The sequence below is a fragment of the Psammomys obesus genome, unplaced genomic scaffold (genome assembly GCF_907164565.1).
Source record: "Psammomys obesus unplaced genomic scaffold, mPsaObe1.curated_primary_1811, whole genome shotgun sequence".
NCBI lineage: Eukaryota > Metazoa > Chordata > Mammalia > Rodentia > Muridae > Psammomys > Psammomys obesus.
Genome location: NW_026596402.1, coordinates 1240909 through 1312997, shown reverse-complemented (window position 1 = coordinate 1312997; position 72089 = coordinate 1240909).

Genomic DNA, 72089 nt, shown 5'->3' with positions numbered 1-72089 from the left:
TCAATGTTCATAAGTGAGATTGGTCTGAAATTTTCTTTGTTGAATCTCTGTGTTGTTTGGGTCTCAGGGTGACTTTGGGTTCACAGAATGAGTTTGGTAATGTTCCTTCTATATTGTGGAATATTTTGGGTAATATTGGTATTATCTCTTCTCTGAATGTCTGGTTGGGAGACTTTTGGTAAATGCTTCTATTTCCTTGGTAGATATAGAACTTATTAAACTGCGTACCTGATCTTGATTTAACTTTGGTAAGTTAAATATATCAAGAAATGTGTCCATTTCCTTTAAATTTTCCAATTTTGTGCAATACAGGCTTTTGAAGTAAGACCTAATGATTTTTTGGATTTTCTCCATGTCTGTTGTTATGTTCCCCTTCTCATTTCTGACTTTGTTAATTTGGGTACTTCGTCTGCATTTTAGTTAGTTGGGCTAAGTGTTTGTCTATGTTGTTGATTTTTCTCAAAGAACTAGCTCTTGGTTTCATTATTTTTTGAATTATTATTCTTTGTTTCTAGTTTATTAATTTCAGCCCCAGTTTGATTATTCCCACCTTTCTACTCCTCTTGAGTGAATTTGATTCTTCTTCTTCTTCTTCTTCTTCTCCTTTTTTTTTTTTTTTTTTTTTTTACTGTAGGACTTTCAGGTGTGCCATTAAGTTGCTTCTATGAAATGCTTCAAATTTTTTTATGAAGGCACATAGTGCTATGAACTTTCCACTTAGCACTGTTTTCACTGTGCCCCATAAATTTGGATATGTTATGTCTTCATTTTTATTGAATTATAAGAAGTTTTTAATTTCTTTCTTTATTTCTTCTCTCACCCTGCTGTCTGTAAGGGGAGAGCTGTTCAGTTTCCCTGGTTGTATAGACCAGGAGGTGGGCTCAGGTGCCTTGAAGTATGTGGCTGAGAGACTGGCTGGAGAGCTTTGAAGGGAAGGACACAGGTAGGGCCCAAGCTTGAGCTTTGAAGGTATGCACTTGTGCAGGTGCCTTGAAGGGCGAGGTACAGGTGCAGGTGGGTGTAAGGCCTTGGTGTGGGTGGCAATTGCAGGGTGCCACAGAAAGAAGCTGTGATGTGGCTTGCAGGCCTACCAGACTCTCTGCTCTTGATACTCAAATTTCTCTGGAATAGATGATCTTGGATCAGGGAGCTGTGTGCTCCTATTGTTGGCCTGGTCTCCCTAGGTTGACCAGCAGAACCTTGGCTTGGTAGATCACTGTCCTAGGAATCCTGACACTGCCCTCAGGGAAGTGGAATGAATTTGATGTCTGGATTTGAGTGGAGGATTCCTGGAACTGGGGCTCTGCACTAGACAGAGTATACAGAAAGCACAAGTACCCAATGTTCATAACTCTTGTACCTGGGAGATAGCGATGGTGGCCTGGATCCAATCAACTCAAACTCACATTATGTCCTCCTCCAGTCTGGAAAGCACCAAAGTCTATACTCTGGATCCAGATACCTGTCCACTCATTGGTTTCAAAATGTATAATCTTCTGCCCCTTAGATATCATGTTCACTGGTCACTGCCATCTTGAAACTACCCTTTACTTACATTTTAAAACAAAAAATAATTAATCTTAAATAAATTACATATGATCTGTAGTTCAGTGGTAGAGTATTTGTCTATCATTCATGAGGTTCTAGGTTCAATGTCTAAAACCAAAAAATATTCCAAATAAATATGACACCATAAGAGTACACAAAATTTTCTCCACATTTAAATTTTAAATATTTACTAAAAAGCTGTTTCTTTTCTTTCTATGAAGATAGACATTATCTCTAACAAAATTATACAATGAAATATTATCTTTAAAACTGCTCTTTGTTTCATTTACTTATAAACTCTTATTTCTCAACTTTGATGAATTCCTTATGTGTTTCTAAATAACATTTTTACAGTGAACCCAAAAATAAATGTCTATAAGGCTACCAAGGAGGGAACATCCATAAAAAATAATTATTGGTGGTTGACATTATGTTAGTTTGTTACTCATCAGTATAATTGACTTTAGAAAGTATGTGGCAGTAAGCAATGTGGCAGATAAAATAAGGAAAGACAAAGGCGTCTGAATGATGAAGTTTTGGGAGCCAGGGAAGTAGCACCTTGGAAAGGCCGATATGATTCTGCACTCAGACAGAGGGCGAAACAGTTTTCACAGAGATCACACTGAGGGGACAAGGCTTATTCATCAGTGTTGTTAAGAGAGTTAAATAGGAAAATACTTTTGAAAAAAAATGTAATGAAGACCAACATGATAGTAATGTCCAGGTTAAAAAGAAATAAAAATTAGGCAGTGACTTACTTGATAGACATGCCAGATACCTCATGATCTGTGGGTCTGAAGATATTATTTCTTATTCCTTTTCCTGCAAGATTTTCTCTCACATTGCCTTCAACTTCTTCCTTTCACTCTGTATACATTCACTTTGCTGTAATGCACGTAGAAAATTATTATTATTTTATTTTTTAACTTTTATTAATTACACTTTATTCACTTTGTATAGTCCCATTAACTCCACTCTCCTCCCCTCCTAATCCCACCTTCCCTCCCCCTTCTTCACGCATGCCCCTCCCCAAGTCCAGTGATTGGGGAGGTCACCTTCTCCTTCCTTCTGATCTTGGTCTATCAGATCTCATAAGGAGTGGCTGTATTGTCATCTTCTGTGGATTGGTAAGGCTGCTCCCCCCTCAGGGGGAGGTGATCAAAAATCAGGCCAATCAGTTTATGTCAGAGGCAGTCCCTCTTCCCATTACTATGGAACCCACTTGGACACTGAACTGCCATGGGCTGCATCTGTGCAGGGGTTCTAGGTTATCTCCATTCATGGTACTTGGTTGGCATATGAGTCTCTGGAAAGACCACTGTGTTCAAATTTTCTGGTTTTGTTGCTCTACTTGTGGAGTTCCTGTCCTCTCCAGATCTTACTATTTCCCAATCCTTTCATAAGATTCTCTACACTCTGCCCTACAGTTGGCCATAATTCTCCACATCTGCTTTGATAGTCTGCAGGGCAGAGACTTTCAGAGGCCCTCTGTGTCAGGTTCCTAGGTTGTTTCCTATTTTCTTCTTCTTCTGATGTCCATCCTCTTTGCCTTTCAGGATGGGGATTGAGCGTTTTAGTCAGGGTCCTCTCTCTTGATTAGTTTCTTTAGATGTACAGATTTTAGTAGGTTTATCATATATTATATGTCTATATGAGTGAGTATATACCGTGTGTGTCTTTCTGCTTCTGGGACAGCTCACTCAGGATGATCCTTTCCAGTTCCCACCATTTACCTGCAAATTTCATGATTTCCTTGTGTTTCATTGCTGAGTAATATCCCATTGTGTAGATGTACCACAATTTCTGTATCCATTCTTCCGTAGAGGGGCATCTGGGTTGCTTCCAGTTTCTGGTTATTATAAATAAAGCTGCTACAAACATGGTTGAGCAAATGTCCTTATTGTGTACTTGAGCCTCTTTTGGATATATGCCTAGGAGTGGTATGGCTGGATCTTGAGGAAGCACTATTCCTATTTGTCTGAGAAATTTATTTTAAAAAAATAAGTAAGGGAATTGTGCCTTTATGTATATTCAATAGCCAAAGCTATTATTTCTAGTAAGTATTTCTCATACTTTAAGTGACAAGAATGTTGTAGCTACATGAAGAAAATCTAATACCATATTTCCAGAAATGCGGAAAATACAGAGGTATCTTTTGACTATATATTAATAAGGAAGAATTTCAAATAAAATATTTAGTCATGAATGATGTTTATAGGCTGTATCAATCCCATTTTAAAGGACAGTTTGAAATGAGATAACTATATGGAAAAGAAACGTTAGGGTCCTTTTGTTTAATGAGATGTGGCTTTAAACAATATACAGCAGGATGTCCAAATCCATAATTGAGATAGATAAAAGAAAATTGAAATTGTGATAATCATGATAATTTTTGCAATTATCAAGAAAAATTCTAGTGCAGTTGACCTTCTGTTTAGCATAATATGTTCTTATTCTCATGGTAAGCTACCCTTCAGTACACTAGTTTGGGAGAGAGGGTAAGAGACAGATTACTTTAAAAATCAAGTAATTAAACTTTATAGAGATGTGCTCATATCTTCTCATATATAACATTTATACAGCAGTAGATTAGACAAAAAAAAGACTGTTTGGGAAGTTTTCTTGGAAGGACAGGGGAGAAATACTGTAATTATAATTGCACAAATACAGTAAAAAATAAAAAAGAAAGTAAAAAAATGGTATCAGGTTGTTAAATGATCACTGAAATATATAAACCAGCACAAATATAAAACTTTGTGAATAATGTCTTACTGCTATAAAATAATTCTCACATAGTCTTAAAATTGATTCTGCTTTGTGGAAAGAATAATGAATATGGACCAATGACTAAGTAGAAAAATTTATCAGTGGTCACTGAAAAAAAATAAATCTGGGAGGATCCAAGATGGCACCCCAGGGAGGACTCTCTTTCTGACCAGCAACACAGCAGGATCTGCAGAGTGACCAGCAGATGGAACTCTGGGCCCTAAAACACCGGAGATTGTGTTTCACAGGGGAGAGGAAACCCCACGGTGTGAGATCCAATCAGCTTCAGGTCACCTTGCTAAACCACAGAACAGTTCCCAGGTCCCTCTAGACTCTCAGTCACTAGCCCAGAGCAACAAGTTCTCAATGTTCTTTGATCACTGTCCAGACTGAACTGTGGGTCTCACAACATTAGAAACTGGGATTTCCAGTAGAGAGAAAACCCCATGGTGCAGGAAGCAATCAGGACCAACATTAGCTCACCCAACCAATCTCTGAAAAAAGACCATGGTCCTGCAGGCACCCAGGCACCAGCCCAAAGTGGAGTGCTTAGCCGCCAGCATAGTCTTGCCGGCGTGCTTTACTCTCCATCTCAAATAGAATTGAGGACCTCAGGGCTCCAGAAACTGAGTTTCTCTGTCGGGTGGAAGCCCACAGTGAGGGGAAGAACAGGTCTGACCTCAGAGAACTCAGCTGCCCCTCCCCCAAAAAATAAAAATTAAAAAGTTCTCAGGAAAAATCCCCAGGTTCCTGCAAGCACCCAGACACCCAAGCACCCAGTTGCCCAGTCACCAGCAAGGCAGAACTTCATGACTGTGCCTGCTTGCTCTACTCGTCATCCCAGATGGACCTGCAGACCCCAAAACACAAAAGATTCAGGGAAAACAGTGGTTCAAACCTTCAGGATACCCAGCTCCAGAAAATTTTCTTGGTTCCCACAGGCTCTAAGATCTGGCTTTCTACTGCACACATGAGTGCTGTGCTCACCTGCCAATGATTAGGGCTAGGGTACTAGGGCACATCACTCCAACCTCAGACCTAAAAACGCCTGAGAACATTTGGAGCAATCCACAGATACTGCTCCAAGGCACAACCAGTTATCTCTAGCTAAACGGACATAACCATGGGACTCCGTTGTTCTTCGCGAGGACTGTGCCCAGCAAATACAGCTTAAAAGAAGCAGCAGCACCTCACTAAATTCAGAGCAAGAAACCCAGCAGCAGGGCAGCCATCTAAAGGACTCCTCTTGATGAAAAGAGAGCTTTCCTGAGCACCACAGGAAACACACAGGTCCATATGCCTGAGGTGAACTATGACAATTCCTGAGAAGCACCATCATTCAGTTGACTATACTCAAAAAGCTGAGGAGATCTCCTTCAGAACACTGCCAAGGGGATTATCCCATCCCAGGACTCCAGCAGGCACCAGAAATTAAGAGATAACAGCTGAGACAGACAGATGGGTAGAGGCCAGTGTGAAAACACAACCAACAAAAGGCAAAGCAGTATGGCATCCTCAGAACCCAGGTATCCAGGGGCAGGTAGCCTTTGACACAATAACATAAGTGAAATTCAAGAAGATGAACTTACATCTATGCTTATGAAGAGATTAATGGAGGAAACAAATAAATTGTGTAAAGAATTAGATGGAAGATAAAATCAAACAGATTATGGCCATGCATAAAGAAATACAGGAAGATGCAACCAAACAGTTTGTGGTTTTCAAAGAGGAAATGATCAAATCACTGAAAGAAATAAAAGAAATAAAGGAATGTTCAAACAAATAGGTGAAGGAATTGAAAGAAAATCAGGAAAAAACTGTCAGACAGTTGAAGGAAATCAGCAAAATGGTTCAAAATATGAAGACAGAATTGGAAAAAATAAAGAAAACACAAGCAGAGGAAATCATGGAAAGGGAGAACTTCGGAAAGAAAACAGAAACTACAGAGGTAAGCATAATCAATAGACTACAAGAGATAGAAGAAAGAATCTCAGGTGTGGAAGATACAATGGAAGAAATCAATGTATCCATCAAAGAAAATAATAAATCTAAAAAATTCCTGACACAAACCATCAAAGAAATCCAAGAAACATGAAAAGAGACAAAACCTATGAATAATAAGAATACAAGAAAAAGAAGATCCCCTCCTCCAAGGCCCAGAAAATATTTTCAACAAAATCATAGAAGTAAATTTCCCCAAATTAAAAGAGAGGCCTGTAAGTCTACAAGAGGCCTACAGGACACTAATAAATTAGACCAGAGGAAAAAAATCTTCCCATCACATAATAATCAAAAAAGTATACAGAACAACAACAAAAACAAACAAACAAAACCCTAAAAGCTGCAAGGGGAAAAGGCCAAGTAACATATAATGACAATCCCATTAGAATCACACCTGACTTCACAACAGAGACAATGAAAGCCAGAAGGGCTTGTACAGATATCATGCAGAGCCTAAGAGGACACAGATGTCAGCCCAGGCTACTATAACCAGCAGAAGTCATCATTGTTGGAGAAAAGATATTCAACGACAAAAACGAAGTTAAACAAAACCTACACACAAATCCAGCTTTGGAGAAGATACTAGAAGGAAAACTACAACGCAAGAAAATGAACTACTTTCAAGAAAATATAGAAAAAAAAGAACCTCATTGCAGCAAAACTAAAAATAACTAAGCACACAAACACAATACCACAGCCAACATCAATATCAGAAAATACAACAGCCACTGGCTGTTAATCTCTCTCAACATCAGTGGACTCAATTCTCCAATAAAAAGACACAGACCAATAGAATGGATGTGTAAACAAGACCCAACAATATGTTGTATACAAGAAATACACCAGATTCAAAAAGATAGATATTAGCTGAGAGTAAAGGGAGGGAGGACGTTTTTCCAAGCAAATGGACCCAAGAAGTAAGCAGGAGTAGCCACTCTAATATCTAATAAAATAGACATTCAACTAAAATTAATCAAAAGAGATGGGAAAGAACACCTTCATACTCATCGAGGGAAAATTTCGTTAGGAAGACATCACAATCCTGACCATCAATGCCCCAAATACAAGGGCACCCACATTTGTAAAACAAGCATTAATAAAACTTACAGTACACATAGATCCCCACACATTAATATTGGGAGACTTTAACACTTCATCTCAACACAAGACAGGCCAACAAAACAGAAATTAAACAAAGAAGCAATAACACTAACACAGGTCATTAATAAAGTGTACCTAACAGACATCCACAGAACCATTCACCCCAACAACAACAACAAAAAAATTACTTCCTTCTTAGCACCTCATGGATTCTCTCCAAATAGACAATATATTTGGTCATAAAATGAGTCTCAACAGATACAAAAAGATTAAAATAATCCCCTGTGTCCTATCTGATCACCATGGACTAAAGCTGGACTTCAACAACAACAGAAATAACAAAAAGCCTACACAAACATGTAAACTGAACAACTCGCTACTCAGTGACAGCTACATCAGGGAAGAAATGAAGAAAGAATTAAAAGTCCTCCTAGAATTCAATGAAAATGAAGGCACAACACACCCAAACTTATGGGACACAATGAAAGCCGTGCTAAGAGGAAAGCTCATGACACTATATACCTTCAAGAAGAAGTTCAAAACATCTCTTTCAAGCAAATGAATGGCTCACCTAAAAGCCTTAGAGAATAAAGAAGCAGTCACATCAAAGAGGAGTAGACGACTGGAAAAAGTCAAACTCAGGACTGAAATCAATAAATTAGAAACAAATAAAACAATTCAAAGAATCAATGAAACCAAGAGCTGGTTCTTTGAGAAAATCAACAAGAAAGACAAACGCTTAGCAAAACTAACTAAAAGGCAGAGAGACATTAACCAAATTTACAAAATCAGAAATGAAAAGAGGGGCATAACAACACACACTGAGGAAAACCAAACAATCATTAGGAATTACTTCAAATTCTATATGCCACAAAATTTGAAAATCTAAATGAAATGGACAATTTATTGATCAATTCCACTTACCAAAGGTGAATCAAGACCAGGTAAATCAATTAAATAATCCTAAATCACCTAAGGAAATTGAAGCAGTCATTGAGTCTCCCTTCCAAAAAAAGCCCAGGGCCAGATGGTTTCAACGCTGAATTCTCCCAGACCTTCAAAGAAAAGCTAACACCAATTCTCTTCAAACTATTCCACAAAATAGAAACAGAAGGAAGACTACCAAACTCATTCTATGAAGCGACAGTCACCTTGGTATCTAAACTTCACAAAGACACAACAAAGAAAGAGAATGTCAGGTCTGTATTCTTCCTTATGAACACTGATGCAAAAATACTCAGCAAAATACTGGCATACCGAATACAGGAACACATCAAAAATATACACCAAGAACAAGTAGGCTTCATCCTAGGTAGGAGGGGTGGTTCAGTATACAGAAATCCATCAATGTGATCAACAATATAAACAAACTGAAAGAAAAAGAATACATGATAATCTCTTTAGATGCTGAAAATCATTTGACAAAATCCAATTTTCATTTATGATTAAATTCCTGGAGAGATCAGGGGTACAAGGCACATATCTAAACATAGTAAAGGTGATATACAGCAAACTTATAGCCAACATCAAACTGAACTGAGAGAAATTTAAAACAATCCCACTGAAATCGGGGATATGTCAAGCCTGCACACTCTCTCCATACTCTTCAACATAGGTTTTGAAGTCCTTGTTAGAGCAAGAAGACAGTTGAAGGAGATCAAAATAATACAAATTGAAAATGAAAAAGTCAAAGTATCACTATTTGCAGATTATATGATAGTATATCTGTGTGACCCCAAAAATTCCACCAGGGTTCTTGTACAGCTGATAAACACATTCAGCAACATGGCCCAATACAAAAGTAACTCACTAAATTAGTAGACCTCCTGTATACAAAAAACAAAGGGCTGAGAAAGAAATTAGGGAAATAACATCATTCACAACACCCATAAAGAGCATAAAGTACATTGGTGTGACCCTAACCAACAAGAAAGTCAAAGACTTGTATGAAAAAAAAAATTCCAGTCTCTGAAGAAGAATTAGAAGAAGATACTAGAAGACTGAAAGATCTCCTATGCTCATGGCTTGGCAAGATTAACATAGTAAAAATGGCTATCTTACCAAGAGCAATCTACAGAATCAATGCTATTCCCATCAAATAACCAACACAATTCTTTACAGACCTTGAAAGAAAAATTCTCAACTTCATATGGAATAACAAGAAACCCAGAATTGCTAAAACAGTCTTCTACAATAAAAGACTTTCTAGAGGTACCTCCATCACTGATCTCAAGCTGTACTATAAAAAAAAAAAAGTTATAAATGCTGCATGGTACTGGCATTTATACAGAATGGTGAAACAATGGCATCAAATAGAAGACCCAGCAATAAACCCACACACTTATGGACACCTGATTTTTTACAAAGATGCCAAAACCATACAATGGAAAAAAGATAGCATATTCAACAAATGGTCCTGGTCTAAGTGGATGTCTAAATGTAGAAAAATGCAGGTAGATCCATACTTATCACCCTGCACAAAACTAAAGTCCAAGTGGATCAAAGACCTCCATTTAAAACCAGACACACTAATCTTGTTAGAAGAAAAAGTGGGGAAGAGCCTGGAACTCATTGGCACAGGAAAAATCTTCTGGGAATAGCACACCAACAGCACAAGCTCTAAGAGCAAGAATCAATAAATGGGATATCATGAAACAAAAAGTTTCTGTAAAGCAAAGGACACTGTGTTCAAAACAAAACGATTGCCTACAGATCGGGAAAGGATCTTCACCAACCCAACATCTGACAGAGGTCTACTATCCAGTATATATAAAGAACTCAAAAGTTAAACAGCAACAAATAAAGTAATCCAATTTTAAAATGGGGTACAGAGCTAAATGGAGAATTCTCAATAGAGGAATATTGAATGACAGAGAAAAACTTAAAGAAATGCTGAACGTCCTTAGCCATCAGAGAGATGCTAACCAAAACGACCCTGAGATTTCACCTTATACCCAACAGAATGGTATGATAAAAATCTCAGGTGACAACACATGCTGGAGAGGATGTGGATAAAGGGGAACCCTCCTCCATTGCTGGTAGGAATATAAACTTGTACAACCACTTTGAAAATCAATCTGGTGCTTTCTCAGAAAATTAGGAATAGCACTTCCTCAAGATCCAACCATACCACTCCTAGGCATATATCCAAAAGAAGTTCACATACACAATAAGGACATTTGCTCAACCATGCTTTTAGCAGCTTTGTATGTAATAGCCAGAAGCTGGAAACAGCCCAGATGCCCCTCATTTGAGGAATGGATACAGAAATTGTCCTACATATACACATGGAATATTACTCAGCTTACTCAGCAATAAAAAACAAGGAAATCATGAAAATTGCAGGTAAATGGTGGGAACTGGAAAAGATCACCCTGAGTGAGTTATCCCAGAAGCAGAAAGACTCATAGGGTATATACTCACTCATAAGGGGATATTAGACATATAATATAGGATAAACATACTAAAATCTGTACAACTAAAGAAACTAATCAACAAGGAGGACTCTGGTTAAGATGTTCAGTCCCCATTCAGAAAGGCAAAGAGGATGGATATCAGAAGGAGAAAAGAGTGAACAGGACAGGAGCTTATCATAGAGGGCCTCTGAAAGACTCTACCCAGCAGGGTATCAAAACTTATTCTGAAACTCATAACCTAAATTTGGGCAGAGTGTAGGGAATCCTATCAAAGAAGTTCAGAATGAAGGGAATCTTATGAAAGAAGGGGGAGATAGTAATACCTGGAGAGGACAGGAGCTCTGGAAGGAGAGCAACAGTTCCAAAAATTTTGGGCACAGTGGTCTTTTCTGAGACTGATACACCAGCCAAAGACTGCTCATGGAGATGGCCTGAAACCCCTGAACAGAGACAGCCCATGGTTCAGGTCAGTGTCCTAGTGGATTCCAAAGTAATTGGGAGAGGGACTGTCTCTGACAGAAACTGATTGGCCTGTTCTTTGATCACCTCCCCCTTAGGAGGGAGCAGCCTTACCAGGCCACAGAGAAAGACAATACAGTCACTCCTGATGAGATCTGATAGACTAGGATCAGAAGGAATGGGAGGATGACCTCACTTATCAGTGTAGTGTGGGAGGGGGCACAGGTGGGGAAGAAGGAGTGAGTGTGGGATTGGGAGGGGAGGATGAGGGGATCTACAGGGGGGGATACAAAGTGAATAAACTCTAATTAACAAAAAGAAAAAGAAAGAAGAAAAAATAAATCCTTGGAATGAACATAATGCCAATGTAAAAATCCTCTGAGTCTGTCGAAATTTTGAAGCAGTTCTAAAATTCCAAATTGTTTGTAAACATGTAAGGAGGGATTGGGAAGGTGTATCAGTGGTGGTGCTTGTTGCACAAGCTTGATAATCAGAGATCAGATTTCGAGACCCTATTCTTTAAAAAAATCCTGGAACAATAAACCATGTATCAGTAATCCAAACACACCTCTTCCAATAGATGGAATCAGAGAGGAGAATCCAGAAATGTCATTGGTCAGCCAGCTTGGAATATAGATTAGCTAATAAGTGAATCCTATAAACAAAGTATGGGTAGTACCAATGGCCAAGGTTGTCCTATGACCACATACACCAGAACACACATGTGTTTGTACTCTTATGTGTTCAAAAATACTTGAATATATAAACATATGTACAGACATCATACATGTACACATACCCACAAATGTAGAGTTACTGTTCAAAAAACTCCTTAAGAAACAATAAAAAATTTAATAATTTTTAAGTAAGAAATATGGTTTTATCTACCTAAATAATATTGCAGATACTAAGAACTGTAGTAGGTAGAAATTGCTTAATCCATGAAACTAATTTCATTGGCAGGGCACTTGGAAAATGTGTGTGCATATAGTCAGGTAGGAGGATAGGACAGAAGGCAAATAAGATTGTTTGGGAGAGTTGTGTTTCCACTTAGTGTAGTCACATCATTTGTTTATTCCAAGATGATGGTAAATCTAGAAAATTAATTCACAAAGTGAAACCAGCTTTTATGTTTCTTGTGAATTAAAACAACATGGAGAAAATAGAGTATGCTGAAATACAAGAATAATGTTTTGTGTAGCATCAGGAGGATGTTACAGGTGCAAGTTCAATGTTGAACATGGAGATAAATGTCAGCATTTTGTTCTATCTCATAACATTAAGAAGGGTTCATAGCCATGGTTAAATGTGAATATTTGAACAATGAAAAATTTAATAGTATCTGCTGTCAATATTCCATAGTTTGTACTGCCAGATTTCTTCATTTCTAATCTAAGAAGTACAGTCACTCTATGAAACAGAACTAGTTGTCCCTCTCCCATAACCCAGAAGAACTGAAAAGACAACAGTTTAATAAAAGCATTCTGATGAGTCAAGCTTAAACTTCAGATGGTGTTGTGTCACTTGCTGATTTTATTAAACACACACATGCAAACACAAACACACAGGTGGTTTGGCTTCTTGCTTCAATGTAGTAAATTTCAATCAGCAATTTTAGCAAGCTTGAGGGAAGGTCCAAGATGGCAGCAACCAGCACACACAATATCTGGGAGGCACAGGATATAAAATTCTAAAGTTGGCCCATATTTGAGAGTAGAAAACAGAGGGAACCGCTGTGCTTTTCAAATTAGGCCTGAAAGCGAGTGAGTGCTTTCAGAACCTCAGATCCAGGGTCTGTCTATGCTTGCAGCCAGATATCAGCTCCCTCCCAACCATACCCAATGTGAGTGACATAGGGATACTTGCATCAGTGTTCTTAAGATTGAAGTCCCTGCTCTGTGTGTCTACCAGTGGAGTCCAGGAAACAATTCATGATTCCAGGCAGATCTAATACCAGGAAGACAGTAAGACAGGCCTGTAGGCCACTGAGGTGTTCAGGGGACTTGCACATGCACATTATGCCTGCAAACAGCACCGGCACCCACACCACTCCTGTGCATCTACATACTCTAGTACCCTGTTCTTCAAGGTGAACATCCACGCACACACAAGCACTTTCTAGACTGTACATATGAACCTGTGGGAACTTCTTCCCTCAGCTACAGCTAAAACAACCCCTCTCAAACTGGTAGACCTCTCTCATCTTCCTGATAAATACTCCAGACACCAGAGAAAGACAGAACCAGTCTGAAGTACAGACTACAGGATCAAACATCTAAGGTTCCAGATAAGCAGATAAGCTAAAGGTTGGTGTAAGAACACATCCAACAAAACTCAGGATATCACGGCTTCACAAGCAACCCAGAGCAAAAATCAATGGATATGCTAATTCATCGAAAGTACAGAAAACTGATTTCAATTCTAGGTTTATCCAGATATCAGAGGCATATAAAGAGGAAAAGAACAAACTTCTCAAAGAAATGCAGGCAAACACAGACAAACAAATACAGGCACAAGTAGAGGCACAATTAGTGACATATAGAGAGGAAACCAAAAACAAACAAACAAACAAAAAAGGCCATCATGAAAAGACAGGTATCCACATACAAAGAGATGAATGAAATGGTACAAAACATGAAAACAGAATTAGAATCAATAAATAAATCACAAACAGAAAAAATCCTGGAGCTAGAGAACTTAGAGAAAAGACCACAAAGTTAAGAATCACCCAAGAATACAAGAGATATAAGAGAGAATCTCAAGCAGTGAAGATACACTTGCAGAAACTGATACATCTATAAAAGAAAAAGTCAAATTGGAAAAGTTCCAAACACAAAATATCCAAGAACTCAAGGATAGCATGAAAAGACAAAATCAAAGAATAACAGAAATAGACTAAAAAGAAGACTCCAGGATTTAAGGTCCACAAAATATTAAAAAAAATCATAGAAGAATTTTTTCCCAACTTAAAGAAAAGGATGGCCATAAAGAAGAGGCATACAGACAATGGAATAGACTAGAACAGAAAAGAAACTCCTCATGTTATGTAAAAGTCAAAACACTAGTTCTACAGAAAAGGAAAATATATATATATATATTAAAAGCAACAAGAAGAGAAAAAGGCCAAGTAACATAGAAAGTTAGACCTGTCAGATTGACACCAGACTTCTCAACAAAAACTGTGAAAGCCAGAAGAGCCTGTGCAGGTGTCATGCCAATGCAGATTACTATACCCAGCTAAGATTTCAATCAATAAAGATGAATGAAACAAAATATTCCATGACAAAAATAAATTTAAACAATATCTACACAACAGCCGAGGCCTACACAAGATACTAGAAGGAAAACTCTAATCCAACAACAACAACAACAACAAAACAAAACAAAACAAAAAAATAAGCCCAAGAAAACAAAGGATATAGTTAACTTCACAACAAAAAATTTGAAGAAAACAAGCATTGAAACACAGTAACACCACTAACTCCACAAAAAAGGGAGATAATATTCATTGGTCACTACTATCTATCAACATCAACTGACTGAACTCTGCAGAAAAAAGAAACAGACTAGCAAAATGGTTATAGAAACAGGATCCAACATTGTGCTGCATCCAAGAGACACACCTCTGCAACAAAGATAAACACTAACTCACAGTAAAAGGCTGGAAAATGTTTTTCAAGAAAATGGACCTGGAAAACAAGCTGGGGTAGCTATCTTAATATCTAATAAAATCTACTGTCAACCAAAATTAATCAAAAAAGAAGATGAGGGACACTTTATTCTCATCAAAGGAAAAATCCACAAAGAGGATGTCATTATGTTGAAGATCTATGCCCCAAACACCAGAGAACCTGCATTTGTTTTTATTATTATTAATTTTTATTTGTTTATATTAACCACAGGTTATTTACTTCGTATGCCAGATTTAGCCCCTACCTCATTCCCTCTCAGTCCCACCCTCCCAAACTTATCTCCTTCTTGCCGCTTTCCAAGTCCACTGGTAGGGGAGGTCCTCCTCCTCCCCTTCCATCTGACCCTAGCCTATCAGGAGTCTTCAGGACTGGCTGCAATGTCCTCCTCCGTGTCTTAGCCGGGCTGTTTCTCCCTTGGAGGTGGGGGAGGTAAAGGAGCTACTCATTGAGTTCACGTTTAAAATAGTTCCTGTTCTCCTTACTAGTGACACCCACTTGGATACTGAGCTATTATGGGCTACATCTGAGCAGGGGTTCTAGGTAATATCCATATCCATACATGATCCTTGGTTGGAGAAACAGTCTCATAGAGGATCCCCGTACCCTGAAATATTTGGTCCTTGTGGAGCTCCTGTCTTCTCCTGGTCATATTGACTCCCCCTTTTATTGTATGATTCCCTGTTCTCTGTTCAGGGTTTGGTTATGAGTCTCTGCATATGCTTCAATACACTGATAGGTAGAGTCTGTCAGAGCCTCTGTGGTTGTTACTTGTTTTCTCCTACTTCCCATGTCCATCCCATTTGTCTCTCTATGTGAGGATTGATAATCTTACTTCAGGTCCTCTTTCTTGTTTATCGTCTTTAGATGCACATATTTTAGTATGTTTATCCTGTCTTATAGGTCTATATAAGTGAGTATATATCATGTGTGTCTTTCTGCTCCTGGGATACCTCACTCAGGATGATCTTCTCTAGATCCCACCATTTGCCTGCAAATTTCATGATTTCCTTGTTTTTATTTACTGAGTAGTATTCCATTGTGTAAAAATACCACAATTTATGTATCCATTCCTCCATTGATGACATCTGGGTTGTTTCCAGTTTCTGGCTATTACAAATAAAGCTGCTACAAACATGGTTGAGCAAGTGTCCTTGTTGTGTAGTTGAGCATCTTTTGGATATATGCCTAGGAGTGGTATAGCTGGATCTGGAGAAAGCACTATTCCTTTTTTTTATTATTTTTATTTTTTTTTCGTATTTTATTTTTTCTTATCAGTTACATTTTATTAACTATGTACCCCAGCTGTGTCCCGATCCCTCATTCCCTCCCAGTCCCTCCCTCCCTCCTCTCCACCGTGCCCCTTGCCAAGTCCACTGATAGGGGGGACCTCCTCCCCATTCATCTGATCCTGTTTTATCAGGTATCCTCAGGACTGGCTGCAAAGCTCTCCTCTGTGGCCTAACAGGACTGCTCCTCCCTTGGGGGCTGGGGAGGCCAAAGAGCCAGCCATTGAGTTCCTGTTAGAAATAGTCCTTGTTCCCCTCACTATGGGAAACCAATTGGTTACTGAGCTACCACAGGCTACATCTGAGCAGAGGTTCTAGGTTACATTCATACATGGTCCTTGGTTGCATGTCAGTCTCAGAAAAGACCCTGTGCCCAGATATCTTTGGTCCTTGTGGAGCTCCTATCCTTTCCTCATCAGTCTAACTCCCCTTCTTTCTTATGATTCCCTGCACCCTGCCAAAGGTTTGGTCACGAGACTTTGCTTTGAAAACACCGCTAGTTAGAGTCTTTTCAATGCGCTCAGTAGACTCCTGTCAATGTTCAATGCGTATCCCATCTGTCTTTCTAAACGAGGATTGATAATCTTACCCCATGTCCGCTCTCTTGATTATCTTTTTTAGGTGTACAGATTTCATTATGTTTATTATATCTTATAGGTCTATATAAGTGAGTGTATACCATGTTTGTCTTTCTCCTTCTGGAATATTTCACTCAAGATGATCTTTTCTAGATTCCACCATTTGCCTGCAAATTTCATGATTTCCTCCTTTTTGATTGCTGAGTAGTACTCCATTGTGTAGAAATAACACAATTTCTGTACCCATTCCTCCGTTGATGGACATCTGGGTTGTTTCCAGGTTCTGGCTATTACAAATAAAGCTGCTATAAACATGGTTGAGCAAATATCCCTTTTGTGTACTTGAGCAAACTTTGGGTATATACCTAGCAGTGGTATAGCTGGGTCTTGAGGAAGCACTATTCCTAATTGTCTTAGAAAGCGCCAGATAGATTTCCAGAGTGGTTGTACCAGTTTACATTCCCACCAGCAGTGGAGGAGGGTTCCCCTTTCTCCACAACCTCTCCAGCATGTGTTGTCTCTTGAGTTTCTCATTTTGGCCATTCTGATGTGTGTAAGTTGATATCTCAGGGTCGTTTTGATTTGCATTTCCCTGATGGCTAATGAGGATGAGCATTTCTTTAAGTGTTTCTCTGCCATTCGATATTCCTCTGTCGAGAATTCTCTGTTTAGCTCTGTTCCCCATTTTTTAATTGGATTACTTGGTTTGCTGCTTTTCAGCTTCTTTAGTTCTTTGTATATACTCGATATTAGTCCTCTGTCAGATAAAGGGTTAGTGAAGATTCTTTCCCAATCTGTAGGCAGGCGTTTTGTTTTGATGACAGTGTCCTTTAAAAGCACTATTCCTAATTGTCTGAAAAAGTGCCAGATTGATTTCCATAGTGGGTGTACAAGGTTATGTTCCCACAAGCAATAAGTGAGGGTTCCCAATTCTCCAAAAACTCTCCAGCAAGTGTTGTCATTTGAGTTTTTAACCTTTGCCATTCTGATGGGTATAACGTTAAATCTCAGGGTAGTTTTGATTTCCATCTCTCTGATGGTTAAGGACGTTGAACATCTCTTTAGGTGTTTCTCTGCCATTCTATAGTCCTCTACAGTGTATTCTCTGTTTAACTCCATACCCCATTTTTTTCATTGGATTACTTGATTTATTGCTTTTTATTTTTTTTAATTCTTTATATATTCTGGATATCAGCCCTCTGACAGACATATGGTTGGTGAAGATCCTTTCCCAGTCTGTAGTCTGTTGTTTTGTTCTGATGAGAAAGTCATTTGCTTGACCGAAGCTTTTCAGTTTCATGAGGTCCCATTTATTTATCATTGCTGTTAGAGCCTGTACTGTTGGTGTTCTCTTCAGGAAGTTGTCTCTTGTAGCACCTCTATTTGTAAACGAAAAGTTATTAAAGCTTAAATCACACATTGATCCCAGTACCTTAATAGCAGGCAATTTCCACAATTCACTCTCACTAAGGAGCAGATCATATAGACAGAATCTAAATAGGTAAATACTGGCACTAATATAGCTGCTAAATCAAATTGACCTAATAAATGTCTACAGAACATTTCACCCAAACAAAAAAGGCTGTAACTTCTTCTCAGCATCTCAGAGAACCTTCTCCAAAATTGACCATATATTCAGTTACAAAGCAAGCCTCAACAGATATAAGAATATTAAAATAATCACTTCTATCCTATCAGACCACCATGGCCTAAAACTAGACCTCAACAACAACAGAAATAACAAAAATCCTACATAAACATGGAAATTAAACAACTCTCTTCTCAAAGACAGCATAGTCAGTGAAGAAATAAAAAATTAAATTAGAGACTTCCTAAAAATGAATGAAAATGAAGGTACGACTTACCCAACCTTATGGGACAAAATGAATGTAATGATAAAAACATTTGTAGCACTAAGTGCTTTCAGAAAAAAAAAGTTAGAGACATCTCATATAAGCAACTAATGGCACACCTAAAAGCTGTAGGTGGAAGAAAAGAAGCAGACACACCCAAGAGGAGTAGACAATTGGAAATATAAAAATCAGAGCTGAAATCAATGATTTAGATAAAAAGAAAGCAATTGAAAGAATCAATGAGACCAAGAGCTGGTTTGTTGAGAACATCAACAAGATAGACAAACCCATAGCCAAACTTATTAAAATACAGAGAGAAACTATCCAAAGCAGCAAAATCAGAAATGAAAGTGGGGACATAGCTAGAGACATTGAGAAAATCTAAACAATGATTAGGTCTTACAACAAAAGTTTATATGCCATAAAATTTGAAAGTCTAAATGAAAAGGACAATTTTCTTGATAGATTCCATCTACCAAAATTAAATCAAAATCAGGAAAATAGTTTGAATAGTCCTATATCCCCCAAAGAAATAGAAGGAGTCATCAAAAGTCTCCCTTCCAAAAAACCCAGAGCAAGATGGTTTCAGCAAACTTCTACCAGACATTCAAAGAAGAGATAACAACAATTCTCTTCAAACTGTTCCACTAAATAGAACAGAAGGAACATTACCAAACCCATTCTATGGAGCCACAGTCACTTTGATACTTTAACCACAGAAAGTCACAAAACAAAAAAAAAAGAGAACTTGAAATCTATCATTCTTATGAACATTGATGCAAGCATATGCAATAAAATACTTGCAAACAAAATCTAAGAACACGTAAAAGATATCATCCACCATGAACAAATAGGCTTCATCCAAGGCATGTGGGCATTGTTCAATATATTGGAATCTATCATTGTAATCCACCATGTGAACAAACTGAAGGAAAAAACAAACACATGATCATCTCCTTAGATGCCGAAAAAGCATTTGACAAAATCCAACACCCAATCATGTTTAAAGTCTTGGAAAGAGCAGGGATACAAGATACATACCTAAACATTATAAAGATAGTGAATACCAAGCCCAAAGCAATTATCTAACTAAACAGAGAGAAACTAAATTCAATCCTATTAAAATCAGAGACAAGGCAAGGCTGCCCACTCTCTCCCTATTTCTTCAACATAGTACATTAAGTCCTAGCTAGAGGAATAACACAACTAAAGGAAATCAAGGGGATTCAAATCAGAAAGGAAAAAGCCAAATCATTACTTTTTGTAGATGATATGATATTATACATGAGTGATCCCAAAAATTCAACCAGAGAACTCCTTCAGCTGATAAACACTTTCAGCAAAGTGGCTGGATACAAAATTAACCCCCCAAAAAAATCAATAGCCCTCTAGTATATAAAAGACAAAAGGGCTAAGAAAGAAATTAGGGAAACTTCACCTTTTAAAATAGCCACAAATAACATAAAGTACATTGTTGTGACTTTAACCAAGTAAGGAAAGGCCAGTTTGAAAAAACAAAACAAAACAAAACAAAACAAAACAAAACAAACCTTCAAGTGTCTGAAGAAAGACATTGAAGAAGATATCAGATGGAAAGAACTCCTGTACTCTGTAGGGTTAACATAGTGAAAATGGCCACCCTGCCAAAAGCAATCTACAGATTCAATGCAATTCCCATCACAATACCAACAAAATTCTTTACAGACCTTGAAAGAAAAATCCTCAAATTCATATGGAGAAACAATAAACCCAGAAATGCCAAAATGATCTTGTAAAACAACAGATCTTCAGGAGTAACTCCATCCCTGATCTCAAGCTGTACTTTACAGCAATAGTAATAAAAACTGTATGTTTTGGGGAGGGAATGAGGGAGCGGGATACAGCTGGGACACAGAGTTAACAAAATGTAACTAATAACAAAAATAAAAATTAAAAAAAAAACTGTATGGTACTGGCATAGAAACAAAAAGGTGTATCAATGGATTCAAATAGAATAATTGGAAATAAACCCAGACACTTAAGGATACTTGATTTTTGACAAAGAAACCAAACTATAATTGAAAAAAGATAGCGTCTTTAACAAATCGTGCTCCTCCAACTGGGTGTCTACATGTAGAAAAATGCAAATATATCCATATGCATCACCAAGCACAAAACTAAAATCCAAGTGGATAAAAGATCGCAACAAAAATCCAGACACACTAAATCAGTTAGAAGAAAAAGTAGGGAAGAACATTCAACTCATTGTCACAGGAGACTACTTCCTGAACAGAACAAGCAGCATAGACTCTAATATCAACAATCAACAAATGGGACATCATAAAACTAAAAGGCTGCCATAAACAAAGCACATTGTCATCAGGAGCCTACAGACTGAGAAAGGATCTTCACCAATCCTATATCTGACAAATTGCTAATATCCAGAATATATAAAGAACTCAAGAATTTAAAAAGCAACAAATCAAGTAATCTAATTTAAAAATGGGGTACAAAGCTAAACAGAGAATTCTCAATAGAGGAGTATTGAATGGCAGAGAAACACCTCTCCTTTCTTTCTGATCATCTCTTTATAGTTTTAGCTTTGTTCTAGTCTCCATTGAAGAAATGAAACTGAAAATTTTACCTACATATGTGCTTCTAATTCCCTTTATTTTTCACCTTTCTTTTTGACCAAAGATCTTGTTTCAACCTCCATGAAATACTACATTTTCTTTCAGTTGCATTTTCTAATGATTTTTCATCAGTTGAAAGAAAAAATAGTTTTATATAACTATATAATATAATAAAATATACAATATAAAATATAAATAGATATAAAGAAAATCAGATAGATTTTCTTTTACAGTCTTTTTTGTCCCTCAGTACACATAGATATGGATGCAAACAGTTATGAAAAGGGGTCACTCATATCTCTTTTCTGGAAGGAGGAATTGAGATAAAGTCTTACTATAAATACATGGCTTTCTTGAACCCCACTATGTAGTCCAGATTGTCTTTAACTCATAAAGATTGAACTGCCTCTTTCTCCCAAGAGCTGGGATAAAGTATTATTAACAAAATTCAGTGTCCTTTCTTTAATTTTCATTTAGATTGTATTTTTAAATTGATTTTTAGTTTTTATATTAATCACAAACTATTTGTTTGTATCCCAGCCATAGCCCACTCCCTCATTCCTGCCCAATCTCACCCTCCCTCCTTCATCTCCTCCCTGTCCCTTTCCAAGACCACTGCTAGAGGAGGTCCTCCTCCCATTCTATCTGACCCTAGCTTATCAGGTATCTTCAGGACTGGCTGCAATGTCCTCCTCTGTGGCCTAGCAAGGCTATTTCTCCATTGGTGTGTGGGGCGAGGTAAAGGAGGCTGTCATTGAGTTCATGTCAGAAATAGTTCCTGTTCCCCTTACTAGGGAAACCCACTTGGATACTGAGCTACCATGGGCTACACCTGAGCAGGGATTCTAGGTTATATGCATGTGACACTATCCACTCACATGCTCAAATCAGTGATTAAATTTTAGGATATGCTACACATAGGTTAAGGTATGTTTCAGTTACAAGTAACTACAAAACATCCATGACTTAGGATAATATTAATATTCCCTCTTGTTATTTAATATCATAATGGAATAGTTGGGGATTAGAAAAAATATACAGTTTCTTATCATTTTAAATATTACCCATTATGAAAGAACTTTGAAGTATTTTCCACTTTTTTTTAATTATCCCACCCCAGAAATGGCAAATGTAAAATAAATATATTGACATCATATTCACTAAAATTATACAATATAACATTTCTCAAGTAATCTGAGAAATAAAAGCTCTCATGCTCAGCAACCAAAAAGGCAATTATGTCTATCAATAATTATAGTTACATTTGTAAATGTATGTTCCATCTTTGATTTACATATTATATAATAGAATCCCATTATTTTCTTTCTCATATACTATTCAAGTAATGAAACCTCATTATTTGACCATTCATTCACAAGCACTTTTATGACCTCACAAATTTTCAAGCACATATCATTTCTATGTGGTTGATTCCTTCTATAAATATAGATAGCCTTTCTACCACTTCTTCACTATTTCAATCAATAGGCAGAAAAGATACAAAAAAGTACATACTGAAAGAGTATTGTATTTTATTATAGGCTAGTAAGCTGTAATGACAGATCCATACTTTTAATGAACAGAGACCTGAGAATGTGGACTATATAATGAGAAGACAACATAAATATATTAGAATAGTGAGAGATGGGTGGCTATTTTTCAGCTTTTCCAATAGACTCTTAAGTTACTGATCAAGGAAGATTTATTTTAAAATATAGAACTTGGCTGCCCCATCTGTGTCACAGACACAGAACCCAGCAGATATGAGCTGGGTACAGGACCCAAACCTTATTGTCCTCCATTATCAGCAGGCAGGTTGTCAGCAGACTAGTTTTCAGCTTGGCGAATTTTCTGCCTAATCTCCATCTGGCTGGCCCACCTGGGTCACAGACAGCAAACTTCCAATACAGAAATTAGGTGGAGGTGACCTAGGAGTAGGACCCAAGCTCCATTGTCCCTGACTCCAAGAAAGCCTGTGTAGTGCTTGACAAGCTCACAGGCTTGGTGATTTTTCTGCCTACTTCCCTTCTGCCTGGCCCACCTGGGACAAATAGGGAAAACCCAGCGGAGAGAACACCAGGCAGGCAAACACTAGATTCAACCAGATGGTTAAAAGCAACTTTAAGAACACAAGGAACAAAACAGAAGGCCATAAGGCACCACTGGAAACCAGCAGTCCTACCACAGCAAACCCTGGAGATACTGTGACACCCAGATTGCAAGAAAAAGACTTTAAGTCTGAGGTTATGAAATAATAAAGGCCTTAAAGAAAAAAATAAAGCTCTCAGTGTAACACAGGAAAATACAATCAAACAGATGAAAGAATTTAACAAATCCCTTAAATAAATTATATATATATATATATGATACTATAATCAAACAAGAGAGGGAAATGACTAAAAATGTTCAAGACATAAAAATGGAAATAGAAGTAATAGAGTAAATGCAATTTGAGGCAATCCTGAAGATTGAAAACCTAGGAAAAAAGACAGGAAATATAGACACAAAAATCACATATAGAATAGAAGAGATGGAGGAGAGAATCTCAGGGATAGAAGATACAATTGAAGAAATCAATACATCAGTCTGAAAAAAATGTTAAAACTAAATGCTCCTAACACAGAACATAAAAGAAATCAAGGACCCCATGAATAAAACAAACCTAAGAATAATAAGAATAGAAGAAGAAGACTCCAAGCTCCAAAGGACAGAAAATATTTTCAACAAAATTGTAGGAGAAAACTTCTTCAAACTAAAAAAGTGAGGCCTGTAAACATACAAGAAGTTACAGACACCAAATAGATTAGCCCAGGAAAGGAAAACACTGCACAACATATTAATAAAAATACTTAATGTACAGAACAAAGGAAGAATATTAAGTGTTGCAAAGGAAAAAGGCCAAGTCATGTATAAAGGCAACTATCAGAATTACACCTGACTTATCATCAGAAACTCTATAAGCCTGAAGGCCTGGACAGATATTTTAAAGACACTAAGAGACCACTGCTGTCAATGCTGAATACTATACCCAGCAAAACTTTTAATCACCGTAGAGGGAGAAAACAGGATATTTCATGACAAAAACAAATTTAAACAATACCTATCCACAAGTCCAGCCTTACAGAAGATACTAGAAGGAAAACTTCAACTGACAGAGACCAACTACATCTGTGAAAACACAGCTAATTAATAACCCCACATCAGCAAAACTAAAACAAGGGAATCACAACTCCCCCCCCCCACACACCATCACCATCAACATTAAAATAACAGGAAATAACAACCACTGGTCATTAACACCTCTCAACACAATGTCATCAACTCCCCAACAAAAAGACACAGTTTAACAGAATGGATATGAAAACAGGACCAATCTTTCTGGTTCATACAAGAAACACAACTCAGCAATTAAGATAGACATTTCCTTGGAGTAAAGGGCTAGAAAGAGTTTTTTTTTTTTTCTCCCAAGCAAATGGAGCAAAGAAGGAAGCTAGCGTAGCCATTCTAGTATCTACTAAGAGACTATCAACAAAAATCAATCTTAAGAGATGGAGAAGGACACTTTATACTCATAGAAGGAAAAGTTCACCAAGATGACACCTCAATGCTGTGCTCCAAATACAAGGACACCAACCTTCATAAAAGAAACATTCATAAAGTTTAAGTCACACATTGAACCCTATACATTAATATTGGGAAACTTCAACAACCCACTCTCTCCAATGGACAGATCGTCAAGACAGAAACTAAATAAGGAAATAAGGAAAATAACAGATGTCATGAATCAAATGAACCTAACAGATATCCCAAACACAAGAGAATATACCTGCTTCTCAGTACCTCACAGAACCTTCTCAAAAATTGATCATATACTCTGTCCCCAAACAAGCCTCAGCAGATACATGAATTTTGAAATGACACCCTGCATATTATCAGACCACCATGAATTAATCCTAGAATTCAACAACAACAGAAAAAGCAGAAAGCCAAAAAACTCTTTGAAAGTGAATGACTCCTTACTCAATGACCACAGCGTCAGGGGAAAAAATAAAGAAAATAAAGGATTTCTACTATTAAATGAAAATGAAGACACAACATACAAAAACTTATGGGACACAATGAAAGCAGTGCTAAGAGGAAAATTCATAACACTAAGCACCTTATAAAAAAAATGGAGAGATTCCATACTAGTAACTTCACACTGAAATTTCTGGAACAGAAGGAAGCAAACAGAACAATGAAGAGTACAGTAATGGAAATAAAAAACTCAGGGCTGAAATCAATAAATTGAAAAAAGAGAGAGAATGATACAAATAATCAACAAAACTAACAGCTCTTTATTTAAGAAAATCAGGCAGAAACACAAACCCTTATTCAAACTAAATAAAGGTCAGAGGGAGAGTATCCAAATTAAGAAAATCTGAAACAAAAGGAGGAATATAACAACAGACACTGGGGAAATCCAAAAACTCATTATGTCTTACTTTAAAAGCCTGTATTCAACAAAATTGGAAAATGGACTTCTTTTTTACAGATTTCAGTTAACCAAATTAATCAAGATCAGGTAAATAGTTTATACAGTTCTATACATCCAAGGAAAATAGAAGAAATAATCAAAAGTCTCTGAACCAAAAAAAAAAAAAAAGCCCAGGTCCAGATAGTTTTAGCATAGAATATTACCAGACCTTCAAAGAAGAGCTAAATACCAATACTTCTCAAAGTATTCTACAAAATAGAAACTGAAGCAACACTACCAAACTCATTCTACAAAGATGTAGTCATACTAATATCTAATACGTACAAAGACTCTCCAAAGAAAGAGAATTTCAGACCATTTTCACTCACAAACATTGATGTAAAAATACTCAGTAAAATACTGACAAACCAAATCCAAGAACAAATTATCCAAAATGATCAAGTAGGCTTCATCCCAGGGATGCAGAGATGGTTCAACATATGAAAATCCATTAACCTAATCTCCTATATAAACAAACTCAAAGAAAAAAATCACATGATCATCTCATTAAGTGCAGAAAAAGCCTTTGACAAAAATCCAACACCCCTTCATGATGAAAGTCTTGCAGAGATCTCAGATACAAGTATCATCCTAAACATAATAAAAGCTATATACAGCAAGCTGATTGCTAACATCAATGTAAATGGAAAGAAACGCAAAGCAATTCAAGAAAAATCAGGAACAAGTAAAGGCTGCCCACTTTATTCATAACTCTTCAATATAGTACTTAAGGTTCTAGCTAGACCAATACAACAAATGAAGAAGATCAATTGGGTACAAACTGTATCACTATTTGCAAATGATAAGATAGTGTACATAAATGACCCCAAAAATTCTAGTGGAGAAATCCTACAGTTGATAAAGAGCTTTAGCAAAGTGGCTAGATACGAGATTAATTGAAAAACAACCACTAGCCCTTCTTTATACAGTGATAAAATGGTTAAGAGAGAAATTAGGGCAACTACACCCTTCACAATAGCCACAAATATTATAAAGTATCTTGGTATAAACTCTAATCAAGCAAGTGAAAGTGCTGTATGACAAGAACTTCAAGTCTCTGAAGAAAGAAGCTGAAGAAGATATCAAAAGTTGGAAAGATGTCCCATGTTCATGTATCAGTAGAATTAATATAGTGAGTATGGAATATAGTGAGTATGGAATAATATAGTGAGTATGGAAATCTTACCAAAAGCAATCTACATCTTCAATGCAATACCTGTGAAGATACCAACACAGTTCTTTACAGACATTGAAGCAAAAGTTTTAAACTTCATATCTAAAAACAAACAAAAAACTCAGAATATCTAAAACAATCATATACAACAAAAGAACTTCTAGAAGTATCTCTATTTTTTACTTCAAGGTATATTACAGAGCAATAATAATAAACACTGCATGGTACTGGCATAGAAATAGACTGGTTAATGGAATTAAAAAAAAAAGAAATAAACCTATATATCTGTGGTCACTTGATTTTTGACAAAGGAGCCAAACCCACACAATTGAAAAGGGAAGCATCTTCAACAAATTGTGCTGGCCTAACTAGATGTCTACGAGTAGAAAAATGTAAATAGAACCATGTTCTATCACCTGGCACAAATGGTTCAACGACCTCCGCATAAAACCAGATACACTAAAACTATTAGAAGGGAAAAAGGGTAAGAGCCTCAAACTCTTTGACACAGGAGCTATCTTCCTGAAGAGAACACCAACAGCTCAAGCTCAAAGATAAACAATTAATAAATGGTAACTTTTATTAATAACAATTAATAAATGGTAAGCTAATAAAGCTTGGGTAACGTAAAGGACGCTGTCAATAAAGTTAAAGGACAGTCTACAGATTGTCTAAGTTCTTCACCAATCCTCCATCTGACAAATGGCTAATATGCAAAATATATAATTAACTCAAGAAATCGCACAGCAAGAAAAAAAATAACCCAATTAAAAAATGGGGCACAGAACTAAACAGAGTTCTCAACAAAGGAATCTGGAATGGCCAAGAAGTCCTTGAAGAAATGCTCAACTTCCATAGTAATCAAACAAATGCAAGTCAAAATGGCTCAACAATTCCATCACTCCACCATAAAACAAAGACTATTCTCCACTAGTTTCATAACAGCTTTATATACAAGAGCCAGAAACGGCAAATAGCCTCAATGTCCGTAAACCAAAGAATTGATAAAGAAACTGTGGCACATTTACACAATGGAATACTAGTCAGCTATTAAAACAAAGAAAACATGAAATTTGTAGGCAAATGGTAGAAATAGAAAAGATTACCCTGAGTGAGGTAATCCAGATCTAAAAAGCCAGACATGGTATGTATTCACTTATAAGTAGATTTTATCCATATATTGCAGGATAAGCACTTTATGAGGCATAGATTCAAAGTTGCAGTAGTAATTTTAGTAGTCAAAGCTACGTAGTTCATATTATATTTCCTTCAATATATCCTCAAAATAATGATTGTATCATACCCACAAAGAAAATATAGATAGCCGGATGTGGTGGTAGACGCCTTTAATTCCAGCACTCAGAGAGGTAAAGGCAGGTGGATTGCTATGAGTCTAAGGCTAGCTTGGTCAGCATAGTCAGTCCAGGAAATCAAGGCAACCCTGAGAACCCTGCTTGAAAAAGAACCAGTAGATACACACATACATATAGGGCATATATACATACATGCACAATAGATAGATAGATACATACATACATGCATACATGCATGCATACATACATACATAGATGCATGGAATATATATATATATATATATATATATATATATATATATATATATATACACACAGAGAGAAACAGAGACAGAAACAGAGAGACAGAGGGAGAGATTCTGATATTTTGGTCTATTAATGCTTATATTTTAGTATTTTAACATTGAAAAGCATTAGGAAATATGTCAAAGATATCATCCACTATGAGCAAATAGGCTTCATCCCAGGCATGCGGGGGGTTATTAACATACAAAATCCATCAATATCATGCACCATATAAGCAAGCTAAAAGAAAAAGACCACATGATAATCTCCTTAGACACTGAAAAGGCATTTGATAAAATCCAACATTCACTTATGCTTAAAGTCCTGGAGAAATCAGGGATACAAGGCACTTACCTAAACATAGTAAAAGCAATATATGGCAAGCCTATAGCAAACATCAAACTAAACTGAAAGAAACTTAAAGCAATCCCATTGAAATATGGGACAAGGCAAGGCTGCCTACTCTCTCCATCCACTTTAACATAGTACTTCAGGTCCTTATTAGACCAATAAGACACTTAAAAGATATAGGTTTTGTGAACATCCTTTCCCAATCTGTAGGCAGTTGTTTTGTTCTGAGGACAGTGCCCTTTGCTTTACAGAAACTTTTCAGTTTCATGATCGCACATTTATTGATTGTTGCTCTTAGAGCCTGTGCTGTTGGTATTCTGTTCAGGAAGTTGTCTCCTGTGCAATGAGTTCAAGGCTCTTACCCACTTTTTCTTCTAATTTAGTGTATCTGATTTTATGTTGATCCACTTGGACTTTAGTTTTGTGCAGGGTGATAAGTATGGATCTATTTGCATTTTTCTAAATATAGACATCCAGTTAGACCAGTACCATTTGTTGAATATGCTGTCTTTTTTTCCACTGAATGATTTTGGCATCTTTGTCAAAAATCAGGTGTCCATAAGTGTGAAGATTTATTTCAGTGTCTTCTATTCGATTCCATTGATTCACCAGTCAGTTTCTATGCCAGTACCATGCAGTTTTTAGTATTGTTGCTCAATAGTACAGCTTGCGATCAGAGATGGGGATCTTTTACTGTAGAGAACTGTTTTAGCAATTCTAGGTTTCTTGTTGTTCCATAAGACGGTGAGAATTTTTCTTTCAAGATCTGTAAAGAATTGTGTCGGTAAATTGATGGGAATTGCATTGAATCTATAGATTGCTTTTGGTAAGATGGACATTATTACTATATTAATCCTGCCAAGCCATGAGCATGGGAGATCTTTCCATGTTCTGATATCTTCTTCTAATTCTTTATTCAGAGACTGGAAATTTTTTTTTCAAACAAGTCTTTGACATGTTTGGTTAGGTTCACATAAAGGTACTTTATGTCCTTTGTTCTAGTATATATAAAGAACTAAAGAAGTTAAAGAGCAACAAATCAAGCAATCCAATTAAAAAAATGGAGTACAGAGCTAAACAGAGAATTCTCAATAGAGGAATATTGAATGGCATAGAAATACTTAAAGAAATGTTCAACGTCCTTAGTCATAGGGAAAATGAAAATCAAAATGACCCTAAGATTTCACCTTACAAACATCAGAAGGGCTAAGATCAAAAACTCAAATTACAACACATGCTGGAGAGGTTGTGGAGAAGGGTTCCCTTCTCCACATTTGGTGGGAATGTAAACTTGTAAAACCACTCTGGAAAGCAATCTGCTGCTTCCTCAGACATCTAGGAATAACGCTTTCTCAAAATCCAGCTATACCACTCATAGGCATATACCCAAAAGAGTCTCAAGTATACAATTAGGACATTAGCTAAACCATGCTTGTAGCAGCTTTATTCGTAATAGCCGGAAGCTGGAAACAGCCCAGATGCCCCTCAGTGGAGGAATGGATACAGAAATTGTGATAGATCTACACAATGGAATACTACTCAACAATAAAAAACAAGGAAATCATGAAATTTGCAGGTAAATGGTAGGATCTGGAAAAGATCATCCTGAATGAGTTATCCCAGAAGCAAAAAGATGCACACAGTATATACTCACTCATATAGACATATAATATAAGATAAACCTACTAAAATCTGTATACCTAAAGAAACTATTCAAGAGGGATGACTCTTGCTAAAATGTTCAATCCCTATTCAAAAAGGCAAAGAGGCTGGACAGCAGAAGAAGTAGTAAAGAGGGAACAAGTCAGGAGCCTGACACAAAGGACCTCTGAAATGTTCTGCCCTACAGACTATCAATGCAGATGCTGAGACTTGTGGGAAACCTTTGGGCAGAGTGCAGGGAATGTTAAGAAAGAAGTGGGAAGCAGTAAGATCTTGAGAGAACAGGAACTCCATAAGAGAGCAACAGAACCAAGAAAATCTGAGCATAATGTTCTTTCCTGAGACTGATAATCCAACTAAGGACCATGCATGGAGATAACCTAAGATCCCTGCACAGATGTAGCCCATGGCAGTTCAGTATCCAAGTGGATTCTATAGTAATAAGAATAGGGACTGTCTCTGACATGAACTGATTGGCCTACTCTTTAATTACCTCCCCCCGAGAGGGGAGCAGCATTATCAGGCCGCAGAAGAAGACAATGCAGCCACTCCTAATGAGACCTAATTGACTAGGATCAGAAAGAAGAAAAAGAAGACCTCCCTATCAGTGGACTTGGGGAGGGGAATGCGTGCAAAGGGAGGAGAAAGGGGGGGATTAGGACGGGAGGAGGAAGGGTACCAAAAGCGGGATACAAAATGAATAAAGTATAACTAATAAAGAATTAAAAAATAAAAATAAAAATAAAAAAAGACATTTAAAGGAGATCAAGGGGATTAAGTCAAAAGTATCACTGTTTGCAGATGATGTGAAAATATACCCGATTGACCCCAAAAATTCCACCAGGGAACTCCTACAGCTGATAAACACCTTCAGCCAAGTGGCTAGTTAAAAAAGAATCAACTTAAAAAAATCAGTAGCCTTCCTGTACATAAAAGAAAAAAAAAAGTCTGAGAAACAAATTAGCGAAACAACAACCTTCACAATATCCACTAAGGACATAAAGTTCCTTTGTGTAATTCTAAACAAGCAAGTCAAAGACTTCTATGAAAAAGTCTTTCAGTCTCTTAAGAAAGAAATAGAAGAAGATATCAAAAGATGGAAAGTTCTTTCTCCAATGCTCACGGCTTGGAAGGATTAACATAGTAAAAATGGTCATCTTACCCAAAACAATCTACAGATTCAGAGAAATTACCATCAAATTACCAATACAGCCTACAGATTGGGAAAGGATCTTCACCAAAACTGTATCTGATAGAGGGCTAATATCCAGAATACATACAGACCTTAAGAAATTAAACAGCAACAAATCAAGTAATCCAAGTTAAAAATGGGGTACAGAGCTAAATAGAGAATTCTCAATAGAAAAATATCGAATGGCAGAGAAACACTTAAAGAAATGATCAACATTATTAGTTGTCAGGAAAATGCAAATCAAAATGACCCTGAGATTTCACCTTATACCCATCAGAATGGCTAAGATTAAAACTCAAGTGACAACACATCCCGGAAAGGATGTGGAGAAAGAGGAACCCTACTCCATTGCTGGTGGGAAAGTAAACTTGTACAACCACTTTGAAAATTAGTCTGATGCTTTCTCAGACAAATAAGAATAGTGCTACCTCAAGACCCAGCTATACCACTCCTAGGCATATATCCAAAAGATGCTGAAGTATACAAGGACATTTGCTCAACCATATTCATAATACCTTTATTTGTAATAGCCAGAAGCTGGAAACAACTCAAATGTTCCTCAGTTGAGGAAAGGATACAGAAATTTTAGTGGGATACTATTCAGCACTTAAAAACAAAGAAACCATGAAATTTGCAGGCAAATGGTAGGATCTAGAAATGATCATCCTGAGTGAGGTATTCCAGAAGCAGAAAGAATACATAGTATATACTCACTTACAAGTGGAAACTAGACTTATAATATAGGATAATCATACTAAAATCTGTACACCTAAGTAAGCTAATGAAGAAAGAAGACCCTGGGTAAGATGCTCAATCTTCCTTCAGAAAGGCAAATGAGACTGACACAGGAAAAGGGGAAAAACAGGGAACATCACAGGAGCCTATCACAAAGGGCCTCTGAAATACTCCATCCAGCAGGGTATAGAAGCATATGTTGAGATGTATAACCAAACTTTGAGCAGAGTGAAGGGAATATTATGAAAGAACGGGAGATAGAAAGACCTGGAGGGAATAGAAGCTCCGCAAGCGGAACAACTGAACCAAATATTCTGGGCACAGGGGCCTTTTCTGAGACTGATACTACAAACAAGAACCATGCATGGAGATAACTTAGAACCCTTGCACAGAAGTAGCCCAAGACAGCTCAGTCCATGAGTTTTCCCCAATAATAGAACCAGGGACTATCTCTGACATGAACTCATGGGCTTGCTTTTTGATCACCTCCACCTGAGGGGGAGCAGCCTTACCAGTCCATACAGGAAGACAAAGAAGCCAGTTCTAATGAGACCTGATAAACTATGGTCAGATGGGAGGGGAGGAGAACCTCCCCCATTATTGGATTGGGGAAGGGGCATAGAAGAAGAAGGAAGAAGGGTGGGATTAGAAAAGTGTGGGGAAGGAGGCTACAGCTGGGATACAAAGTCAATAAACTGTAACTAAAAATAAATAAATAAATAAATAAATAAAGGTGGGTCCTACCATCCAAAAATAAAAGAAAAACAAATACTACAAATAAAATGACTCCTAATCATATTCTGCTGTATTATTCATAGATTGGTGCCACATTCCGTCATCAGCAGAGAACTTTTCTCCTGCAACAGGTAAAAATAAATACAGAGGCTCAGATCTAGACATTATGCAGAGAGAAAAACCTAGGAACTCCTGCTCCAAGCTGATTATCTCCATTAAATGCCTCCCATAATAGTTTAGTGAACCTCATGGAAAAGGAAGTAGAAAGACTTTAAAGAGCTAGAGGGCACAGAGAACCCCAGGAGAACAAAGTCTTCTAAACTGAACAAAGATGATATGAACTCACAGAAACTAAAGCAATAAGCACAGAGTCAAATAAGGGTCTGCACCAAATTCTCTGCTTATATATAGCCTTCAGTTTTGTATTTTTATGGTACTCCTGGGTATATGAACATATGGGTCTCTGATTCTTCTGCCAGCTCTTGGGGTTCTTTTTCTCTTGTTGGGTTGCCTTTTAAGCACTAATTTTTAAATGCTATTTTATCTGGGGATTCTTAAAAGGTTTTACCTCCCTTACAACCTCCCAACCCCAGGGAGAGTGAAAAAGAATGTAAAGGAAAGGGGATATAGCCCTCTTTACTTCTCCCTGCTGGTTAGGGTTGTGTGATGCTTTTGGGGAGCAAGACTGATAACCATCATCAGGAAATCTAGAAGTCCAGGTAAACAAATAGGCCAGCAAGCCAGCAAAAGCAGCAAGCATTCCTCTTCTGACTCCTTCAAGCTGCCATATCCCTTCATTCTCTGGGCTATCATATTGATACATCTTAAAGTCCTTAGAATTCAATTAATTCCAGCTAGAAAAGGAACCCTCTCAGCCCACACAAGGCAAACAGAGAGCTTCTGTGGATAATCTGAATAAGTACCATATCCCATAACTGGATTTAAAACAAAAATGTTTACAATTCACAATACCTTTCCCAGGCTTTACATGTAACAGATTTTGCTTTATCCTTGCATGTTTTAATTTGTCGTGTTTTGTTATTATCTTTTCAAAGCCTTTTCTTTTCTACTAAGAGATAGAAAGAAACTAGATCCATATGTGAAAAATTAGCACCAGTGTAAAACAAATGTGAATGGTTTGAAATTCTAGACTGACCACTTAATATCTGCCAGTTTAACAATATAATATATTTTTATTTGTTAGATCATAGCAATTAGCTAACTTAACTTTTTAATTTTTAATTGACTTATTTATTATTAATTACAATTTATTCATTTTGTATCTCAGCCCTCCCAACCCACCCTACATTCCTCTTCTCCCATGGCCATCCCCAAGTCTTGATTGGGGAAGTCCTCCTCCCCTTCCATCTGATCCTAGCTAATCAATTCTCATCAGAACTGGCTGCATTGTCTTCCTCTGTGGCCTGGTAAGGCTATTCCCCCTCATGTGTTTATGAGCTGAAGGAGTTCTTTGGTTGAAATTTTGGAGTCAATCTTGGATACTGTCACATCATCTGTGAATAGTGATACTTTGACTTTTTTCTTTCTGATTTGTATCGCCTTGATCTCTTTTAGTTGTTTTATTCTTCTAGCTAGAAATTCATGTATTATGATGAAGTGATACAGAGAGAGTGGACAATCTTGACTTGTCCCTGATTTTATTGGGATTGATTTAAGTTTCTTTCTGTTTAGTTTGATGTTAGCTATAGGCTTGCTGTATATTGCCTTTACTATGTTTAAGTATGTGCCTTGTATCCCTCATTTCTCCAAGATATTAAACATGAATGAGTGCTGGATTTTGTCAAATACTTTTTAGGCATATAAAGAGATGATCATGTGGTTTTTCTCCTTCAGTTTTTTTTTTTTAATATAGTGGATTGCATTGATGGATTTCCACATACTGAACCACCCTTTGCATGCCAAGGATGAAACATACTTACTCATGGTGGATGATACTTTTATGTGTTCTTGTATTGGGTTTGCAAGTATTTTGTTGATCATTTTTGCATGTATGTTCACGAGGGAGATCGGTCTGAAGTGTTCTTTTTTAATTGGGTCTTTGTGTAGTTTTAATATCAAGGTTACTGTGGCCTCAAAGAACTAGTTTGTTAAGGTTTCTTCTGTTTCTATTTTGTGGAATAGTTTGAAGAGAACTGGAGTTGTCTTTTCTTTGTAGGTTTGGTAGAATTCTAAGCTGAAATCATCTGGCCCTGAGTTTTTGTTGTTGTTGTTTGTTTGTTTTTGGAAGAGAGTGTTTTGAAGACTGCTTCTATTACATTTGGGGATAATCTATTCAGCTGATCTTGATTTAATTTTTGTAAATGGAATCCATCAAGAAAATTGTCCATTTCATTTAGATTTTCACATTTTGTGGCATATAAGCTTTTGTAGTAAAACCTAATGATTGTTTGGATTTACTCAGTGTCTGTCTTTATGCCCCCTTTTTTATTTTTTATTTTGCTGATTTGGATAATTTCTCTTTGTCTTTTAGTTAGATTGGATAAGGTTTTGTCTATCTTGTTGATTTTCTCAAAGAACCAGCTCTTGGATTCATTGATTCTTTGAATTTTTTCTTTGTTTCTAATTCACTGATTTCAGCTCTAAATTTGATTATTTCAAATCACACACCTCTTTTGGGTTTGTGTGCATCTTTATTCTGTAGGGCTTTTTGTTGTGGCATTAAATAGCTTGTATGAGATGTCTCAAACTTATTTCTAGAGTTACTTAGAACACTTTCCTCTGAACAATGCGGTCATTGTGTACCATAAATATAGATAAGTTGTGCTTTCATTTTCATTGAATTTTAGGTAGTTTATAATTTCTTTTTTTCATTTCTTCCCTCACTCAGTCGTCATCGAGTAGAGAGTTGTTTAGTTTCCAAGTATATGTAGCTTTTCTTTACCTCTGTTGTTGAAGTCTAATTTTAGGCCATGGTGCTCTGGTAGGATATAAGAGATTACTTCAATCCTTTTGCATCTGTTGATGCTTGCTTTTTACATAACTATATGCTCAGTTTTGGAGAAGCTTTTCTGAGGTGCTGAGAAGTTATACTCATTTGAGTTTGGGTGAAATTTTTATAGACACCTACTAGGTCCAATTGATTTAGGACTTCTGTTGGTGTTATTATTTCCGTATTTAACTTCTGTTTCGATGATCTGTCCTTTGGTGAGAGTGGAGTGTTGAAGTCTCCCACTCTTAATATATTGAAATCAATGTTACTTAAACTTTAGTAATTCTTCATTTACAAATATAGGTGCTCTTGTATTTGAGCAAAGATGTTCAGGATTGAGATATACTCCTGGATTTTTCCTTTGATGAGAATGTATTGCCTCCTCATCTTTTTTTTTTTTTCTGTTTAATTTTGGTTGAAAGTCTTTTTTTTTTAAGTTTTATTTTTCTCATTAGTTACATTTTGTTAATTCTGTATCCCAGCTGTATCCCTCCTTCCCTCCCCAGTCCCACCCTCTCTCCCTCATCTCCTCCCTGCCCCTTTCCAAGTCCACTGATAGGGGAGGACCTCCTCCCCTTTCATATGACTACGTTTTGTCAGGTATTTTCAGGACTGGTTGCAAAGTCCTCCTATGTGGTCTAACAGTACTGCTCCTCCCTTGGGAGGTGGGGAGGTCAAAGAGCCAGTCATTGAGTTCCTGTTAGAAATAGTCCTTGTTCCCCTTACTATGGGAAACCAATTGATTACTGAGCTATCACGGGTCACATCCGAGCAGAGGTTCTAGGTTTTATCCTCTTATGGTCTTTGGTTGAGTGTCCATCTCAGAAAAGACCCTGTGCCCAGATATGTTTGGTCCTTGTGGAGTTCCTATCCTTTCCACATCAAACTCCCCTTCTTTCGTATGATGCCCTGCACTCTGCCGAGGGTTTGGTTATGAGTCTTAGTATCTACTTTGATACACTGCTAGGTATTAGAATAGCTACTCCAGCTTGTTTTCTGGGTCCATTTGCTTGAAAAACCTTTCTCCATCCCTTTACTTTGAGGTAGTGTCTATCTTTATGAAGAGGTGTGTTTCTTGGATGCAGCAGAATGTCGGATTCCCTTTCTGCAAGCATTCTGTTATTCTGAATCTCTTTATTGGAGATTTGAGTCCATTGATGTTTATAGATAATAGTGACCAATGAATGTTAGCTATTATTGTGAAGTTTGTGTTGTTACTGTGTTTCTATGCTTGTTTTCTTTTTTAAAACTTTTATTAATTACACTTTATTCACTTTGTATCCTCCATAAACCCCTTTCTCCTCCCCTCCTAATCCTATCTTCCCTCCCCCTTCTTCACCCATGTCCCTCCCCAAGCCCACTGATAGGGGAGGTCCCCCTCTTCTTAATTCTTTTAGTTTTTTGTTGTGAAGTTATCTATTTTTCTTGGGTGTAATTGGCTCTTTTAGATTTGTAGGGCTGGGTTGTTATGTAGATATTTTTCAAGTTCAGTTTTGTCATGGAATATTTTGTTTTCTCTATCTATGTTGATTGAAAAATTTCCTGGGCATAGTAGTCTCTGTTGGCATCTGTGCTCTTTTACAGTGTGCATGACATCTGCCCTGTCCCTCCTGGTTTTCTTAGTTTCTGTTGAGAAGAGTATCATGATTCTTATAGGTCTGCCTTTACATGTTACTTGGCCTTGTTACCTTGCTGCTTTTAATTTTTTTCTTTGTTCTGTAGATCGTGTGTTTTGATAGTTTTGTGACGTGAGGAACCTCTTTTCTAGTGTAATCTATTTAATGTTCTCTAGGTCTCTTGTATGTTTATGGATATCTCTTTCTTTAAGTTGGGAAAATTTTCTTCTATGATTTTCTTGAAGATATTTTCTGGACCTGGGATCTTGTAATCTTCTCTTTTGTGTATTCCTATTATTCTTAAATTTCGTCTTTTTATGGCATCCTTGATTTCTTTGATGTTTTGTGTTTGGAACTTTTCCAATTTTACTTTTTCTTTGATAGATGTATCAATTTCAGCAATTGTATCTTCCTCTCCTGAGATTCTCTGTTCCATCTCTGATATTCTGTCGGTGATGCTTACCTTCGTGGTTCCCCATCTTTTCTCTAAGTTCTCCAGTTTTAGGGTTTTCTCTGTTTGTGTTTTCATTATTGATTACAATTCTGTTTTTATGTCTTGCACAATTTCCTTCGTTTGTTCCAATGTGGATTACTGTCATTCCAGGATGGCCTCCATTTTTTTGTTCATTTCCTCTCTATATGCCCCTACTTGTGCCTCTAATTATTTGGCTGTATTTGTCTGTATTTTTTTTGAGAGCTTTGTTCATTTCCTTTCTATACACCTCTACTTGTTCCTCTATTTGTTTGGCTATATATACCTGTATTTCGTTGAGAGCTTTGTTTGTTTCCTATTTTTGTACCTCTAATAACTGGATAAGCATAGATTTGAGATCATTTTCCTGTGTTTCCAATGTATTATCATATCCATTGATTTTGGGGCTTGCTGGTGAAACCATGATTTCCTTATTTTTCACTGGATGTGCTCTTACACCAACTTCTAGCCATCTGCTAATCTGTAAACTTTGCTCTTTGTTCCAGTATGCTATACTGCAGACTGGGTCCATCTTTCTCTTGAGTCTGGAGTATTCTTCAGGAAGATAAGAAAGGTCTACTGGTTTTAGAGTTTATGTTGGCATTTCAGATGTAGCTAAGGGATTAATGTCCCAGGTGCATGTGTGCAAGTACAGGAGTGTGTGTGTGTGGAAGTTTGCCTTGAAGGACAGGGTATTAGAGCATGAGGATGCCTAGAAATGTGGAGCATAAGCGTAGGTGGTGGTGCTGGCTCTGCCCACGGGCTCAATGTTTATGATGTCCCAAGGATCTTATGTTGTCCACAGTGGGGGTGTGCAGGAGGGATCTGATGTATTGCTGATATTGTAGAAGGACCCTGGATATTTGACTCTGCATGCACTCACTTGATGGCACACTCACTTGCTTGCAGACCTATGGGGAATGCATAGGGATTCTTTTGTTTCCCTACTCTCAGATTTGTGTCCTCAGGGGTAAATGAATGTGTAGAACTGTCACAGAGTGTTTTCAGTTTCCTTCACAGAACATGGAGGCTCCTGCTTGAGGAAACTGCTGACCTGGAGGGTCAAAACTTCTGCCTCTTCCATCTCTGTCACCTAGCACTAGAGGCTTGTGCTTGGGCAACCACTGCAAACTCAGCCAAGCAGGAAGACAGTGCTTGTATCAGTGGCCACTGCCTGTCACCTCCATAGAGAAGGGATGCCTGTGCTTTGGGCAAGGGGAAGTGCAGGAGAGTCAAATATTCACCACTATAAGAGCCTGGAGACATCCAAGTGCGACCTGGCTCCGAACTTTCCCAGTTCATGGGTTGTCCTCTCTCTCCGTGGAAGCCTCACTGTCGATGTTCTAGCTTCAACCACCTCTCCACTCACCAATTTCAGAATTTCAGACCCTGTGCATGCTGATGGCCTCCATCTTGGCTCATACCTAAATTATATTAAAGTTCTTATAAATATATTTCTTTGGTGACATAATCTCCAGTGGTTTTGTTTTTTATTAGTTTTTAAAATATGTTTTTTTTATCACATCTGATATCCCAACTCCTTCCAGATCAGTCCTCTTCCTTAACCAATTTGTACTCTCTTATCCTTTAAAAGCCCATAAATATCCAAGTTTTGTTGTCATACACTCTTAGATATGTAGCCATCATATATGGTTAACCTCTCTGAGGTCATACCCATACATATAAAGACTCTACCTTTCCCAGTAACTGTAGCTCCTTAACTAGGGGTACTACTTTGTGCCCACTTCCCCTTTCCATGGTGGAATTTTGTCTGGCTTGATCTAGTATCAGTCATGAGCATGTTATGAGAATACTAAAACATTCCTTACATGATAATTGTAATGTTCTGTTAAACATATTTTGACTGCATAGCTAAGCTCCCTCCTGTAGCTACAAAAATATTGGAAGTTCTGAGAGGCTAGAGTATATTCAGTCATTTTTGGAAGACTGAGGATGGAACTCAGAGATTCCTGCATTAAGGTCAGTACTCTCATAATTCTACTACTAAGACACTCCCCCCCCTCACAGAGCACTGAGGCTCCTGTTTGGAGAAACTGCTGACATGGGGGGTCAAAACTTCTGCCTTTTCCATCTCTGTCACCTAGCAATAGTGTATTGCAATCAAATTTGAGTTATAATCTTTGTCCCTATATTAGTAGCATTATCTTCTATTTAATTTCACCACTCACCACATTTTTATAAGGTGCTCTTCTAGAAAGCACACTAGTCTAGCTGTTATATAAGACAAACAAATGCAGAAGCAATAATATTTCTATGTTTCAGTTTAAACTCTAGTTGGGAATTACAGTTTACAGTCAAATAAGCTCAAAACAATTTGCCAGACAAATCATATAACTTGTAATATAGGAACTATTTCAATAACAGAGCATTTTTGGAGGAACTAATTGAAGAAGTTCACAGTTGGCCTTTGACCATATTGTTAACGTGAGATTTTACTTGAAAATATTTAGTAATAATAATAATAATAATTAGTTATTATAAAATAATAACAATAACAATGATAATAACACCAATTTTAATAATGGTAATACTACAAAGTAACTTTTTTCTTGTCTTGGAGCATGTTTTGTATAACACTGTAATTTTCAAACTGTTACTTGACCCTCTTTTATCTTCAAGATCACTTAATTAACTAGAAGATATTATACTATATTTTACTTGAAAGACAAGAAGTTTAACCTTAGAGAATAAAGTGGCAAATAGAACAGAAATAGCAAATAGAAAAACTGTAACATGAAAATACAATATTCAACAACACTAAAACAAATATCCTGGTACTGGCTTGCCTTTTTAAAGTTTACTCAGTGGTACTTCTTGTGTTTATTTTCTCTTATAGCATAAAACATACAGAGTCATTTTATTTTTTACTAGCTACATCTATAAAAGAACATTGAGTGGTATAGCAGGTTAGGAAGGAGTAAGTGATTTCTTCCACTTCTTTCTACATCAGATAACTCTTTCGTTGCAGTTATCATGTAAACATAATGTCTCCAATATTTATAAAGCAACTATGAATAAATAACTTGGCTATAGCTTTTTTATAAAATTCTCTTTGACTTCCTCTTTTTATAATATAAAAAATTGGATTCATTTTAATTGTTAAGCATTTTACTGCTTAGTCATTATTAATTTATCTGAAGCTTTCTTATATATGTTACCATTATTTGTATTAATTGCCTTATTTGTAAGCAGTTAAAGTTTGGAAAAAAATTACAACAGAAGAAAAACATATTTGAAGTAGATAACCAAGGATTTTCTAAATGTGGCATATAATATAATAAAATTCATATTTTTACTATGAAATTTTTATTTATGTAGTATTTTATGTGTGTGTGTACATGTGTGAATACAAGTGAGTATGTGCCATGGCTTATACTTGTTGGTCAGATGCCAGCTGTCAAGAATTGGTATTCTGCTGTTATCTTTTGTTATCGAGAAATCAAACACACATCTTTATGTCTGAGCTCCAACACCTCTACCCATTGAGCCATCTTGCTGTCTTCAAGACATTTAGAATCTCAAAAGAAAGTAAGCTATTTCTGTTGACTTTGGATGTTTCCCAAAAATTTAATTTAACTCTAATGAATTTTATTCTGATAATTTATATTTTCATATACTATATTTTGAGAGAAGGGAAGTCATATTCTCCAATAGAGCATCACTAGGTGTATCAACCACACTAGAGGACAGAAATTTTGGCCAGGAGTAGTTATTTAGTGTGCATGATTGTGTGGGATTTTTTTTTTTATATTGGTATTTTCTTGCATCACAAAATAAGTTGCTGTTGCTAAACATATACCATTTGGACACAAGCCCCAAGATGATTTGAACTGGATCAGGCCTAAAAATCTCTTCCCTGAGAAGTAACATTTACAGTGCTCAGAGGAGATAATACTCATGCTTTTAAAAGAAGAAAGCACTTAATCTTTCACACAGCTTTCATGTCCATGAACCAAAAGAAAAATGGCAATGTATTTCTAAAGGTTTAATAGTGGCACTTGTATATGGCAATAATAAACATCTTTTTGGTTAGATTTAAGCCTTGCTCAACAGGGAAATCATGTGCAGAACGAGATACCCAGTCATCAACTACTGGCTGAGGAAGTCAGAGATCATAGAGGAAAGTATACTACCTGAAATTTTCTTAAAATATAACTCTTTTTTAATTTTTATTTTTTATATTAATTACAGTTTATTCACACCTTATCCCAGCTTTCTACCCCTCCTTCATTCCCTCCCAATCCCACCCTTCCGCCCTTGTCTCCTCCCATGTCCTTCTCCAAGTCCACTGCTAGGGGAGGTCCTCTTCCCTTCCATCTGACTTTAGCCTATGAGGTCTCATAAAGACTGGCTGTATTGTCTTCCTCTGTGGCCTGGAAAGGCTGCTCTGTCCTCAGGGGGAGGGAATCAAAGAACCAGCCCATGAATTAATATCTGAGACAGTCCAAGTTCCTCTTACTAGGGAACCCACTTGGATACTGAGCTGGCATGGGTTACATCTGACCAGGGGTTCTAGGTTATCTCCATGCATGGACTTTGGTTGGAGTATCAGTCTCACAAAAGACCCCTTGGCCAGGAAATTTAGGATCTGTTGCTCTCCAAGTGGAACTACTGTCCCCATCAGGTCTTTCTATCACCTCCTTCTTTCATGAGATTCCCTGCACTCTGCCCAAAGTTTGGTTATGAGCCTCAGCATCTGCTTTGATATACTGCTGGGTAGAGTCTTTCAGAGACCTTCTGTGGTAGGCTCCTGTCCTGTTCCCTGTTTTCACCTTCTTCCAATATAAGTCGCATTTGCCTTCCTGAGTGAGTACTGAACATCGTGCCCAGGGTCATTCTTCTTGATTAGCTTCTTTAGGTGCAAAGATTTTAGTATGTTTATCCTATACTATATATCTAATATCCATTTGTAAGTGAGTATGCACCATGTGTGTCTTTCTGCTTCTAGGATACTTCACTCAGGATGATCTTTTCTACATCTCACCATTTGCCTGAAATTTTCATGATCTCCTTGCTTTTAGTTGCTGAGTAGTATTCCATTGTGTAAATGCACCACAATATCTGAATCAATTCCTCAGTTGAAGGACATGTGCGTTGTTTCCAGGTGCTGGGATTACGAATAAAGCTTCTATGAATATGTTTGAACAAATGCCCTTGTTTTGTACTTGAGCATATTTTGGATATATGTATTTGGATCTTGAAGAAACACTATTTCTAATTTTATGAGAAAGTGCCAGATTGATTTCCAAAGTGGTTGTACAAATTTACATTCCCACCCTCAATGGAGGATGATTCCCTTTCTCCATATTCTCTCCTGCATGTATTGTCACTTGAGATTTTGATCTTAGCAATTCTGATGGGTGTAAGGGGAAATATCAGAGTAGTTTTGATTTGCATTTCCTTGATGACTAAGGATGGTGATCGTTTCTTAAAATGTTTTTCTGTCATTCAATATATATATATATATATATATATATATATATATATATATTATTTTTACAGAGAATTACAGCTGAAACACCAATGCACACTCTCAAACAATTGGACGTATCTCATCTTCCTAAAGAATACTCCAGACAACAGAGAAAGACAGACCCAGTCAGAAGTATAGACTTCAGGAACAAACAGTGAAGGTTACTGATAAGCAGATGGCCAGAGGTTGGCATAAGAAGACATCCAACAAAAATCAGGACATCATCGTTTCACCAGAAACCATTAAAAATCAATGATACTACAATTCATGGGTAACACAGGAAAACAATTTTAAAGCTATGCTTATCCAGTTATTAGAGGCATATAAAGAGGAAACAAAGAAATTAGTCAAAAAAAAAATCACCATACTAATGCAGGCAAATAAAGAGGAAACTAACAAGCTCTCAAAGAAATACAGGCAAATATAAGTGAACAAATAGAGGCACAACTAGAAACAAAATTAGTGGCATATAGAGAGGAAACAAACAAAATTAGAGGCCATCATGGAAAGACAGTAATCCACATTCAAACAAATGAAGGAAATGCTGCAAAGCATGAAAACAGAATTAGAATAAAAAAAAAAAAAAAAAACAAAGAAAACCTTGGACCTGGAGAAGTTAGAGAAAAAAATCAGGAACCACAAAGGTAAACATCACCAACAGAATACAAGAGGTGAAAGAGAGAATCTCATGTGCTGAAGATGCAATTGCTTAAGTTGATACATCTTTCAAAATAAAGGGAAATTGGAGAATTTCCAAACAAAAAACTTCAAAGAAATCAAGGACGCCATGAAAAGACAAAATCTAAGAAAAATTTGAACTATGAAAAAGAAGATTCTATTTTTTAATAATCTATTTTTAATAAAAGAAAAATGTATACACTTCTAAGCAGTGAGCAGGTTTTCGAGCCCCAAAATAAATATTCTTATCAAAAATTTCTTCTTGGGAAAAGAAAATGTGATCAATGCCTAATATGTTTTTCTATTTATGTTGAATCTTAGAATATTCATGCTCTACTGTGGGCATTCTTAAAAGAAAGAGAAAATGCTAGGTAATAACTGAACAGTGTAAATAAAGCAAGATGAGAGAAAAATATACATGTAAGAAATGGATTAAACGTTTGCAGAGAGAGAAAAATATATTCTTTTTTTAATTTATATTTTTTTCTTATTAGTTACATTTTATTAACTCTGTATCCCAGCTGTATGTATCCTGCGCCCTCATTCCCTCCCAATCCCACCCTCCCTCCCTCATCTCCACTCTGCCCCTTTCCAAATCCACTGATGGGGGGGGGACCTCCTCCCCATTCATCCGACCCTGTTTTATCGGGTCTTCAAAGTCCTCCTCTGTGGCCTAACAGGACTGCTCCTCCCTTGAGGGGTGGGGAGGTCAAAGAGCCAGCCACTGAGTTCCTGTTAGAAATAGTCCTTGTTCCCCTTACTATGGGAAATCAATTGTTTACTGAATTACCACGGACTACATCCAAGCAGAGGTTCTAGGTTATATCCACACATGGTCCTTGGTTGAATGTCAGTCTCAGATAAGACCCTGTGCCCAGATATATTTGGTCCTTGTGGAGCTCTATTGTTTCCCCATCATACTAATTCCCCTTCTTTCATATGATGCCCTGTATTCTGCTAAAGGTTTGGTTATGGGTCTTAGTGTCTGCTTTGAAACACTGCTAGGTAGAGTCTTTCAGATGCCTTTTTGGTAGACTCCTGTCGTACATTCAATGCACATCACATCTGTTTTTCTAAATGAGGATTGAACATCTTACCGCATGCCCGCTCTCTTGATTATAATTTTTAGGTATATAGATTTCATTATGTTTATCATATCTTATACGTCTATATAAGCGAGTATATACCGTGTTTGTCTTTCTCCTTCTGGAATAATTCACTGAGAATGATCTTTTCTAGATGCTACCATTTGCCTGCAAATTTCATGATTTCCTCCTTTTTGATTGCTGAGTAATATTCCATTGTGTAAAAATACCACAATTTCTGTACCCACTTCTCCGTTAATGGACATCTGGGTTGTTTCCAGGTTCTGGCTATTACAAATAAAGCTGCTATAAACATGGTTGAACAAATATCCCTTTTGTGTACTTGAGCAAATTTTGGGTATATACCTAGCAGTGGTATAGCTGGGTCTTGAGGAAGCACTATTCCTAATTGTCTGAGAAAGCGCCAAATAGATTTCCAAAGTGGTTGTACCAGTTTACATTCCCACCAGCAATGGAGGAGGGTTTCCCTTTCTCCACAACCTCTCCAGAATGTGTTGTCACTTGAGTTTTTCACCTTGGCCATTCTGATGGGCGTAAGGTGAAATCTCAGGGTCGTTTTGCTTTGCATTTCCGTAATGGCTAATGAGTTTGAGGATTTATTTAAGTGTTTCTCTGCCATTCGATATTTCTCTACAGATAATTCTGTTTAGCTCTCTTCCCCATTTTTAATTGGATTACTTGATTTATTGCTTTTCAGCTTCTTAAGTTCTTTGTGTATACTAAATATTAGCCCTCTGTCAGATAAAGGGTTGGTGAATATTCTTTCCCAATCTTTAGGCAGTCTTTTTGTTTTGATGACGGTGTCCTTTGTCTTACAGAAGCTTTTCAGTTTCATGAGGTCCCATTTATTGATTGTTGCTCTTAGAGCCTGTGTTTTTGGAGTTCTGTTAAGGAAATTGTCTCCTGTGCCAATGAGTTCTAGGCTGTTCCCTACTTTTTCTTCTAACAGATTTAGAGTATCTGATTTTATATTGGGATCTTTAATCCACTTGGAGTTCAGTTTTGTGCACGATGATAAATATGGATCTATTTTCATTTTTCTGCACATAAACATCCAGTTGGACCAGCACCATTTGTTGAAGATGCTGTCTTTTTTCCATTGAATGGTTTTGGCTTGTTTGTCAAAAATCAAATATTCATAGGTGTGTGGGTTTATTTCTGGGTCTTCTATGCGGTTTCATTGATGCTCCTTTCTGTTTTTATGCCAATATCATGCAGTTTTTATTACTATTGCTCTGTAGTACAGCTTGAGATCAAGGATGGAGATACCTCCAGATGATCTGTTGTTGTACAGGATTGTTTTGGAGATTCTGGGTTTTTTGTTTCTCCATATGAAGCTGAGAATCTTTTTTTCAAGGTCTGTAAAGAACTGAGTTGGTATTTTGGTGGGAATTGCATTGAATCTGTAGATTGCTTTTGGCAGGATGGCCATTTTCACAATGTTAATCCTACCAATCCATGAGCACGGGAGATCTTTCCATCTTCTGAGATCTTCTTCAATTTCTTTCTTCAGAGACTTGAAGTTTTTCTCAAACAGGTCTTTCACTTGCTTGGTTAGTGACACCCCAAGGTACTTTATGTTATTAGTGGCTATTGTGAAGGGTGTTGTTTCCCTAATTTCTCTCTCGGCCCTTTTGTCTTTGGTATACAGGAGGGCTTCTGATGTTTTTGAGTTGATTTTGTAACCTGCAACTTTGCTGAAGGTGTTTATCAGCTGGAGGAGTTCTCTGGTTGAATTTTTGGGGTCGCTCATGTATACTATCATATCATCTGCGAATAGTGACACTTTGACCTCTTCCTTTCCAATTTGTATCCCCTTGATCTCCTATAGTCATCTTATTGCTCTGGCTAGGATTTCAAGTACTATGTTGAAGAGATATGGAGAGAGTGGGCAGCCTTGTCTTGTCCCTGATTTCAGTGGGATTGATTTAAGTTTCTTTCCATTAAGGTTGATGTTGGCTTGGCTATAGTCTTACTGTATATTGCCTTTATTATGTTTAAGTATGTACCTTGTATCCCTGATCGCTCCAAGACTTTAAACATGAATGGGTGTTGGACTTTGTCAAATGCTTTTTCACCCTCTAAGGAGATGATCATGTGGTTTTTCTACTTCAGTTCGTTTATGTCTTGAATTACATTGATGGATGTCTGTATGTTGAATCACCCTTGCATGCCTGGGATGAAGCCTACTTGGTCATGGTGGATGATATCTTTGATGTGTTCTTGGATTCGGTTTGCAACTATTTTATTGAGTATTTTTGTGTCAATGTTCATAAGAGAGATAGGTATAAAGTTCACTTTTTTTAATGGGTCTTTGTGTGGTTTCGGTATCAAAGTGTCTGTCGCTTCATAGAATGAGTTTGGTAATGTTCCTTCTATTTCTATTTTGGGGAATAGTTTGAGGAAAATTGGTGTTACCACTTCTTTGAAGTTCTGATAGAATTCTGTGCTGAAACCATCTGACCCAGGGCTTTTTTTTTGGAGGGGAGACTGTTAATGACTGCTTCAATTTCCTTGGGGCTATAGGGCTATTTAGTCTTTCTACCTGATCTTGACTTAACGTTGGAAGATGTAATCTATGAAGAAAATGGTCCATTTCATTTAGATTTTCAAATTTTGTGGCATATAGGTTTTTGTAGTATGACCTAATTATTGTTTGGATTTCTTCAGTGTCTGTAGTTATGTCCCCCTTTTCATTTCTGATTTTGCTGATTTGGATAGATTCTCTGTGCTTTTTAGTTAGTTTGGCTAAAGGTTTGTCTATCCTGTTGATTTTTTCAAAGAACCAGCTTTTTGTTTCATTGAGTCTTTGAATAGTTTTATTTGTTTCTAATTAATTGATTTCAGCCAGCCCTGAGTTTGTTTGTTTCCAGCCATCTGCTCCTCTTGGATGTATCTGCTTTTTTTTTTTTCCTAGGGTTTTCAGTTGAGCCATTATGTTACTTTTATGTGATATTACAAATTTCTTCTTGAAGGCACTTAGTGGGATAAAATTTCTTCTGAGCACTAATTTTAATGTGTCCCATAAATTTGGGTATGTGCTTCATTTTCATTGAATTCTAGGAAGTCTTTAATTTCTTTCTTTATTTCTTTCTTAAGCCAGCTCTTATTGAGTAGCAAGTTTTAGTTTTCATGTGCGTGTCAGCTTTTTGTTATTTCTGTTGTTGTTGAGGTCCAGCTTTAGTCCATGGTGGTCAGATAGAATACAAGGGATTATTTCAACTTTTTTATCTATTGAGGCTTACTTTATGACCAATTATATGGTCTATTTTGGAGAAGGTTCCATGCAGTGCTGAAAAGAAGGTATACTCTTTTGAGTTTGAATGAAAAGATCTGTAGACGTCTATTAGGTCCATTTGATTTAGGGACTCTGTAAATGTTTTTATTTCCCTATTTGTTTTCTGTCTAGTTGATCTGCCCCTTGGTGAGAGTGGAGCGTTGAAGTCTCCCACTATTAAGATATTAGGATCAATTTGTGATTTAACCTTTAATATTGTTTCATTTACAAATGTATGTGCACTTGCATTTGGGGCATAGATATTTAAAATTGTGATGTCCTCTTGGTGGATTTTTCCTTTGTTGAGAATATAGTGGCCATCCTTATGTTATTTGATGAACTTGGGTTGAAAGTCTACTTTATTAGATATTTTGATGTGGAGTTGGGAGTGTCGCTGAGTTTCATTGCTTGTATTCTTTTTTTTTGTTGTTGTATAGTTATCTATTTCCTCTGGTTTCCTTAGATGTAGTTGTTTTCTTTGGTTTGGAGTTTCCCTTCTAGTAACTTCTGTAGAGCTGGGTTACTATGTAGATATTGTTTAAATTTGGTTTTGTCATGGAATAGTTTGAATTCTCTGTCTATGTTAATTGAAATTTTTCCTGGGTATAGTAGTCTGGGTTGGAATCTGTGGTCCCTTAAGGACTGTATGATTTCTGTCCAGGCCCTTCTGGCTTTCATAGTTTCTGTTGAGAAATCTGGTGTCATTCTTATAGTTCTACCTTCATATTTTACTTGACCCTTTTCCCTTGCTGCTTTTCGAATTTTTTCTTTGTTCTGTAGGTTCAGTGTTTTAACTATGATGTGATGTGAAGAATTTCTTTTCTGGTCTAGTCTACTTGGTGTTCCGTAGTCCTCTTGTATATTTATGGACATCTCTTTCTTTAAGTTGGGAAAATTTTTCTTGAAAATATTTTGCGGACTTTGAGCCTGATGTCTTCTTTTTCTTCTACTCTTATAATTCTTAGATTTTGTCTTTTCATGGTGTCCTTAATTTCTTGGATGTTTTGTGTTTGGAACTTTTCTGATTTTATTTTTTCTTTGAGAGACTTGTCAATTTCCGCAAGTGTATCTTCGGCTCCTGAGGTTCTTTCTTCCATCTGTTGTATTCTGTTGGTGATGCTTGCCTTTGTAGTTCCTGATCTTTTCTCTATGTTCTCCAGCTCCAGGTTTTTCTCTATTTGTGTTTTTTTCTTTATTGATTCTAATTCTGTTTTCATGTCTTGCAACATTTCCTTCATCTCTTTGAATGTGGAGTCCTGCTTTTCAATGTCGGCTTCTGTTTTTTGTCCGTTTCCTCTCTATATAACACTAATTGTGCCTCTACTTCTCTGGGTGTATTTGCCTGTATTTCTATGACAGCTTTGTATATTTCTTCTTTATTTGCCTTCATTTGTGTGGACATTTCTTTGAGGGCTTTGTTCATTTTCTTTTTGTTTGCCTCAATTTTCATGGTCATTTCTCTAAGAGCTTTATTTATTTCCTCTTTGTTCGTCTCAATTTCTTTGGCTATTTCTCTGAGGACTTTGTTCATTTCATCTTTATTGGCCTCTAATAGCTGGAGAAACATAGTTTTGAGGTCGTTTTCTTGTATATCTAGTGAATTGAAGTGTCCATTGTTTTGTGGGTTTGCTGGTGAGGTCATTATGTCCTGATTTTTGTTGGGTGTGTTCTTATGTCTGCCTCTAGCCATCTGGTTATTTATAACCCTCACTGTTTATTCCTCAAGTTTGTAGTTCAGGCTATGATCATCTCTTTCTGTTTTCTGGACTGTTTTTTTTTTTTTTTTTTTTTTTCAGGAAAGTGAGAGAGGTTCGCTGGTTTGGGAGAGTGCGTTGTGGTTTCAGTTTTGCCTAAGTAAGGAATGTGACACTGGCGCTATTTGCATGCACTTTTAGCTGGCGCAGTGTGCATGTGTGGATTCTCTGACTATTGCAGTGGCCTACAGGCCAAACTAGTATGAAGTTCTGTCTGGGATCTGTTTCTTTATCTGGATTACACTGGTGGACCCAGAAGGAGATGTTTCAGTGCTGGGGTTGCTATCCCAAGAATCCCTATGATGCCCACACTATGGGTGTGGGTGGCAGGGATCTCGTCTGGTTGCTTGTGTGGAGAGGCCCTTGGTCTGGGGCACACTCTCCTTAGAAGGCTCACTCACCCTCTTGCAGGACTCGTTGGAATGCACAGGGGTTCCCCTTGCTCTCCACTCTCCGATTTGGTCCTGCTGAGGAAAATGTGTGCATAGGCTAACAGTCAGCTCTGTGGCACTCTGGCCACAGGACTCAGTGTCCTCCTTCCCTGTGTGCTACCTCTCTGTCCCTCCCCAATGCCAGGGAAGGGTAATGTTGGCTGGTCCCTGGGTAGCACAGGAAAGAGTTGGGTTGTGTGTTCTCAATCCAAGATCCTGGGCCCAGATCTCTCTGCCAGAAGCAGCCTGGCAGTAGAAACTATGTTTGCTGATTCTGGGAGAGTACCAGTTAGGGTTGAGTGTCCTCAGATCCAGAACTCAGGTTTCTCTGCCAGGGGCCGCTGGGTGAGTTGGAGAGGGGGTGCTGTGTCCTTTGGCAGGTTTCCTCTCTGTCCTTCCTCTCTGACCTTCCCCTCCACTAGTGCAAGCTGATGGCAATGCTCTCAGGGGAGTGCCAGGAGGGGTTGGGACGTCTCAGTCCCCTATCCTGAGCCAGGGTTTCTTTGCCAGGGGCAGGGGGGCTGCCGGTACTAGGACTTGGTGCTAGACCTAATTGTGCTGTGGTCGGGAGAGTCTCAGGACATGTTGAATGACCACAGTCCCAAATCCCGAGCTGAAGTTTGTTTGCTAGGTGCAGCTGGCAGCACTGAGATAGGGGCACTGTGAAGCCACTGTACTCCTCTCTATCCTTTCGTTCTGCTGGGGCAGGGTTATGGCAGAGCTCTTGTTCTTGGGGGAGTTCCTGAAAGGATTGGGTTTTCTCAGCCCTAATCTCAGGTCTTTTTTTTTTTTTTTTTTTTTTTTTTTTTTTTTTTTTTTTTTTTTTTTGGTGGGAGCTGCAGCTCTTGCTGGGGCTGGGGTACAGACAATGTGGTCTGTGGCAGAGTCTGCTGGATGCCTCCTGCTTCTTCCAAAGAGGGAGTAGGGTGTTGTATGTGGGGAAGTGCCTGGGGATCACCTCTCGGGTGTCTCCTCTCAGAATAGTCTGCCATGACCTGATTCTGAGGAGTCTGCCGTGAACTGATTCTAGATGGACTCAGATCATGGTTAGTCTCTTTCTTCTTGGAAGTCTAGATAACTCTGTTCTGGGTTGATCAGCCCTTTCACTCACCAATTTCCACGTTGCAGGGCCTCTCCCCTTCAGGTAGGCTGCACAGTAGCTGCTGCCATCTTCCAATCTCCCGAAAAATATATTCTTAGAATGAGATTGTATATGGCCAGAGTCAGATCAGTGGCCTCTATATCAAAATAAATGACAATTCTTCAGGTTCTTTATCTACAGTTGAAGCTGTTAGACAGAAAAGTAATCTACCATGATCTTTAAAACCTATGTATTATATGCTAGCAATGTAGTTGTTAACCCATTGCAAAAAGAATATTTCCAACAGAGCTGCAAGTCACTAGTTTAGAAAACCCCATGGCAAAATAAATGCACTTTTTTTTTTAGATAATTATGGTTATGTATAGTGCAATGCCTTGTTCTGAGGTATTTGATGTTAAGGATGCTGACCTCCCAAGATATTTAATTCATATTTATATAGGCAAAACCTAGTTAAAACAAACCTTAAGAGGAGCTTCTATGGGAAAAAATATTCATAAAACAGCAGAATATTTTCTGGGTTCTATGAAACTATCTGAGTTAAAGAATTTTATGAAGTTTTCCTTTGATATAAGGTTAAAAGCTAACATAATAATTATGAAAATTATTGTCTTGCTTTATATAATGACATTATCTCAAGAGAAGTTATATTATAGAAACAACAAAAACAGTAGAAGTGGTGGGCAAAGCAGCTTTCTTTTCAGAATGGGAGACTGGTTAGAAAAGGGTACCTAGCTTGCTAGTACCTAGCTTACTGACCTAGAAAATATAAGGCTCTAGATTTTTTTTCTTCAAAGTAAGGGAAAAAATGATTTATTAACAAATTACTACATGTAAAATATTTTCCCAATCTCCACAAACAATAAGTTTGATGATATGAGAATGCCATAACTAAGGCCTGTAGCCATTCTTTGCAATCTCACTAATGTAAATTGGATCCTTTGAGCTGTATCATACTCAAATATTAATGCATGGTAAAGGGTAGTTTGAAGGAGAATGTGTGTGTGTGTATGTGTGTGTGTGATGAAGGATGTATTAATTAGGGTTTTACTGCTATGAAGAGAAATCATTTCCAAGGCAACTAGTATAAAGAACAGCATTTAATTGGAGTTGGCTTAGAGTTTCAGAGGTTTATTCCATTAATATCATGGTGGGAAGCTTGGCAGTGTGCAGTCAGACATGGTGCTGGAGGAGCCAAGACACCTACATCTTCATCTAAAGGTATTCAGGAGGAGAATCGATTCTACAGTGGTTAGACATTGAACATAGGAGACATTAAATCCTGCCCATATAGTGACACACTTCCTCCAGAAAGGTCACAGGTACTCTAACAAGGCCACATCTCCTCGTAGAACCACTCCCCTATGGCCAAGCATTCCAACACTTGAGTCTATAGATCCATATTTTTTTTCAAACCACCACATTACACTTCCTGGTCCACATAGGCTTGTAGCCATGACATAATGAAAAAAATGCATTTTGTCCAACTTCAAAAGTCCCTATCTATTACAGTCTTGACAACATTTAAAAGTCCAAAGTTCAAAGTCTCTTCTGAGATTCATGCAGTCACTTTAGTGCAATGCTCTATAACATCAGAAACAAAGAGCAGATCATGTACTTCCTACTTATTATGACATGGGATATACATCACAACTCCAAGACATAGTGAATGGATCACAGTGAGAAAATACTAGACTAAAGCAAGATCAAAAACAAGCTGGAGAAGCTCCAAACTCTGCATTTCTATGTCTGAGACCAAAACACTCTTCAGATCTTCAACTCTTTTCATCTTTGTTGACTGCAGCACACTTCTTTCTCTTGGGCTGATGCCACTCCCAGTTAGCAGGTTTACCTGACAGGTATTCCACAATTCTGGCATCTATAGAATCTTGGCCTCTCCAGGGAAATCCATGCTTCAACTTGATACCTTCACACAACGGCCTTTCACAATTTCACACATTGGACTTTCTGGGCCTCCAAAAAGGAACATGCCTGACACATGTGTAGCCTCCCCAGGTTTCCTTAGCAGCAAAAGGAGATGCCATAACCCCTTTTACACAATGTCCTCCCTGGTCCTTTATGTAGGGACACCACTGATACATTCCTGCCCACAGTAGTTTTTCTTAGTTGCAGACGGGAATTTTATTTTTTATTCTAAAGCCAGAAACACGGGGCCAAACCTGCTACATTTTTCTGCTTGCTGGAACTGGAACATGGCCCTGTTGTTCAATTACATCTTCACAAGTTTTCTGTTTTCAGTGGTTTCCTTCACTGTCTGTGTCACAGACAGTAGTAATGTCATGGTCTATAAAACTGTATATGTTTTTTTTTAATCTTCAAAATTTTTTATTAATTACACTTTATTCACTTTGTATACCCCATAAGCCCCTTCCTCTTACCCTCCCGATCCCACCCTCCCACTCCCTTCTTCACACATGCCCCTCCCCAAGTCCACTGATAGGGGAGGTCCTTCTCTCCTTCCTTCTGATCTTAGTCTATCAGATCTCATCAGGAATGGCTGCATTGTCATTTTCTGTGGCCTGGTAAGGCAGCTCTTCCCTCAGGGGGAGGTAATCAAAGAACAGGCCAATCAAATTATGTCAGAGGCAGTCTCTCTTCCCGTTCCTACCAAACCCACTTGGACACTAAACTGCTATGGCTACATCTGTGCAGGCGTTCTAGGTTATCTCCATGCATGGTACTTGGTTGGAGTATGAGTCTCTGGGAAGACCCCTGTGTTCAAATTTCTGGTTCCGTTTATCTCTCAGGTTTGTTTTGATTTGCATTTTTCTGACGACTAAAGATGCTGAGTATTTCTTTAAGTGTTTCTCTGTCATTCGATATTCCTCTACATAGAATTCTCTGTTTAGCTCAGTTCCCCATTTTTTAATTGGATTACTTGGTTTGCTGCTTTTCAGCTTCTTTAGTTCTTTATATATACTGGATATTAGCCTTTTGTCTGAAAAAGGTTTGGTGAAGATTCTTTCCCAATCTGTAGGTAGTCGTTTTGTTTTGATGGTGATGTCCTTAGCTTTACAGACGCTTTTCAGTTTCATGAGGTCCCATTTATTGATTGCTGCTTTTAGAGCCTGTGCTGTTGGTGTTCTGTTCAGGAAGCTGTCTCCTCTACCAATGAGTTCTATGGTATTCCCCACTTTTCTTTTTTTTTTTTTTAAGTTTTATTTTTCTCATTAGTTACATTTTGTTAATTCTGTATCCCAGCTGTATCCCTCCTTCCCTCCCCAGTCCCACCCTCCCTCCCTCATCTCCTCCCTGCCCCTTTCCAAGTCCACTGATAGGGGAGGACCTCCTCCCCTTTCATATGACTACGTTTTGTCAGGTATTTTCAGGACTGGCTGCAAAGTCCTCCTCTGTGGTCTAACAGTACTGCTCCTCCCTTGGGAGGTGGGGAGGTCAAAGAGCCAGTCATTGAGTTCCTGTTAGAAATAGTCCTTGTTCCCCTTACTATGGGAAACCAATTGATTAATGAGCTATCACGGGTCACATCCGAGCAGAGGTTCTAAGTTTTATCCTCTTATGGTCTTTGGTTGAGTGTCCATCTCAGAAAAGACCCTGTGCCCAGATATGTTTGGTCCTTGTGAAGTTCTTATCCTTTCCACATCAAAAACATCCTTCTTTTGTATGATTCCCTGCACTCTGCCGAGGGTTTGGTTATGAGTCTTAGTATCTACTTTGATACACTGCTAGGTAGAGTCTTTCAGATGCCTTCTGTAGTAGACTCCTGTCATACATTCAATGCATATCCCATTTGTCTTTCTAAATGAGGATTGATCATCATACCCCATGTCCACTTTCTTGATTATCTTCTTTAGGTGTATAGATTTCATTATGTTTATCATATCTTTTAGGTCTATATAAGCGAGTATATTCCATGTTTGTCTTTCTCCTTCTGGGATACTTCACTCAGAATGATCTTTTCTAGATCCCACCATTTGCCTGCAAATTTCATGATTTCCTCTTTTTTGATTGCTGAGTAGTATTCCATTGTGTAAAAATACCACAATTTATGTACCCATTCCTCCATTGATGGACATCTGGGTTGTTTCCAGGTTCTGGCTATTACAAATAAAGCTGCTACAAACATGGTTGAGCAGATGTCCTTATTTTGTACTTGAGCAAATTTTGGGTATATGCTTAGCAGTGGTATAGCTGGGTCTTGAGGAAGCACTATTCCTAGTTGTCTGAGAAAGTGCCAGATTGACTTCCAAAGTGGTTGTACCAGTTTACATTCCCACCAGCAGTGGAGGAGGGTTCCCCTTTCTCCACAACCTCTCCAGCATGTGTTGTCACTTGAGTTTTTCCTCTTGGCCATTCTGATGGGTGTAAGGTGAAATCTCAGGGTTGTTTTGATATGCATTTCCCTGATGGCTAATGATGTTGAGCATTTCTTTAAGTGTTTAAGTGTTGGGACCTCATGAAACTGAAAAGCTTCTGTAAAGCAAAGGACACCGTCATCAAAACAAAACGACTGCCCACAGATTGGGAAAGAATCTTCACCAACCCTTTATCTGACAGAGGGCTAATATCCAGTATATACAAAGAACTAAAGAAACTGAAAAGCAACAAACCAAGTAATCCAATTAAAAAATGGGGAGCAGAGCTAAACATAGAATTCTCTGTAGAAGAATATAGAATGGCAGAGAAACACCCACTTTTCTTCTAACAGATTTAATGTGTCTGGTTTTATGTTGAGGTCTTTGCTCCACTTGCACTTTAATTTTGTTCAGGGTGATAAGTATGGATCTATTTGCATTTTTCTACATGTAGACATCCAGTTAGACCAGCACCATTCGTTGAAGATGTTCTTTTTTTTTTTCCATTGTATGGTTTTGCATCTTTGTCAAAGATCAGTTGTCCATAAGTGTTTGGGTTTATTTCTGGGTCTTCTCTTTGGTTCCACTGATCCACCATTCTGTTTCTATGCCAGTACCATGGAGTTTTTATTACTGTTGCTCTATAGTACAGCTCATTATCAGGGATAGAGATACCTCCAGAAGATCTTTTATTGTAGAGGATTGTTTTAGTAATTCTGGGTTTCTTGTTATTCTATATGAAGTTAAGAATTTTTCTTTCCAGGTCTGTAAAGAATTGTGTTGGTAATTTGATGGGAATTGTGTTGAATCTGTAGATTGCTTTTGGTAAGATGGCCATTTTTACTATGTTAATCCTGCCAATCCATGAGCATGGGAGATCTTAAATGGAAAAACTATGTTCAAAAGGAGTAATATTCAATGACAATTCTGAGGTAGTTCTTATATCAAGAGACTTGAATGATTCTTCATTTCTTTAGTAGAATATTAAATGTGGATCTTGATTAGATAAAAAAATTTTGGTGACCAGCATGCAGCTTATCTGAGGGACAAAGGATCTTAACCTCTGAAATTGGTGAGTGAAGGGGCTGCTGAACTGAGAACAGAGTTATCTAGGCTTCCCGGGAAAAAGAGACTAACCTAGAACGAAGTTCATGTATAATCAGGTCACCCACAGACTCCTCCGTGGTCCTTTCTTGGGGGCTTGATCCCCAGGTCATTTTTCAGTATACCTGAGTAAGTGGCTTCATACAAATTATTTTATTTTATTTTATTATTTTATTTTATTTTTTTAATCACAGGTCATTCACTTGTATCGCAGCCATAGCCCCCTCTTTCTTACCTTCCTAAGTCCACCCTCCCTCCTTTATCTCCTCCCTGCCCTCTTCCAAGTCCACTGATAGGGGAGGTCCTCCTCCTCTTCCATCTGACCCTAGCCTATCTGGTATCTTCAGGACTGGCTGCAATGTCCTTGTCTGTGGCCTAGCAAGGCTGTTCCTTCCTCTGGGAAGAGCGGGAAATCAATGAGCAATGCATGGTATTGGCATATAAAGAGAAAGGAGCATCAATGGAACTGAATAAAAGACCCAGAAAGAAACCCATACACTATGAATACTCGATTTTTGACAAAGAAACCAAAACCACTCAGTGGAAAAAAGACAGCATCGTCAACAAATGGTGCTGGTCCTACTGGATGTCTACAGGCAGAAAAATGAAAATAGACCCATATTTATCACTCTGCACATAACTAAAGTACAAGTAGATCAAAGACCTCAACATGAAATCAGACACACTAAATCAGTTAGAGGAAAAATGGGAAATACCCAAGAACTCATTGGCACAAGAGACAACTTCCTGAACAGAACACCAACAGCACAGGCTCTAAGAGCAACAATCAATAAACTGGGAACCATGAAACTGAAAACCTTCTGTAAAGCAAACAACACTGTCTTCAGAACAAAATGACAGCTTACAGACTGAGAAAGGATCTTCATCAAACCTATATCTGACAGAGGCTGATATCCAGAATATATAAAGAACTAAAGAAGCTAAAAATCAACAAATTAAGCAATCCAATCAAAAATGTGTTACAGAACTAAACAGAGAATGCTCTGTAGAAAAATACAGAATTGCAGAGAAACACTTAAAGAAATGCTCAACATCCTTAGCCATCAGAGAGATACAAATCAAAACTACCCTGAGATTTCACCTTACACCCATCAGAATGGCCACGGTCAAAAACTCAAGTGACAAAACATGCTGGAGAGGTTGTGAAAAAAGGGAAACCCTCCTCCATTGCTGGTGGGAATGTAAACATATAACCACTTTGGAAATCAATCTGGCATTTTCTCAGACAATTATGAATAGTGCTTCCCCAAGATCCAGCTATACCACTCTTAGGCATATATACAAAAGATGCTCAAGTACACAACAAGGACATTTTTTCAACCATGTTTGTAGCAGCTTTATTCCTAATAGCCAGAACCTTGAAAAAAACCAGAAATCTTTCAATGGGGAGTGGATACAGAAATTGTGGCACTTTTACAGAATCAGATACTATTCAGCAATTAAAGACAAGGAAATAATGAACTTTGCAGGCAAATGGGACGTAGAAAAGATGATCCTGAGTGAGGCGGCCCAGAAGAAGAAAGACACACATGGTATATACTCACTTATAAGTGGATATTGGACCAATAAGATAGGATGAACATACTAAAATCTGTACACCTAAAGTAGATAAACAAGAAAGAGGACCCAGAGAAAGATGATCAATCTTCACTTAGAAAGACAAATAGGATGGACACTGGAAACAGAAGAAAACAATTAACAGGACAGGAGCCTACCACAGAGGGCCCCTGAAAGACTCTACATAACATTGTATCAAAACAGATACTGAGACTCGTAACCAATCCTTGGGCAGAGTGTAAGGAATCATATGGAAGAAGGGGGAGTTAACATGACCTGGAGAGGACAGAAGCTCCACAAGGACCAAATGTATCTACACCAGGGGTCTTTTCTGAGACTTTTTCTCCAACCAAGGACCATGAATGGATATAACCTAGAACCCCTGCCCAGATGTAGCCCATCACAGCTCAGTATCCAAGTAGGTTCCCTGTTAGGGGAACAGGGACTGTCTCTGACATGAACTCAATGGCTGGCTCTTTGACCTCTCCCCTCCCCTGGAAAGAGGAGCAGCCTTGCTATGCCATGAGGAGGACATTGTTGCCAGTCCTGAAGAAACCTGATAACTAGGATCAGATGGAAAGGGAGGAGGACCTCTCCCATCATGGACTTAGACAGGGGTAGGCAGGAGATGACGGAGGGTATGATTTTGAGGGACTGAGGGAAGGGGCTACAGCTGGGATACAAAGTAAATAAACTGTAATTAATAAAAATAATAAACATTTAATTAAAAATATTAAATGTGGGCAGGTTATTTCTAGGATAGACTACACTTTCCATGCTACCTTTGCCATGCTTTTTTTTTTTATCAAATTGACAAAAACTAGAAAAACTAACTCTTGTTTGGAGAATACTACCAGTGTTTGTGATTGATGTCAAAGGGCCCAGATGACTATATATAGTGACATCTTTCATCAGGTGTGCTTAGGATGAACAAGAAAGGTAGATGGGTGAACTAGGATAGCAAACTAGGAAGCCACATTCTTCTTTAGTTTCTCCTTTAAAATGGTGCCTTGAGTTTCAGCCTGAGCTTTCCATGATGAAAAACTGTAAACTATAAGACCAATAAATCCTTTCCACCTCATGTTACTTTTTTTTTTTCACAGTGTTTCATCTAAGTAATAGGTTGCTTCTACAGAGTGTCATTGTGCACACAAACAACACAGGGAAATTTCCCTACAATTGTAATATGCCAGTATAATTTGAGAGGGAACAATTATATAGCCTGGTCTTCAATCATTCATCTCAAAAGGCCCACGAAATAGAGGCCATATTCTACTTCATCTATGGCCAGAAGTACCCTTTATCTTATCCCCTGGGCTGTTGATCCATAAAACTAAGTACGTTTCTTTCAGCTATCTGATAGTGGCAAGGAATAATAGGTTTGCTACTTCTATTATTTCTTACCTGCAAACACTAATCATAGTTTTCTTCTATGTAAAATGAACTGTTTGTATCACTTAATATATTCGTTTTATTGATATGTGCTCATAAATAGTCTAAGGTGTCCTCAGACTCAGCCTGTAGCAGAGAATACATTTAAAATTTTCATCTCCCTACCTTCACGCCCTGATTATTTGTATATGCCACCATCCCCAAATATCCAATAAATTATTTTTTATTCCTGGATGCTGCAACTTTTATCAGTTCTGTTTGGTCCTTTCTTGTAGTTCCATCTCAAAATTAAACTTCTTGATTAAATGGGGCATAATTTTATGTTTTGATTTTTCTTATCTTTTAATTTTAATACCTGTATCAGTTCTGAGTTTCTGTTGTGAAATAATGTTCTTGGTGTAGCTTATATTTCCTCTTTATTCTATATATGCCTAAAACTCTTGGTTTCATGCCATTAATTATCATTAGTTTATTAATTTTACTTTGTGGTAAAGATGAATGATTTTATACTCATAAATATTTTTGAGCTTTGTCTTGAGACACATCTAAGTTATGTGGGAAGAGTTTAAGTTCTTTTGAATTTCACTAGGTTTTGTTTCTGTCACAGAAAACAATAATGAAAGTGCTTTTATTAACGCGTACTAGTTGTACTAAGTAATGTGCAAAATACCATTACCATACAAACATATACATAATCACTCTCTATGTGCCTCTCATGTTTTCTTATTCATTTAAATTTCCAAACTTTTAAAATTATTCCTTTTGTCTTTAGCTCTCATACCCTCAGCCCTCAAATTAAACACATGGAAAAATATTTTTCTGATTCTTCCTCATTTACTTAACATGATGATCTTCAGTTTCATGAACTTTGCTGAAAGTGAAATAATTTCATGCTTCTTGGTAGATGAAACACTCCATTATGTATACAGCACACATTTTCTTTATCCATTCATCTGCTGATGATGTCTGGGATGGTTTTATTAGTTGTTTATTGTGTGAAATGCTATGATGAATGAACATGTGTATCTCTGTTGTCCCCATGATGACTTTGATTACTTAAGTAGTATACCCAAAAATGGTATAGTTATTTTAATGTGAACTGCAGATATGATGCACACTATATTACCAGTGACTGTAAAAGTCATGCACCTATTTGTGCTAGGCTCTGAAAAATTATGATGAAGTAATTTGGGTTCAGGTTTTTCTAATTCTAAATAGAATATGCTGCCACCTTTTATATGTCACAATTTTTAAAATTACCTCACTTAAGGTCAAGAGGAACAACTACTTAAATTTTCTTAATTATAAAATTTAAATATTATGTTACATGAGAAAAACATAATTGTTTCATTTTTTAGTGTAATGGTTTATCATTTAGTCTAATTTTTGCACTTACATGATTTAATAATATATGGGGAACATTCAACCCGAAGTTACATTGAAAAACCTCTCCTTAAATTTTATAAGTTGTTTATTATGTCAGGAAATGTAGCAGTGTCATGTTTGCAATAATGTCATAAACAAATATGTTCTATTAATAAGAAAGGAGGCAAAAAAATACTTTTTACACAAATGCTCCAGAAAAAGTACCATTTTGAAGCTCTTGCTCTAGAGCTTATATTACTTTTCATATTTCTTGTTCATTTAATTTACCTCAGAATAAATGCTCAAATTTCCTTTTTTAAATAGGAGAACACCATTCATAATTCTAAAAAAGTGTCAAAAATAAAGAATTTTAATTTATAAAGTTATAACAAACTACCTACCTCTCCCCCATATAAAAATCATTATTTATGTACAAGTCAATGTTCACATGAATATATTCACACATGTATGCACAAGTACTGTGTGTGTTTGTGTGTGTGTGTGTGTGTTTGTGAGCAGGTTATTTTTTGTAAGTAGACTCTGACCCTCAAATATTAACCAACACTAAGTTATGAACCCACATGAAAATTATTATTAGCTCTTACCTTGGGAGCTAGAAATAGTCTCTCCTTACAGCTTATAGTAATGAAATATAGTAGCTACATGGTTTTATGACTGCCTTTAAAGTTGCAAGCTAGCATATGAATTTAGTTCCACCAGTTACATCGACAGCAGAGAAATGACTAGAAACTATTTATCAAGAATAAATGCTGCTTAAACTATACTCAAGCAATAAGAATTACAGCTGCTTTCCATACCCTAAGCATACATCAATGCTTCAAATGATAGCACTTAGAGCTTGAGGTCACCGATATTAGTTATTAATGTTATAGAGTCTCTGCCCAGTGACACAATCAGTAGGTTTTTTATTCTTGCCTCATCTCTACAGCCATATTTCTAGACATTATTTAGGCTACTAAATTCCAATCGTAGCTTGTAAATATTTCATATCAATTTTCCAGTATTCTTGGTGTAAGTTTATTTTCAGTTCAATTAAGCTAGATCAAGTAATGCTTACTATGATAGAAAAACTGATGCCATTAAAAATCAAAGACAATTATTCAACTATCAAAAACAAAAAAACATCATGAAAATTGCAGGCAAATGGATAGAACTAGAATATCATCCTGAGTGAGGAAACTCAGAAGCAGAAAGACACACATGGAATATAGTCACTTATAAGTGAATATTAGCCATAGACTATAGGAAAACCATACTAAAATCTACAGACTTAAAGAAGCTAAACAAAAGTCAGGACCCTAGGGAGGATGCTTAACTCTCATTCAGAATGGCAAACAGGATAGATATCAAAAGTGGTGAAAGAGAGGGAACAGAATGGGAGCCTACTATAGAAAGAACTCTGAAAGGTTCCACAAAATAGTGTATCAAAGCAGATACTGAGACTCAGTCAAACTTTGGGGCAGAGTGAGTGGAGTCTTACTGCAGAAGGAAGGAATAGAAGAACACAGAGGGAATAGGAGCCCCACAAGGAGACTTTCAAAGCTAAAAGTCCTAGGGGGTCCTGCAGGAACTGATGCACAAACCAATGACCATGCATGGAGAGGACCTAGACCCCATGCTCTGATGTAGCCCATAGGCAGCTCAGTCTCCATGTAGATGCCTAAGTGGAGCAGGGGCTTTCTCTGATATGAACTTTGGTTGCCTGCTCCTTGATCACTTCCCACTGGTAGTGTGGTCTTTCCAGGACACATAGGAAGAGCATCCAGGCAATCCAGATGAGACTTGATAGGCTAGACTCAGATGGCAGGGGAGGAGGTTTCCCCCTTTCAGTGAACTAGAAGAAGGTCATGGGGGGAAGACAGAAGGAGGGTGGGACCTGGAAGAGATGAGAGAGGGGGCTAAATTCGGGATATAAAATGAATAAATTGTAAAATTAAAATAAAATAAAGAAATCAGAGACAAAAGATACTATTTATCTTTTAATTTTAATTTATTTGTTTCACATCCTTGTTGTAGCATACTGCCTCCTCTCTTCCTAGTCCCACACTCTCTCCCTGTTTTCCCTATCTCCCTTTCTCTATTCCTCAGAGAAGGGGAATCTTTTGCCACCACAGGATATCTAGATATATCAGGATTGAGTGCATTCTCTTCCTCTGTGGCCTGGCAAGGTAACCCCACAGAGGAATGTGATTGAAAAGCAGGCAACATAGCCCATGTCAGATTCAGTCTCCATTCCCATTATGAGAGGACCCATATGAGGACCATACTGCCCATCTGCCACATCTGTGTAGGGTGTCTTGGTCCGGTCTATGCATAGTCGTTTTTTTGGTGCTTCAGTCCCCACAGGCTTACCTGGGCCCTGGTGAGTTGACTGTATTGGTCTTCTTGAGGAGCTCCTTTCCATCTGGGTGGTTCTATATTTCCCTTCACTCTTCCACAAAACACTCTATGCTCCACTCAGTGTTTAGTTATGGGTCTCTGCATCTGTTTCCATCAGCTCCTTGGTGGAGCCACTCAGAGAACCGCTTTACTTGGCTACTGTCTGCAAGCATAGAAGAGTGTCATTGATCTTGTCAGGGACTGGCTTTCTCCGATGGGCTGAGTCTCATGTTGGGCAAGCCATTGGTTGGAGAGCCCCTCAATATCTGCTCTATCATTAATTTTGCACATTTTGTAGGCAGGGTACATTTTGGGTAAATGTTGTGGGTTGGTGTTTTCCTTCCCCTACTTAAGGAGTCCTGTCTAGTTAGTGGGTGGCCTCTCTCATCAGCGTGACACCTGTTAGTGGGAGTCTCAGAGTAATCCTCATAGCCTCCCAAGAACCTACCCTGTCTTAGATCTCTAGCTTGTCACAGAGAAGTCCAAACCCAAGGTTTCTCTTCTCTCTGCAAGCCCTCTGTGTTCCCACCTCTGCTCTCCTCAGTTCTGATATTGACCTTCAGTTATCTCCATGATCCCTCTCTTACCCAATTCTCTCTCTTCAACATCTTCTACTGTCTATTCTATTTCCACTTCAAAGTGGAAATTAAGCATCCCCAGTTGAGTCTTCCTTGTTACTTAGCTTCTTTAGGACTATGAGTTATACTATGGATATCCTGTATTTTATGGCTAAAATCCTCATATAAGTGTGTACATACTATGTTTGTATTTCTGGGTCTGGGTTACCTCACTCAGGATGATCTTTTCTAGTTCAATCCATTTGCCTACAAATTTCATGATTTCCTTGTTTTTAATAGCTGAGTAGTATACTATTGCATAATGTACCACAACTGCTTTATCCATTCTTCACTTGAGGAACCTCTGGGTAGTTTCCAGTTTCTGGACATTATGAATAAAGATGTAATGAACAAAATTAAGCAAATATTCCTGTTGTATGGTGGAGCATCTTTTGGGTATATGGCCAGGAGTGGTATGGCTGGGTCTTGACGTATAGCTACTCCTAATTTTCTAAGAAAGCACCAAATTGATTTCCAAAGTTTGCACTTGTACCAGCATTATAGGATTGTTTCTATTTCTCCACATCCTCTCCAGCATGCACTGTCTCTTAAATTTTTAATGTTAGACATTCTGATAGATGTAAGAATCACAGAGTCATTTTGATATTCATTTTCCTGATGACTAATGACATTGAGTATTTATGTAAGTACTCTTTGGCCAGTTGATATTACTCTGTTGAGAATTCTCTGTTCATCTCTATATTCCAATTTTTAATTGCATCATTTAGTTTGTTAGTGTCTAATTTCTTGAGTTCTTTATGTATTTCAGATATTAGCCCTTTGTCAGACATGGGGTTGGTGAAGATCCTTTTCCAATTTGTAGGCTGGCATTTTGATCAATTGGTAGTGTTTTTCTCTTAAAGAAGAGCATCAGTTTCACGAGGTCCCATTTATTATTAGTTGTTGATTTTAGCACCTGAGGTGTTCTGTCCAGGAAATTGTCTCTGTGCAAATAGTTCAATACTCTTCCCCACTTTCTTTTCTAATAGATTCAGTGTTTCAGGTTTTATGTTGAGGTCTTTGGTCCACTGGATTTGAGTTTTGTGCAGGGTGATAGATACAAATCTATTTGCACTTTTCTACATGTTTACATCTAGTTAGACCGGTACCATTTGTTGAAGATGCTTTCTTTCAATGTCCAGATTTTTTATCTTATTTTTTTTATTTATTACAATTTATTCACATTGTATCACAGCTGTAGCACTCTCCCTTGTCCCCTCCCAATCCCGCCCTCTACCTCTTTACCTCTCATACCCTTCTACCAGTCCACTGATAGGTGAGGTCCTCCTTTCTTTCTTTCTGACCATAGCATATTAGGTCTTATCAGGACTGTCTGCAATGTCTTCCTCTGTGGCCTAGTATGGCTGCTCCCCCCACACCAGGGGGAGGTGATCAAAGAGCCAGCCACTAAGTTCATGTCAAAAACATCTGATGTTCCCCTTATTAGGATACCCACTTGGAGACTGAACTGCCACGAAATTCTGTGCAGAGGTTCTAAGTTATCTTCATGGATGGTCCTTGGTTGGAGTATCAGTCTCAGAAAAGACACTGGGCCCATATTTTTTTGTTCTGTTGGTCTCCATGTGTAGCTCTTGACTTTTTGCTTCCTGTTCTTTAAAAAGATTCCCTGCCCTCTGCCCAAAGTTTGGATATGAGTCTCAGCATCTGCTTTAATACATTACTGGGTAGAGTCTTTCAGAGGCGGTCTCTGGTATGCTCCTGTCTTGTTCCTTGTTCCTTCACCCTTTTCCATTGTCCATCTCATTTGCCTTTCTGAATGAGGAATAAGCATCTTACTCACGGTCCTCCTTCGTGCTTAGCTTCTTTAGGTGTACAGATTTTAGTATATTTCTCCTATACTATATGCCTAATACCCACTTATAAGTGAGCATATACCATGTGTGTATTTTTGCTTCTAGGATAGGTCACTCAGGATGATCTTTATTAGTTCCCACTCTTGATATTTCATAAATTCCTTCCTTTTAATAGCTGAATAGTAGTCCATTGTTTAAATGTTCCAAAATTTCTGTATAAATTCCTCAGTTGAGGTATATGTGGTTTGATCCTAGATTCTGGCTATTATGAATAAAGCTTCTAATAACATGGTTGAGCAAATGTTTTGTGGTATACTTGAGCAATATTTACATTTATGCCTAGGCTCTCCTTCATTTCTGGTAGAAATTTGAACTTGTACAACCACTTTTCAAATTGATCTGGCACTTTCTTAGACAATTAGGAATAGTGTTGCATCAAGATCTAGCTTTCTTTCTTTCTTTCTTTCTTTCTTTCTTTCTTTCTTTCTTTCTAAAATGTATGTTTTTTGCTTCTTTATTAAAAATCAAGTGCCTCAAGGGGTGTGTGTGTGTATGTGTGTGTTTATGGGTTTTGAATTTGATTCCATTGATCAACTAATCTATTTCTGTGCTAGTTCCATGCAGTTTTTATTACTCTTGCTCTATAGCACAGCTTGAAATCAGGGATAGAGATACCTTCTGGATTTCTTGGTTTTCTATATGAAAATGAGAATGGTTCTTTCAAAGTCTATTAAGAATATATTGTTTTTTTAAAATTCTTTATTAATTACACTTTATTCACTTTGTATACCCCCTGTTGTTCCCTTTCTCCTCCCGTCCCATCCCAATCCCTTCCTTCCTTCACCCTCTGCATGCATGCCCCTCCCCAAGTCCACTGATAGGCGAGGTCTACTTTTCCTTCCTTCTGACCCTAGTCAATTAGGTCTCATCAGGAGTGGCTGCATTGTCTACTTCTGTGGCCTGGTAATGTTGCTTCCCCCTGAGGGAGAGGTAATTAAATAGCAGGCAAATCAGTTTATGTCAGAGACAGTCCCTGTTCCTATTACTAGGGAACCCACTTGGACACTGAACTGCCATGGGCTACATCTGTGCAGAGGTCTTAGGTTACCTCCATGAATAGTCCTTGATTGGGAGTATCAGTCTTAGGAAAGACCCCTGTGCTCAGATTTTTTGGTTCTGTTACTCTCCTTGTGGAGTTCCTGTCCTCTCTAGGTCTTACTGTTTCACTTCTTTCTTAAGATTCCATGCACTCTGCCCAAAAGTTGCCCATAAGTCTCAGCATCTGCATTGATAGTCTGCAGGGCAGAGCCTTTCAGAGGTCCTCTGTGTCAGGCTCCTGACTTGTTCCTTCTTTTCTCCTTCTTCTGATGTCCATGATCTTTTCCTTTTCTCCTTCAGTTTGTTTATGTGGTAGATCACATTGATGGATTTCCGTATATTGAACCTCCCCTGTATGTCTGGGATGAAGCCTACTTGGTCTTGGTCGTAGTGGATGATATCTTTGATGTGTTCTTGGATTCGGTTTGCAACTATTTTGTTGAGTATTTTTGCATTGATGTTCATGAGGGAGCTCTGGCCTGAAATTTTCTTTCTTTGTTGGGTCTTTGTGAGCTTTAGGTACATATATTGGTATTTAGATGGGTATTGCTTTCAGTCTGTGTATTGTTTTTGGTAAGATGGCCATTTTTACTATGTTATTCATAGAAATCCATGAGCATGGAAGATCATTCAATCTTCTAATATCTTTTCCAATTTCTTTCTTCAGAGACTTGGCATTCTTCTCATTCAGGTATTTGGCTTGCTTGGTTAGAGTTATACCATTATATCTTATGTATTTATGGGTATTATGAAGGTTGTTATATCTCTAATTCCTTTCTCATCTCATTTGTTGATTTATGCACAATGGTTATTGATTTTTATTTAACCTTGTATCCAGCCATTTGTATACAGAAGGACTATTTGTATCCAGCCACTTTGCTGAAGGTGTTTCTCAACTGTAGGTCTTCTCTGATAAAATTTTGGGGGTCACTTCATTATACTATCTGATCTTCTACAAATAGTGAGACTTTGCCTTTTTCTTTCCCAATTTTTATCTCCTGGATCTACTTTAGTTGTCTTATTGCTTTGTACAGGACTTCAAGTACTCCATTGAAGATATATGGAGAGAATGGGAAACCTTCTCTTTTCCCTGATTTCTGTGGAATTGCATTAAGTTTCTCTACATTTAATTTAATGTTGGCAATAGGCTTTCTGTATATTGCCTTTATTATGATTAAGTATGTGTCTTGTATCCCTGATTTTTCAAGACATTTATCAATAAGGAGTGTTGGATTTTGTTAAATGTTTTTGTGGCATCTAATGAAATAATCATGTGGTATTTTTCTTTCAATTTCTTTATATGCTGGGTTACATTGATGGCTTTCTTTATATTGAACCACCCTGCATACTTGTTATAATACCTATCTACTCATGGTGGATTATATCTTTAATATGTGCTTAGATTTGATTTGAACTATTATATTGAGTATTTTTGCACCAATGTTCATGAGGGAAATTTGTCTGAAATTCTCATTCTCTTTCTTCGTTAGGTCTTTGTGTGGTTTAGGTATCACGGTGACCGTGGCCTCATAAAATGGCTTTGACAATTTTCCTTTAGTTCCTATTTTGAAAGACACTTTGAAGAGTATTGGTATTACCTCTTATTTGAAACCCTGGTAGAATTCTGCACTAAAACTGTATTGCCTTTTGGTCTTGGAAGACTTTTAGTGAGCACTGGTATTTCCTTAGGGGTTATGGGACTATATAACTTGTTTATCTGAGCTTTATTAAAGTTTTGTAAGTGGAATCTATAAAGAAAATTGTCTGTTTTGTTTAAGTTATCCAATTGTGTGTAGTGCAGGCTGTTGAAGTAAGGCCAAATGATACCTTGGATTTCATCATTGTGTGTTGTTATTTCCCCTTCGTTATTTCAGTGTTTGTTGAGTTTGATAGTATCTCTCTGAGTCTTAGCTAGTTTGGCTAAGGGTTTGTCTATATTGTTGATTTTCTCAAAGAACCAACACTTTGTTTCATTGATTCTTTGAATTATTCTCTGTTTCTAATTTATTGATTCCAGTCTGAATTTGATTATTTCATGCTGTGGACTCCTCTTCAGTGTGTTTGTTTTCTTTTTTTTCTAGAACTTTCAGGTCAGCTATGAAGTTGCTAATATAAGCTATGAGCTCTCTCCAGGTTCTTTTTTGTTGTTGTTGTTTTTGTTTTTTTCCTGATCAACTCTCAGTTTACTGAACTTACGAACAACACTTATAAAGCAAAGGGTACAAGCAATTTTTTTTCCCAGTAACAACACATCTGCGCCACCTGGCAAGGCACCCAAGAATTCACTCAAGGATACAAAAAGTTTGCTATCTGGTTCCCAAGGTTTCAGGGAGCTTGTTATCTACTTCTCAGGCTCAGAGCACCTCACTTACAGAGATCGCCAGGGATAGTCTCTGAGAAATGGAACTATGGATAAGACCTGCATCTGCCAAGGCCAGGAGGCAGAATTCCAATTACCATATTCCTTCATTTAGTTCTTTATATATTCTGGATATTAACCCTCTTTCAGATATAGGGTTGGTGAAGATCCTTTCTCAGTATGTAGGCTGTTGTTTTGTTCTGAGGACAGTGTCCCTCGCTTTAGTTCTTTAAATTTGTCTTTTACTCTTGATACCCCTAAAAATCAGGGATGACAAAGTGCATGCCTGATGTGCAGTACCTTCTAATTACTCATGAACAGCACAGGGAAGCATTGATAAATGTTCTTTAAGCATGGTAGAAGTCCAACACGCATGTGAATTAATATTGCAGCTTATCTGGCAAAGTAATTGCAACAATAAAAGAGATAGCAGTCACAGACACATTTAGTACAGTGCCTGATATCTAATTAACTCACAATAAATGTTACCTGCTATTATATTTTCTAATAAAATATATTAATAAACTTGCTGTTGGATGAAATTTACTTTTCAAAAATGAAAAAAAAATAGCTGAAACTAGAATCCCTTGGAAACTTGGAACATTGTGGATTAAAACAGAATTTAAGCATTGTCCCAAGTACTCACTTAAAATATATTTCCCTTACTTCCTCCGCATAGTGGAGGACATTGCAGCCAGTCCTGATGAGACCTGATAAACTAGGGTCAGATGAAAGGGGTGAAGGACCTCTCCTATCAGTGGACTTGGAAAGGGGCAGGGAGAAGATGAGAGAGGGAGGGTAGGATTGGTAGGGAATGAGGGAGCAGGCTACAGCTGGGATACAAAGTTAATAAACTGTAACTAATATTAAAAAATAAAATAAATAAAAAGTCACTCTCTAGGTTCTTTATGAGGGTAGTTAATGCTATAAACTTACTCTTCTGCTTTCCCATATATGTCCCATATAATTCTGTATGTTGAGTCTTCATTTTCATTGAATTTTAGGAAGTTTTTAAGTTCTTTATTTTCTCCTTCACCCCATTGTCATTGAGTAAAGAGTTGTTTATTTTCCATGAGTGTGTTGGTCTTTTGATATTTCCATTGTTGTTGAAATCCAGCTTTAAGTTTTACCCATGTTGGTCTGATAAGATACAATGAGTTAATTCATTTTTTTTTGTTTTTGTTTTTGTTTTTTACCATTGCTTTGCTTTGTGACTTACTAGATGGGTGATTATGGAGAAGGTTCCATGAGGTTTTGATTCAAAGCAATTCCCCTCAAAATACCAACACAATTTTTACAGACCTTGAAAGAACAATTCTAAACTGAAAATGGAAAAACAGAATTGCCAAAATGATCCTGTACAACAGCATGTCATCTGGAGGTATCTCTATTCCTAATCTCAAGCTGTACTATAAAGCAATAGTAATGGTACTGGCATAGAAACAGAATGGTGGATCAATGGAATAGAAGAAAAAAAACCCAGAAATAAGTCCACACACCTATGGATATTTGATTTTTGACAAAGAAGACAAAACCATACAATGGATAAAAAGATAGCATCTTCAACAAATGGTGCTGGTCTAACTGGATGTCTACATGTTGAAAAATGCAAGTAGATCCATATTCATCACCCTGCACAAAACAAAAGTCTAAGTGGATCAAGGTCTCAACATAAAACCAGACACACTAAATCTGGTAGAAGAAAAACTGGGGAGGAACCTGGAACTCATTGACACGGGAGACTATTTCCTGAACAAAACATGAACAGCACAGGCTCTAAGATCAACAATCAATAAATGGAACCTCATGAAACTGAAAAGCTTCTGTAAAGCAAAGATCGTCATAACAAAATGACAGTCTATGAACTGGGAGAGGA